Genomic DNA, 60,948 nt, shown 5'->3' with positions numbered 1-60,948 from the left:
CTGGTTTATTTGTTTTTAATATCAAAGGTATATACCACTAATTCATATATTATCATAGAATGGCGTAAAACAATATATACCATGAAATTTAAAACACCATAACAACAAGGACTTGTGTCAACATCAGGCTGGAATTTTCCTATTCATCCACTGTTACTGATCAGTAAACCAGATCTATAATTTAAAATCAGTTGCATTGGAAAATAGAAATAGGAAGGGGAGGGGAGGGTTCTGAGCCCTCCTGATTTCCCACCCTGCCCCACTCTTAATGTCTCTCTTTTAGGTATTATGTCTAAGAAGACACGTGGTGAATTAGATCTGATCATTGAAACAGTTGCAGATGAAAGATACAATTTTAAAAGTGGGCGATGAAAAACAAATGGATGAATTCCATGAATAATAAGGGGAGAGGGTCAAAGAACAATGGCATTTCAAGGCCAACCATTCGCAGGAAGAAGTGCAGAAATATATATATATTTATCTATTTTTAGAGGAATGTCCAAAATCTAAGAGTTTCCACAGAGCAGTCTTGATTTCTTTATTTCTCATGCTATAGATGAATGGATTCAACATGGGAGGAATTATGGTATAGATCACAGCAAAAGCTATATCCAGATCAGAAGACACACCGGTGGGAGGCTTTGCATAGGCAAAGAGTGCAGTGCCCATAAACAAAGAGACAACAGTGAGGTGGGGAAGGCAAGTGGAGAGGGCTTTTTTCTGACCATGTACTGAAGGAATTCTGCGCACTGTAGCAAACAGCTGTATGTATGTTATGATAATGAACATGAAGCATCCTAGTCCCAGGCAACACCCTAACACAATAACCCCTACTTCGACAAGGTAGATATTAGAGCAGGAGAGCTTCAGTAATGTTGGAACTTCACAGAAGAACTGATGGACGTCATTTGAACAGAAGGTGATTGCAAAAGTGCTACAAGTGTGTAACATGGCATGAAGAAGACTAGCAATCAACACAATGATGGTCATCTGAATACAAGCTCCTTTGTGCATAATTGCCTCATACTGTAATGGGTTGCAGATGGCAACATAGCGATCATGTGCCATTACTGTTAGAATGGCAAAATCTGCTGCTACAAAGAACATATAGAAGAAAACCTGGGCCACACACCCAGAGTAAGAAATCGACCTGCTGTTCATGATGGAATTGGCTAATGATTTGGGCATCATGACAGAAGCAGAGCCCATGTCCATCATTGCCAAATTAGTTAGGAAAAAGTACATTGGTGTATGGAGGTGATGGTCTAGCGCAAATGCAGCAATAATGAGAAGATTCCCAGCCATAGTGGTCAAGTACAATCCTAAGAACAGAAAGAAATATAAGATCTGTAGTTCTCGTACATCTGAGAATTCCCACAGCAGAAACGTTGACATGGAAGTAAGATTGCTCATTTTTTCTTCAGTATTTGCATTTTCTCTGTTGGAGGAAGAAGCTAAAATGTGTTAATAATGATTAATGAGCTAATTATATCATTTATTTATTTATTTATTATACTCCATCCATCGGGCTAGGTTTCCCCAGCCACTCTGGGCTGCTCCCAACAGATTAAAATCAGAATACAGAACATTAAAAAAACCAAAACAAAAAAAAATGCTTCCTGAAATTTCATTATATATTCCCCATTCTTTTGCCAATCAAGTTGTGTAAAAATAATTGAGATTAAAGATTATGCCAAAATAGCCCATTTGTAAATTGAAGCATGCATATCTGTTATTCTATAAAGTATCTCAAACACTGATTTCACTCCAAACTTTATATATTAACTAATATTTTCTATTTCTGCTCAGTCTGCATGTTTGAGGAACTCTAAGTAATCTTGCAGTAACATGAAGCTATCTGGGGTTTTTTTAACTATTTCCTTTAGTTGCTTTGCCCCACAAAGGAAGCTGCTATTAATGTTACTTGGAGAGCTGTCCCATCTCTTGTGGCCTAATTCAAACCCTCATCTGCTATACAGTGGTAGCTCGGGTTAAGAACTTAATTCGTTCTGGAGGTCCGTTCTTAACCTGAAATTGTTCTTAACCTGAAGCACCACTTTAGCTAATGGGGCCTCCTGCTGCTGCTGCACCGCTGCTGCATGATTTCCGTTCTCATCCTGAAGCAAAGTTCTTAACCTGAGTTAATATTTCAGGGTTAGTGGAGTCTGTAACCTGAAGCGTATGTAACCTGAAGCGTATGTAACCCAAGGTACCACTGCAGTAATCTTTGAAGAGATAATCATGATGTTAAACATATGTTTTATATGGCATTTAGATATCACTTGAAGAAGATAGTGTTGGACTGGCAGCTCCCAAACCTGAAACCATCTGTCAAATGGGGAGATCTTGCATACAAAGCACTTTGTATATCACTGAGTTAGGGTGCTTCTATATGTCTATCTTGCAAAATACTGTCTACATCTACATGACTAGTCCACTACCTAATCTTTCATTCTCATATATATATATATATATATATATATATATATATATGGAAATGTCAGGTATTGAAATTGGAAACTATAACATATTGCTATCCTCAGTTATAGGTGCTCCTGGTTTTTCAGAACTAAGTATACATGTGTCTGCAAATAAGACAGAATTCTAAGGTAACAGTGTAACAGCCTATTTTGAATGTAGTCTGCTACGGATAAATATTAAATTGAATGTATTATATTGACATAAAACATGGGTAGGCAAACTAAGGCCTGGGGGTCAGATCTGGCCCAATCGCCTTCTAAATCCGGCCCGCGGACAGTCCGAGAATCAGTGTGTTTTACATGAGTAGAATGTGTCCTTTTAATTAAAATGCATCTCTGGATTATTTGTGGGGCATAGGAATTTATTCATTGTTTATTTATTTTCAAAATATAGTCCACCCCCCCCACAATGTCTGAGGGAGAGTGGATCGCCCCCCTGCTGAAAAAGTTTGCTGACCCCTGACATAAAATCTCCTAATGAATTTCACAGGCCAGTAGTGCTACTGTTTGTGCCAATATATGTCTCTAATACTTCAGTGGGTGATAATGATCTGGGGTATATTAGTGTCCCCATGAAATGTAACACAATTCTAGTTCTGCCAGCATGAATTTTCATGTCATCACTTTTGTTTTTCTGACATGGGGGAAAAAACCTGCTGCAAATTATCCAGTTACTGGGGGAAAAGCTGTGGCCTTGATCGGGATCTTTCTTCCAACACAGAGACTGATTGGAACAGAACACAGCCCAGTTCCATCATACACGCATCACAAACGGACCACACAGTTGAATGATACACCCCTATGGGATGCGGGTGGTGCTGTGGGTTAAACCACAGAGCCTAGGACTTGCTGATCAGAAGGTTGGTGGTTCGAATCCCCGCAGTGGGGTGAGCTCCCGTTGCTCGGTCCCTACTCCTGCCAACCTAGCAGTTCAAAAACACTTCAAAGTGCAAATAGATAAATAGATGCGCTGCTCTGGTTAGCCAGAAGCGGCTTAGTCATGCTGGCCACATGACCCGGAAGCTGTATGCCGGCTCCCTCGGCCAATAAAGCAAGATGAGCGTTGCAACCCCTAATGGTCCCTTTACCTTTAAGACTCCTTTAAAATTGAAAGATAAGAAGAAAATAAAATGCTGATAGACACATCTAGATTACATCAGAGTAAAAGGAAACTACCAAATCACCTTAAATTGTTTTAAAATACCTTTAATGATAGGATTCAATTTCCTCTCCAGCTACTTTAGGGTACGATACGATAAAGATGTCAGAATCCATGCATCTTCTCAACAAGCTCTTTCAACCTTCTTGCAGCACTTGCCACAGTACGTGTAACTTCCCCCCCCCCTCTCCTTTAAATAGACTGCATATGTGAGGATAATAGTCACTAAATTAGCAACAGTAGACATGGGAAGGATCATTTTTTTAAGTCTTACTTGTCATCTTGGGATCTTACTCCCAAGAGTCCAGCACAGCTGATCTGAAAACATTGTTGAAAGTTACTGCTTGTACATTCACAGTAGAAAAAAAAGTATTTATGTAGAAATTATACAAGAGTGGGGCACAAAATCAATCTTGTTTTACACCCCTTAGGAAAACTATTGAATCTGAAAGGAAGTCCACAAGTCCATGCAAAATTTTAGTGCAAGGATCAGAGGAGAGCTAGAGTATAACATTTATCCAGTGAAGTGACAATGGCCACTTACCCTTCTTCCACGGCGAGTGGCAGTTGTGGCCCACCATGGTGCCTCCCTAAGCCCCTGGAGCCTCGCCATGTTGCCCTGACTGTTGGGTTCCTCCCCAGCCACCACAGAGCATCTTGCCAATCCATGGTGGTCTGGGGGGTGAAGCTTTTGCAGGCTTCACTCAGGTCCACTCCCTGGACTTATAATCAGGCCGACGCAACTCACTGCAGCCAAGTCAGCCTTGTAGTGTCACCCACCCTGCCCACCCTTTAGCATTGCTATTGTTTTTCTGCTTTTCTTCTAACCTTTTCCTATCCAGCTTAGTTGGCTTTCCTATGATTCCTTAATGGTTGCTGTTTTTCGGAGCTGGGAAGGAATTTCCCCTGATTGTCAGGTTTTGCCTTCCCCGTAGAACTAGTCGCAATTTTGCCAGGTTAGTGCTTTGGCGGAATCCTTTAGTCTATCTTCTGACCTGGAGGGGTGGACGGGTGATACACCCCCCCTACCAGCAGCAGCATTTACAGGGTACCCCATTAAAGGGGTCTTGAGGGGGAAGTCTCTGTCCATATAGAGCCAGAAGCGGTTGGCCAGCAGGCCATAGAGCCCCCCCCCCCCAATGTTTGGGCTGCCCCATCTCTTAACTCCCCTGAAGGAGGAGGAGGAGGAGGAGGAGGAGGAGTGTTTTGCTATGGACCCTTCCTCCCAACCAGGACCCAGTCATGCCTCGGTTCCCCACAGGGGATAGATGCCTAATGCCTATGCCAAGGTTTACCTACATCTGAAATTAATAAAACTGTGGCCTTTTAATCCCATTACAGTTGTCATGTCTATTCATTCTTCCCACCAGTCAGCTAGGCTCCCTGGGGGCAGGGTCTCTGTGGCTGGGCATGCAACTATTCCTCTAACCTCAGCCATAGACACTGTTGGTTAATGGAATCAAAGGCAAATGAGAGTGAGCCCAATTAATACAGCACCCAGGGTTTTGTTTGTTTGTTGCTAACATACTTTTGAATAAGATAAGGAAAAACAACACAGTGATCAAATGTGTTATATCTACTGTGGAAACCAGCTACCTCTCTTTGATCCATACATAATATAGTTTTGAATATAACAAGCTCTATCAGTGGCAGTTGGTGCTCACTGGACCTAGTGAGACTTGTAAAATGTCATGAACAAGTGGCCAATGAGCTGTGATAAGTATGTACAGGTTAGCAAACTGAATTGGTGAATCTTAAAAGTGCTACATAGGACTGCTAACAAGAAACCCAATAAATTTCCAGACCAATATCCCCTTCACCCAGCTTATTCACTTCCACATCTTTTTTCCAAAAGATGTAAAAAGGTGTAAGTGGACTACAACCTGAGAGACCAAGGTTAAACCCAGCCATGAAACTCACTGAGTGGCTTTAGGCCAGTCACTGCCTCTCAGTCTAATGTACTTCATGAGCTTGCTGTGAGGGTATGAATTAGTTAGTTAGTTAGTTAGTTAGTTAGTTAGTTGATAATGTTTGCATATTTGACCATAATGTGCAAACTGGACTACCTGTATTAAAAGTGCTGGAAAAATGTGAAGGTGAGAGTGTGTGCAAATGGGGTGTGGGGGCAGAATACCACATTCCATGATGGATTATTTCATGGAAGAATCAACTATGATAAATTGGTTCATCAGGCAATGCACATTGTTGCACATGTGGTTAGAGTGTGCAATTACAGCTAGTTACTGGATACTGGATAGGATACTGGATACTGGATACAGAGAGCGTGGTATCTGTGATAATATTATCTTCCTAATTGTGCTGTTTTAAATGTGCATTTTGCATTTGATTTCCTTTGGTAATGTTTTATTTTGAAATCTTTAAGATAATGTTTTAGCTTTCTGTTAATTATGTTAGCCTGGAAGTAACTGCAAGGGTGGCTGGGTTTTTGACAGCAGTATCTCTTACAGCAGTGAATGGCACTATTTAGTGGAAAAAAATCCCAATGGACTGAGCCAGAGGTGGATCCTAACAACTCCAGAGGGAGAGGCAGTCTCCAGGGTGGGAAGATGGAATATGGCAAGGGAAATGTTTCTAGCAATGGATATTATCAAAATAAGAGAAGGAAGATTGCAACATCATATATTAATTTATCAAAAAAAGTTTTATAATTTAGAATGATCACAATCAAAATGTCTGATTCTGTCTACACTACAGTAAAACTGAAAATTCTGATGGGAAATTACACGTTTTCAACACTTTTTCTTTTTAGAATGAATATTCGTTACCTTTGATTGTTCTATATAGGCAACCCCTATTAAGTAGGGGTTACGTTCCAAGGCACCACAGGTTCAAGCGAAATAATGTGTATTTGAAACATCATTGAAAAAGCCTGTAAACACCTCATTCCACCCCTTTCTGTGACATTTTTAGGTCACTTCCGGGTTCAGTGTGATGCACTTTTGTGAGGTTGAGCACATATTGAAAATCTGTAAATGGCAGGTTGGCTGTATTTATGTCAGTTGTAAGTGAAATAAACAATTTTAAAAATAGGGTGAAATGACAATGAATGACACGGAGAATTTTGTGGGGAAACCGGGTGGGAGGGAAATATGTATCACAGAATTAGGAGCACGGTAAACTCTCTTCAGACAGGGCATCATTCCTGCCTCTATCTGGAGATGTCAGGGTTAAATTGAGAACCTTCTGTATCCAAAGCAGATGATCCATCCCTGGAGATGTCAGGGATTATCAACATGCAAAGCAGATGTTCTACCAAAAGCTTATAGTTCAAGGTAAAAAATTGCAGAGCCAAATATTACCATACAGAAACTGCAATATTCTGAATGAGAATATTTGTCCATTTAGCTCTGTAATGCCTACAATGGCTTTCAGTGGCTCTCTAGGGCTTGAAACAGGAAACAATTCCTTCCCATGCTGTTTGAATTCAAAGGATTTATTTTATCAAAGGTTATAATTCTGGGTTAAAAAATTGCATATTAAAATGTTCACACATTGAAGGGTATAGAATTGCATTTTTAGAGAACTCTAAATTGAGTTTTAGAAGGCCCCAAATCTAAGAGTTTCCACAATGCAGTCTTGATGTCTTTGTTTCTCATGCTGTAGATGAATGGATTCAGTGTGGGAGGAATAATGGTATATATTCCAGCAAAAGCAATATCGAGATCAGAAGAAGCGTCATTTGGAGGCTTTGCATAAGCAAAGATCCCAGTGAATATAAGTACAGATACAACCGTGAGGTGAGGAAGGCAAGTGGAGAGGAGTTTTTTCTGACCCTGAACAGAAGGGATTCTGAGCACTGCGGAAAAGATCTGCATATACGTTATGATAATGAATATGAAACAACCTGTTCCTATACTAAAGGTTAGAACAAGAAGCCCAACTTCAACTAAGTAAAAGTCAGAGCAGGAGAGCTTCAATAATTTTGGGATTTCACAGAAGAACTGATTGACAGCATTAGAACAGAAGGTGTTGGCAAAGGTGCTGCCAGCATGCAATATGGCAGCAAGAAGGCCTACAATCCACCCAATGGCTACCATCTGTATGCAGGCTCCTTTGTGCATAATTGTCTCATAGTGGAGTGGGTTGCAAATAGCAACATAGCGATCATGTGCCATGATAGTTAGCAGAGCAAAATCTGATGTTCCAAATAAATATAAAAAGAAAACTTGAGCAACGCATCCAAAATATGAAATATACCTGCTGTTTAAGAGGGAAATAGCCATTGATTTGGGTACCATGACGGAAATTGTTCCAACATCCAGCATAGCCAAATTCAGTAGAAAGAAGTACATGGGTGTGTGAAGGTGGTGATCAAGGACAATTGCAGCAACAATGAGCAGGTTCCCTATGATTGCTGTCATGTATAATGCTAGGAACACAAAGAAGTGTAAGATCTGTAGTTCTCGAATGTCTGAGAATCCCAGCAGCAGAAAAGTAAGATTGTGCATTTTGTTCATAGGGCTTATTAACATGCTACCTGTACAAGGAAGAAGATAAGCATTGTTAGGGTACAAATATTGATTAACCAGTTAGATTTAAGCACAGTGCCTTTTATCTAATAATCAAATCTAATGGTATTCTTTGCTTAACTGATTAATAGGCAAATGTTGTGATAGCCCTTTTGCCCCCTCAGTTTTAGAACCATAGAACAATAGAATTGTAGAGTTGGAAGGGACCCCAACCCCCTGCAATGCAAGTATCTTTTACCCAACATGGAGCTCAAACCCATGACTGAGTTTAAGAGTCTCAGGTTTACCAACTGAGCTATCCCAGCATGGATATTGTCCTGAGAGTATCTGTGTCCATTCATTTTATTTTTATTTTTATTTTTATTTTTATTTTTATTTTTTTATTTTTTTTTATTTTTTTATTTTTATTTTTTTTTTATTTTTATTATTTTTATCATCATCATTTTCTATACCGCTTTATAGTTTAAAGAAAAAAATCTCAGAGTGCTTTACAGCACATTAAAACATCAAATAAAACAATCCAGAATAAAACATTTTTAAAGAAAGTCAAATACAGTGGTACCTCAGGTTACAGACGCTTCAGGTTACAGACTCCGCCAACCCAGAAATAGTACCTCGAGTTAAGAACTTTGCTTCAGGATAAGAACAGAAATCGCACAGTGGCACGGTGGCATTAGCTAATGTGGTGTCTCAGGTTAAGAACAGTTTCAAGTGAAGAATAGATCTCCGGAACAAATTAAATTCTTAATCCAAGGTACCACTGTATATAGTCAAGGCAACATGATTAACAGGAAACTAAAATATTACCTTAAAGCTTTCAAAATAAAACATTACAAAGGAAGTCAACTACAGAATACATATTTAACACAAACCAAGTTAACAAAAGAACTTAAACATTTCAAAAGAAAACATTGCTAAATGAAGTCAAATATAAAATGCACCTTTAAAACAACATAATTAACAAGAGAATAAAACATTATCATAGGCATAGAACATATCTGCTGCTGTTGCTGCCAGTCCTGCCTCTACATCTCTTGCAAATGTGTGCAGAATGGCATGAGACTATCCCCTCCACACTTTGCTTACAGTTATGCATTCAATGGAACATCAGAAAGGGAAACCTATGTTCACACATTTATATGTGTGTAAGAGCTCACCACACAGTTGTTGGCCCCAATCCTGAAGGGTTCTGATTAAGGTGCACTGAATACATGCACAAAACTACATGCTTCTTTTCTGATGTTTGGGTGGACATGCAGATGTCAGGGAGAAGGATGGAAGGATGGAAGAAGTTACTCATTGTAGGGTTGTGGAAAAGATGTAGTTTAAAAGGGAGCCCAAAGAAAAAAGTTTGAGAACCACTGCTTTAGTTCAATAGTCTAATGAAATAATGAATGGTCATGGCTAAAATGGTTAAAGGAGAACATTGGTTCAAGGGCAATTCTGCAGAGGGGGGAATCTGCATTCTCCATGAAGCCTAACCTACCTTGCAAGCCTTTTCTAAGAATAAAGTGGAGTAGTCCACCTCCCCCATTGTCTCCACTGGGATAGACGGAAAACAGTGCAACTGGGCAACCCTAGGTTTCTTTCTAAAACTTATGCAACAGAGTGCAGCATAGGAAATGACAACACATCAGCCACCAGCCTCCATGATGCAGAGAGATGTTGCCTTCCTCCAACCCTCACCACAAACTGATTTGGATGCACTGGCTCCAGTTTCCCACCTCAGATACACCACATCATTTTTACAGCAATTTTCATTGGGGGGGGGGGGAGAGATTTGTACCATTTTAGCTCAGACCTATGCAGGAGTAAGGGAACAGTAGTGCAGGAGGAGGAACAAAACAACTACTCACACCCTTGTTTGATGCATATCACAAGGTGTGCTTCCACATGGCAGTTTATTGTGGACTTGGTGCTGGTCATGCTCAGAAAGTTCTCACGTCATCCACACAATTTGGTCACCATCAAAATTCCAGCTTATACTTTTTCTTCCTTTAACCTGGATTATCTGTGTTGAGGTCTGAAAAAATAACTCATCGTGCATCTGCTTTCATTGCTAGTGTGGAAACTCCTAAGCACATTTTTGTTGTGAATGAATGGGCTGTTTCTCAGCTGAGTGGTGACTTTTCAGTGAGCAGCCTTTATTCCCACAACCCCACTTCAATTGACTCCTTTCATGAACAGTTTTCAAAAGATATGTAATGGTGAAAATCAATGCTTGGGGCTGCTTGCTCTGATCACAGAGCTGCTTTGTGCTATGTGATCTGCCCTGGACCTCCTAAGAGCTAGTCTACCGTCCCCTTGTGTAGTAAGATTCTGTCCTAACCTCAGTCATTCAGTGGGGGATAGGGTTGGGTTTCAGTGTGGTAGGGGATTTCGTTTTGGTTGTTGCTGTTACAGGAATAATAAAATATTTATACCATCATTTATAACTGTGCTGCCTTTTTAGACACAGTTTCCCATTAAATGTGGTGTACCAGAATTCACAAATATGAAACATACTGGGTTGGATCCATATTTAGTCCTACTTGAAGGAGACCTGCTGAAATCAATGGGTCTATTCCAAGTGTTACCAAGTCTGGACCCAGCCTAACAAAATGATGATCCAGTTAGAAAGAAACTACACATTTTTAAAAGTAGAGCAGTGTAGTGATGGCTTCATTGTTTCAAGTATGTATGTATGAGACCCCTTGAGAACTGATAGAAGACCAGAAGACAAACAAATTGGCAAACACCTTGAGATTGCATAAAAGTAATAGGAAACTACTGAACCCCCTTACATCATTTTTAAATACAGTACCTTTAATCGTGAAATTCAGTTTCCCCTCCAGCTGTTTTAAGGTAAAATGCAGTTCATATGTGAGAGCCCATGCATCTTCTTTCAATCTTCCTGTGGAACTTACCACTGAAGAGGTAGCTGTTTTCCCCATTTTAAAAAGATTGCATATGTGAGAATAATGGTCACTAAAGGTTGCATCAGGTATTAGTGCCAGCAGACATGGCAGGGAGACATGGCAGGGAGAGTTATTTTAAGCCTGTTTTGCCATCTTGAGATCTTACTCCCAAGAGTAAGCACAACTGATCACACTCCTCAGGTACATGTTGGTAGTCCTTTGGTAGCAGTCACAAAGAAATAACAGATACAACATGTGCGTCAATACATGACAAATGATCACACATGTGGTGAAATCCATGTCTATTTATTTTGCAATATTCAAATACTGTAGCCATTTCTAGATAGAGATAGATTTCCATAGCAATCCATGTTGAATTGTGGTATTGCATTATACATAGGGCTGCCCTTCAGAAGGCTCAGTTAGTGCAGAAACTGACTGGAGTATTTCTAACTGAAGTTGTATGATGGATAGTACACACCAACCTTTTTGGAGTCTTAATGCTTTGAAACCCTCCAATGTAGGCACAAGTTGTATATATGTGTAAATGAAGCATATATCATAAAGACACAACAGTCTCTGTTGTCCCTCATTCCAAAGGAAACATGAACCCTGGGTAAATTCCTGGAACCCCTGGAATCTTACGCCACTCAGAAATTGGAGTGGCAAGCAAAAATATAATAAAATTGATAATTATTTTGGGGACATACATTTTATGCTTTTGAACTTTCATTTTTCTCCTAAAGGCATTGAAATAGTATTTGCTGAAACAGTTATATCTAATTGGTATCACTAGTAAGTAAAACATTGTTTGGGGGGAGAAGGGTGAAGAGGATGAACAAATGGCAATGAATGGCATGGAGAATAAGGTGAATAAATTATAAGACTATTTGCATTGCAGAACACAGGAAGTTATTTTACACTGAATCAGCCCATTGGTCCATTTAGCTCAATATTGTTGACATTGATTGGTAGTGGCTCCCTATGGCTTGAGATATGGAATCATTCATTCCTCCACCTGCAGATGCCAGGGGTTACAGCAGGAACTTCCTACATGCAAAGCAAATGTCCACCCCAAGGTTCTAGTGCTAGGTTAAAAACTGTGTATCAAAACATTCACATTGAATATACAATCCATTTTTAAAAACTCAAAATATACTTTTAGAAGAATGCCCATAATCTAAGAGTTTCCACAAAGCAGTCTTGATTTCTTTGTTTCTCATGCTGTAGATGAATGGATTCAACATGGGAGGAATTACAGTATAAATCACAGCAAAAGTTATATCCAGATCAGAAGAAGCATTAGTGGGAGGCCTTGCATAGGCAAAGAGTGCAGTGCCCATAAACAAAGAGACAATAGTGAGGTGGGGAAGGCAAGTGGAGAGGGCTTTTTTCTGACCATGTACTGAAGGAATTCTGCGCACTGTAGCAAATAGCTGCATGTATGTTATGATAATGAACATGAAACATCCTAGTCCTAGGCAACACCCTAACACAATAACCCCTACTTCGACGAGGTAGATATTAGAGCAAGAGAGCTTCAGTAATGTTGGAACTTCACAGAAGAACTGATGGACGTCATTTGAACAGAAGGTGATTGCAAAAGTGCTACAAGCGTGTAACATGGCATAAAGAAGACTAGAAGTCAACACAATGATGGTCATCTGAATACAAGCTCCTTTGTGCATAATTGTCTCATACTGTAATGGGTTGCAGATGGCAACATAGCGATCATGTGCCATTACTGTTAGAATGGCAAAATCTGCTGCTACAAAGAACATATAGAAGAAAACCTGGGCCACACACCCAGAGTAAGAAATCGACCTGCTGTTCATGATGGAATTGGCTAATGATTTGGGCATCATGACAGAAGCAGAGCCCATGTCCATCATTGCCAAATTAGTTAGGAAAAAGTACATTGGTGTATGGAGGTGATGGTCTAGCACTATTGCAGCAATAATGAGGAGATTCCCAGTCATGGTAGTCAAGTACAATCCTAAGAACAGAAAGAAATATAAGATCTGTAGTTCTCGTACGTCTGAGAATTCCCACAGCAGAAACGTTGAAATGGAAGTAAGATTGCTCATTTTTTCTTCAATATTTGTATTTTCTCTGTTGGAGGAAGAAGCTAAAAAGTGTTAATATTGATTAACAAGCTAATTTAAACATGCTTCTTGAAATTTCATTATATATTCCACATTATTTTGCTAATCAAGTAGTGAAAAAACAATTGAAATTAAAGGTTATGCCAAAATAGCCAGTTTGTAAATTGAAGCTTCTATATCTGCAATTATCTAAAGTATCTCAAACACTTTTACTCCAAAATTTATATATTAACTCATATTGCATATTTTTGTTCAGTCTCCATGTTTGGAGGATTCTGCAGGAGGCAGTGGAAGACAGGAGTGCCTGGCGTGCTCTGGTCCATGGGTCATGAAGAGTCGGACACGACTAAACGACTAAACGACTAAACAACAACAACAACAAGTAATCTTACAGTGATATGTAGCTATCTGGGGGCTTTTAAACTACTTCCTTTAGTTGCCTTACCCCACAAAATAAGCTGCTATTAATGTCACTTGGAGAGCTGTCCCATCGCTTGTGGCCTAATTCAAACCCATGTTTTTCAAAAATAAGTAATAGAGTATATATGTGTTTGCGAATAAGGCAGAATTCTAAGGCAACAGCCTGTTTTGAATGTAGTTGGCTACAGATAAATAGTAAAGTGAATGCATTATATTGACATAAAATCTCCTAATGAATTTCACAGGCCAGTAGTGCTACTGTTTGTGCCAATATATGTCTCTAATACTTCAGTGGGTGATAATGATCTGGGGTGGATTTGCGTCCCCATGAAATGTAACACAAATCTAGTTCTGCCTGCATGGATTTTCATGTCATCACTCTCTTATTTTTCTGACATGGGGGGAAAAAACCTGCTGCAAATTATCCAGTTACTGGGGGAAAAGGCTGTAGCCTTGATTGGGATCGTTCTTCCAGCACGCAGACTGAATGGAACAGAACACAGCCCAGATCCATGATTCACGCATCACAAATGGACCACACAGTTGAATGATACAATATATCCGCATCAGCTACATCTATTTGCCTTTGGAACAATAATTAGGAATATGTTTAGCATACCAGGTGACCATTGTTCGTTTTAAAGTTGAGCACTTTAATAAGGACTGGTATCAGCATACAAGAGTATATAAGACCCCTTTAAAATTGATAGATGAGAAGAAAATAAAATGCTGATAGACATATCTAGATTACATCAGATTAAAAGGGAACTACCAAACCACCTTAAATCATTTTAAAATACCTTTGATGATAAGATTCAATTTTCTCTCCAGCTACTTTAGGGTACGATACGATAAAGATGTCAGAATCCATGCATCTTCTCAACCAAGCTCTTTCAGCCTTCTTGCAGCACTTGCCACAGTACGTGTAACTCCCCCCCCCCTCCTTTAAATAGACTGCATATGTGAGGATAATAGTCACTAAATTAGCAGCAGTAGACATGGGAAAGATCATTCTTTTAAGCCTTATTTGTCGTCTTGGGATCTTACTCCCAAGAGTCCAGCACAGCTGATCTGAAAACATTGTTGAAAGTTACTGCTTCTACTTTCACAGTAAACAAAAAAAGTATTCATATAGAAATTATACAGGAGGGGGCCCAAAATCAAACTTGTTTTACACCCCCTGGGAAAACTATTAAACCTGAAAGAATGCCCACAAGTCGATGCAAAGTTTTAGTGCAAGGATCAGAGGAGAGCTAGAGTATAACATTTATCCAGTGAAGTGACAATGGCCACTTAACCCTTCTTCCACGGCGAGTGGCAGTTGTGGCCCACCACGGTGCCTGCCTAAGCCCCTGGAGCCTCGCCATGTTGCCCTGACTGTTGGGTTCCTCCCCAGCCACCACAGAGCATCTTGCCAATCCACGGTGGCCTGGGGGGTGAAGCTTTTGCAGGCTTCACTCAGGTCCACTCCCTGGACTTATAATCAGGCCGACGCAACTCACTGCAGCCAAGTCAGCCTTGTAGTGTCACCCACCCTGCCCACCCCTTAGCATTGCTGTTGTTTTTCTGATTTTCTTCTAACCTTTTCCTATCCAGCTTAGTGGGCTTTCCTATGATTCCTTAATGGTTGCTGTTTTTCGGAGCTGGGAAGGAATTTTCCCTGATTGTCAGGTTTTGCCTTCCCTGTAGCACTAGTCGCAATTTTGGTGGATTAGTCCTTTGGCGGAATCCTTTAGTCTATCTTCTGACCTGGAGGGGGGAGGGGTGATCCACACCCCCCAACAGCAGTGGCATTTACAGGGTACCCTGTTAGAGGGGTCTTGAGGGGGAAGTCTCTGTCCATAGAGCCAGAAGCGGATGGCCAGCGGGCCATAGAGCCCCCCCCCCCATTTTTGGGTTGCCCCATCTCTGAACTGCTCTGAGATCTCTGGGTGTAGAGCGGAAGAAGAAGAAGAAGAGGAAGAAGGAGGACCTTTCCTCCCAACTAGACCCTGTCATGTCTCGGTTCCCCACTGGGGGCTGAGGGGGATACACGCCCAATGCCTATGCCAAGTTTTACCTACATCTGAAATTAATAAAATTGTTGCCTTTTAATCCCATTACAGTTGCCATGTCTATTCATTCTTCCCACCAGTCAGCTAGGCTCCCTGGGGGCAGGGACTTTCTGGCTGGGCATGCAACTAGTCCTCCAATCTCAGCCATAGACACTGTTGGTTAATGGAGTCAAAGGCAAATGAGAGTGAGCCCAATCAATACAGCACCAAGGGTTTTTTTTGGTTTGTTGCTAACATACTTTTGAATAAGATAAGGAAAAACAACACATTGATCAAATGTACTATATCTACTGTGGAAACCAGCTACATAGGACCTGCCTCTCTTTGATCCATTTGCATTCTTCCACATTGCAGGTTTGACATTTTCTTGTTCAGCTTCAGGACACACAGACCCCGCCTCACCTGGTACATAATATAGTTTTGAATATAACAGGCTCTCACAGTGGCAGTTGATGCTCATTGGACCTAGTGAGGCTTGTAGAATGTCATGAACGAGTGGCCAATGGGAATGATATATGGTGGTTAGGTAGCATCATCATCAGCATTAGGGATTGGTTACAGCCGTGAGAGTATTGGCGGCGAGCCCCATTCTGGGCTCGGGTGGCGGTTAGGCATTGGAATAATGTGTTTGTGGTGTGTGGAAGGGCTAGGTGTGGCCATCACCTACGCCTTCAATTTTTGGGTATTCCGTTAAAGGAATCCGGCGGTCGTGTATTCTGTCTGATGCCTGTGTGGCGGGAGGCCATGGCACGACCCTCGGTGACATCAGGGGAGAGCTTATAGTTGGATTAGCATCAACAGGCTCCACCTACTGGTGAATAAACCCCCTTTCTGACTCACCCCTCTCCGAGTGGGTGGAGTCAACTGACGTGATCCAATGCCTAAGCCAATACCTTTTCACTTGCTGTAATCAATAAAGTTGTGGCCTTTTCTTTCCCATTAACCTTATATCATGTGTCCGTGTGTTTTCATTCCACTACGCGGGGATCGGGTCCTCGAACCACAACAACTAGTTACTGGATACTGGATACAGAGAGCATGGTATCTATGATAATATTATCTTCCTAATTGTGCTGTTTTAAATGTGCATTTTGCATTTGATTTCCTTTGGTAATGTTTTATTTTGAAATCTTTAAGATAATATTTTAGTTTCCTGTTAATTATGTTAGCCTGGAAGTAACTGCAAGGGTGGCTGGGTTTTTCACAGCAGTATCTCTTAGAGCAGTGAATGACACTTTTTAGTGGAAAGAAATCCCAATGGACTGAGCTAGAGGTGGATCCTAACAACTCCCGAGGGAGAGGCAGTCTCCAGGGTGACTGATGGGAAGATGGAATATGACAAGGGAAATGTTTCTAGCAATGAATATTATCAAAATAAGAGAAGGAAGATTGCAACATCATATATTATCTTATCGAAAAATAAGTTTTATAATTTAGAATGATCACAATCAAAATGTCTGATTCTGTCTACACTACAGTAAAGCTGAAAATTCTGATGGGAAAATTACACATTTTTCAACACTTTTTCGTTTTAGAATGAATATTTGTTACATTTGATTGTTCTATATAGGCAACGCCCATTAAGTGGGGGTTATGTTCCAAGGCACCACGAGTTTAACCCTGGGTAAATTCCTGGAACCCCTGGAATCTCACACTACTCAGAGACTGGAGTGGCAAGCAAAAATATAATAAAATTGATAATTATTTTGGGGACATACATTTTATGCTTTTGAACTTTTATTTTCTTACTAAAGGCATTGGAAATAGTATTTGCTGATACAGTTACAGTATATCTAATTGTACTATACTTGTATCAGTAATAAGTAAAACACATTTGTGGGGGGGGGGGGAGAGAAGGGTGAAGAGGATGAACAAATGACAATAAATGGCATGGAGAATAAGGTGAATAAATTATAAGACTATTTGCATTGTAGAGTTAGGAACACAGGAAGTTATTTTACACTGAATCAGCCCATTGGTCCATTTAGCTCAGTATTGTTGACACTGATTGGTAGTGGCTCCCTATGGCTTGAGATATGGAATCATTCATTCCTCCACCTGCAAATGCCAGGGGTTACAGCAGGAACTTCCTACATGCAAAGCAAATGTCCACCCCAAGGTTCTAGTGCTAGGTTAAAAACTGTATATCAAAATATTCACATTGAATATACAATCCCATTTTTAAAAACTCAAAATATATTTTTAGAAGAATGCCCATAATCTAAGAGTTTCCACATAGCAGTTTTTATTTCCTTGTTTCTCATACTGTAGATGAATGGATTCAGTGTGGGAGGAATGATGGTATAGACCACAGCAAAAGCTATGTCCACATTGGAAGCATTATCTGTGGGGGGCTTTGCATAAGCAAATACTCCAGTGAACATAAACACAGAGACAACCATGAGGTGGGGTAGGCAAGTGGAAAGGGCCTTTTTCTGACCATGAACAGAAGGGATTCTACGCACTGTAGAAAAGATTTGAATGTATGTTATGATGATGAAAATGAAACAACTGAGCCCTATACTCCATCCTAGCACAAGAAACCCAACTTCAACTAAGTAAAAGTCAGTGCAGGAAAGCTTCAGTAACCTTGGGATTTCACAGAAGAATTGATTGACAGCATTAGAACAGAAGGTGTTTGCAAAGGTGCAACCAGCATGTAGGGTGGCATTAAGAAGACTGATAATCCATACAATGGCTACCATCCGTATACAGGCTCCTCTTTTCATAATTAACTCATATTGGAGTGGGTTGCAAATAGCAACATTGCGGTCATGTGCCATTATAGTTAGGAGGGCAAGATCTGATGTTCCAAATAAATATGAAAAAAAGACTTGAGCAATGCATCCAGAATAAGACATGAACCTGCTGTTTAAAAGAGAAATAGCCATCGATTTGGGTACCATGACAGAAATTGTTCCAAGGTCCATCATGGCCAAATTCATGAGAAAGAAGTACATGGGGGTGTGAAGGTGGTGATCGAAGACAACTACTACAATAATGAGAAAATTCCCCATTATTGCCACCGAGTACAACAGCAAGAAAACAAAAAAGTGCAAGATCTGTAGTTCTCGAATGTCTGAGAATCCCAACAGCAGAAATGTAGACATGGAGGTAAGATTGGACATTTTATTCACACAACGTGTTCACACATTACCTGTACAAGGAAGAAGATAGGATTGTTTGTTTATAAATGTTTATTAACCCGTTTAATTTAAACAAAGTTCCTTTAAACAGTCAAATCCACCATGCATTCTATGCTTTCCCCCTAGGATTGTCACTGAAACCCACCCCCCCTTGCACCTATTTGAAATGTGTGCATGGTGTGGGGAGGCTAGCAAAACCTTGAAGTGTCACAATTTTCCCAGGACACTCCTGGAATTACAGAAGCCATTTTGGCTTCTCATTTTATCCAGGATTGTCCCAATTTCTCCCAGCAACACTGATTTGCAACTTGCATTGTGAGCCTTCTTGCAGAGCAGTTTTGTTTACACAGAACAATCTGCATGTTCTTGCATGTGACCTATACAATATTAAGAGTTAAGAGTACAACACTTATCATCAAATAATTTCAGAGTTATGTGCTCAAAATCAATCTATTTTTTTTAGCCAAAATAAATGGCAGGTTACTATTATACCCATTTTATATATGTGCTCCTGAGTCTGGCAGTGGCTTGCAGCAGCACCCGGGTAAGAACTGGAATTGGTGCTCGTATAAACTGACTTTGTTATCACTATGCACACATGCACATGCTTTTAATTTGGGATATTTTGCAGCAGGGCTGCACAAATTAGGTAGACTCAGTAAATTGAAGACAGAACACGCAGTATGAACAGAGGCTCCCTGAAGGTTTGGTAGGTGGGTTTCTGCTTGGGACTGCAAAAATAAGGGATAGGAAAATCAAATATTTCACTGTTAATTTTCTGGCTTATTATATCATGAGCTCATACCCTCCCTTCCTATTGACTTGTGCCCTACCCCATGTGTACAGGCACTTAGGCAAGCGGTAAAGACCTTTATGTTTAATGCTACCTTTTACTTAGGTCATAACTGGGTTCTACAGGACAGCTTCTTAAGGTATGTTGTATGTTTGGTCATGTAGCTATTATACCTTTATATCTTGCCTTGCTCTTGTTTGTATGTCGCTTTGTGAGGGCATGGTCCTAAACAGCTTATAAGAATACAATGAGTTAATACAGGGCAGGGCACCTTGCACACACAGCCCTAACCTCCCAACCTCACTGCCACTTCACCAATCCCCAGCATTTGCTGCTTGAGGTGTTCACTTGACTTTGTCTAATGGGCATGGGGGTGGAATGACACTGATGTAGAACAGAATATCCCTAGTTTCATATGAGGAATGTTGGAGGGTATAGGCTATACCACCTCAATCCTTCTTCTAATATCTCTGTGTTTGATGGAACATCCAAAAGAGAAGCCTGCATACGCATACATGTACATAAGAGCTCACCACACGTATTAGTTTTGCGGTTATTACTGTCACATGAATAATGAAATACTTATATCATCTTTTATAACTTGGCTTGTGCACTTCCATTTTTGTCACAATTTCCCATTCAATGTGGCGTACCAGATCTCACAATTATACAACTATATTGAACGTATTGGGTTGGGCTCACATTTAGTCATATACTTGCAACAGAACCTCTGCAGTCAATGGGTCTACGAATAGCATCACCAAGTCTGGATTTAATTGAACAAAATTATAATCCAGTTAGAAAAAGTTGGCAAGCAATTGAAATACCTTCAAGTGTAAAATTCATAAGGTATGATATGCTTCAGATGCGAGAGCCCCTGTACCTTCTCAACCAAGCACTTTCAACCTTCCCTTGGCACTTACCCCCAAACATGTAACCGAGAATTTTTTCCCTTTAAAAAAGACAGCATAATTAAAGGTAATAGTCACTAAATGTAGCATCAGCTATTAGTGTCAGCAGGCATGGGAGAGAGTGTTAGTTAATTCTGTTTAGGCATCTTGGGATCCTACTCCCAAGAGCGCAGCAGAGCTGATCTGAATCCTCAAGGCAATTTTGCTGCTTCGACTTTGGTAGTAGAAACAAACAAACAACAACAGATACAACATGTGCTTCAGTACATGAAAAATGATCACTCTATGGCTATTTATTTAGTTATACAGTGGTACCTCAGGTTACATATGCTTCAGGTTACAGACTCCGCTAACCCAGAAATAGTGCTTCAGATTAAGAACTTTGCTTCAGGATGAGAACAGAAATCATGCTCCGGCAGCGCGGCGGCAGCAGGAGGCCCCATTAGCTAAAGTGGTGCTTCAGGTTAAGAACAGTTTCAGGTTAAGAACAGACCTCTGGAATGAATTAAGTTCTTAACCCGAGGTACCACTGTATCCAAATACTGTAGCCATTTCTAGATAGAGATAGGCTTTCACAAACTATCCATTTCCTGGTAACATCTTGGCTGAATTGCTATATTGCATTATACATGGGGCTGCCCTTCAATATGACTCCTTTAGTGCAAAACCTGGCTGCAATAATTCTAACTGAAGAGAATTCTAACTACCATTCCATTTTTTATTATTTATTTATTTGTTTGCCGTCATGTGCCTCTATCTGCAATAGATTCCAGACCTATCAGAAAAGATTACTTCCATCCCCCCAGTTTACTCACTTCTATGTCATTTTTCCAGAATGTGGAAAAAAACGGAGGAATATTAAGTGGAGTAGGACGTGAGAGACCATGGTTAAAATCAGTCATAAAACATATTGTGTGACTTTGGGATAGTCAGTCCCAGACTGACCTATCTGACCCAGTTGCTGAGGGAATAACCTCTGTTTATTTGTTTCATTTAACAAAGTTTATATACCACTTGATTGTAATAAAGCCTCCACATGGCTAACAAGAAATATATAATTATTAATAAAAATAGTTAAAAACAATTTCTTTTCTTTTTTGGTCCTAAATTACCGGTATGTGGCACCTGTAACATTGCCAGTTCCACAGACAAAAACAGTTGGATGGGCATAAATGAGGTATAGCAAGTTTACAAGTAAACTGATCTCAAGCCTTCACAGTATGGTACATGTGGAATGGCCTCCATTAATGAATGATGAGGTATGTGGTCAGTAATTGTTCCTTGTATTTTTCTATTAGTTTCCAGTTGGTTCCTGTCATTCAGAGTGTTCATATACATTAGAAATGATGGTTGTGTGAACTGAAAAGAGTGGAGATGCTAAAGATTTGTTGTGTTAATGTTCTGCATAATGTTATGCACATCTCTGTCATAATAGCATATAATAATTTAATATTTTGTTTAGTAATTTCTGAATGTATAAATTTTATCATATTGTCACCCCAATCTCCAAGCAGTCCTGCACTGTGATGTGTGAAAATTTGCTCTGCACAAGTGCTATCTGCACATGAAAGGAACTGTCTCCCTGGGTCAATTGGGGGCGGGGTGTTGCTTGTGTTCTTGTTTTCTTTTTATGATCAGTGTGTGTCCATATCTGTAGGTTTGTGCGCTGCATGTCCGCCGGTGTGTGTAGTATGAGTATAATAGACTAAGAGTGGAGACCCAGCTCTGGCATGCAGCTCTTGGAGGGATAATTTATCATGAACACAACCCACTGGACAACAAAAGTTCAAATTAGATGGCACTGTGGGTTCTACTAATGGTTCTACTAATCACAGCGCGGGTGGCGCTGTGGGTAAAACCTCAGCACCTAGGACTTGCCGATCATATGGTCGGTGGTTCGAATCCCCACGGCGGGGTGCGCTTCCGTCGTTCGGTCCCAGCGCCTGCCAACCTAGCAGTTCGAAAGCACCCCCGGGTGCAAGTAGATAAATAGGGACCGCTTACCAGTGGGAAGGTAAACGGCGTTCCGTGTGCTGCGCTGGCTCGCCAGATGCAGCTTGTCACGCTGGCCACGTGACCCGGAAGTGTCTGCGGACAGCGCTGGCTCCCGGCCTATACAGTGAGATGAGTGCACAACCCTAGAGTCTGGCAAGACTGGCCCGTACGGGCAGGGGTACCTTTACCTTACTAATCAATATTGTGGAACACGGGTGGCGCTGTGGGTTAAACCACAGAGCCTAGGGCTTGCCGATCAGAAGGTTGGCGGTTCGAATCCCCGCGACGGGGTGAGCTCCCGTTGCTCAGTCCCAGCTCCTGCCAGAATCAGAATATCATTTATTACGGCCATAGGCCCATACAGGTAAAAACAACACATAAATAACAGTTTGTGCCGTAAGGAGGAAAAAAAAAGATCGCTAAAACACCACTATAACAATAAAATACTATAAAATGGAAAGGCATGCTACGCCTTAATTAGCTTGTAGAGCTCCTTGGCGTCGCTTTTGGGAAAGGACAGCAACTAGGAACCTAGCCACCTTCAGGGTCGTGTGGGTATCCTTGTCCTGCAAGATTTGGGCAAGGTGGAATTTTGGTGGGGTACCCTCTAGTTTCTGTATGATTGATCCCAACAAATTTGCCCGTGGCACATTAAACAAGGGGCAAGTGAACATAATGTGCTGGAGCGACTCCGGCGTCACCTTATCACATTCGCACACAGCGGGGGCTTGGCCCTTTGAGAACCTATGTCTCAGGACATTAGAGGGAAAAACATTAAACCTCGCTTTGGTGAAGGCCAGTCTATGGGCAACAGTCGAAAGGGAGGAGAGGTATGATGGAACGCAGTAAGTTAAAGTGATACCAATGTTCTGGGGCGAACAAACACCTCCCCCCAGCGTATAATTTCGCTGTAAATCGATGTCATCCAGTCTTTGGCGGATCAGTCTCTGAGCAGTGATTTGGTCTAGTTTTAGGGAATCTGAGGGAGAGATTCCATAACTCAGGAGTTTGGCATGAATTCTACTAGTCCAAAGGCTAGAGAATTCATCTCGCCATAAGCATTGGGCAAGGTAATGGTTTGGTAATCTATGCCACAATGATAGCCAGTAATTGAAGACTTGCTTCCACAGGCAAGTTTCTAAGGATGCGACCTTCAATTCTAGTCGCATGGCTGCGTTGCTTACGCACAGGGGGAGCATTAGGAGCCGACGTAGGAATTGGCTTTGCAGAGTCTCAAGGGGAGCGAGATCTGTCATCACGGCCCAGAGCGGGGCAGCATAAGCAAGCACAGCAACCACTTTTGCCTTGAACACCTTTAGGGCCGAGGGAACATGCAAAGCTCCGTCCGAAAAGAAGAATCGGAGGAGCGCATATGACAAGGTTTTGGCCTTATTAAGTAGGTGTTGAATGTGAGCTTTCCACCCCAAATTGTATTGAAAAATAACTCCTAGGTATTGAAATTTTAGGACTTGCTCTATTTTTGCCCCACCAAGCTTCCATTTGTATAATCTCCGGCTTCTGGAGAAGATCAGGATCTTGGACTTGGCATGGTTGATGGTTAGTTGATTGAGTTGACAATACGTGGCAAAGATCTTCAGAGCTCTGTTTAGTCCAACACGTGTATAAGATAGAATTACCGCGTCGTCCGCATATAAAAGGAGTGGGCAGCGGTAATCCGCTAGTCTAGGTGCGTGTGTACTTGGAGATGAATTGACTAGGGGTGCTCGCATGTCGCTGATGAATAGGTTGAATAGGCAGGGAGCCAATATACATCCTTGGCGCACTCCCTTGTTTATTGGTATCGAATTTGTAAGGTCGCCCGCTGGAGTGAATCTCACTCTGGCAAGGGTACCTTCGTGGAGCTGGCTTATGAGCCATAAGAGTCTTCTATCAATGCCCTGTTTCGCAAGTTTCTCCCAAAGAATATTTCTAGGAACGCTGTCAAAGGCTGCCTTTAGATCTAAGAAGGCAGCACAGAGGTAGCCCCGGGGGGGGGGGAGGAGTACTTCCGAGCCAGATGATAAAGAACTATCGCATGATCGGTTGTGGAGCGTTTAGTTCTGAACCCTGCTTGTTCATGGCCAATCTGGTTAGTCTCATCTACCCATCGCAATAATTTAGTCATCAAAAAGCTGGCATAAATTTTCCCTATGATCGAAAGGAGGCTGATGTTACGGTAGTTTTCCGGCTCCGTTGGAGAACCTTTTTTATGAATTGGTACAATAATGGCCTCCTTCCATGTTTTGGGGATGAGACCGGAAGCGTTGATTGCATCGAAGGTTTTGGCCAAGATGCCGGCCCACCATTGTGGGTGTAGTTTGATGGCTTCAGCAGGGATCAGGTCGGGCCCAGGGGCTTTGCCCGGTTTCAGCTGAGCTATTAACTTGGCTATTTCGTCAGGATCGGTGGGAGGCCAAATAGGTAGGTGGGTAAACAGGTGCATCAGATGGTCGGAGGGAGCATCTGCCTGTGAGAAGCATTTCTTCAGGAACCGTTCCCATGTCGGTGCAGAGATGACTGCCCTTGGGGAATTCCTCCCCCTTCTGTTAATCAAAGACCAGAATTCCCTGGATCTGTGTGGTTTTGAAGCAGTAATCAAAGCCTGCCAACGATTATGTTGCCACTCACGCTTGGCAATTATCTGTGTGCGTTTGTAAACTTGCTTGGCTTGTGCATAGCTAGCTGGCAGGGTAGATGCATCAGAGGTCTTGTATGCATTATATATAGCACGGAGGCGCTGTCTTGCTTGTTTGCACTGGGAATTATACCAGGGAGCACCGTGAGTATACTCGTTTCGATTTAAATTTTTGGGTGGTAACCTGAAGAAGGACGTAAGATCAGTCATATGATGGTAGAAGCGCTTCAATACTATGCTATGCTCGTCTGAGGCAGAGCCTATGTTGGGATAGGGCCCGAGGATTTCTTTTTGAAAGAATTCCAGGTACCTTTGAGCCTGTGTCTCCGACCATTTGATTCCTCTTACTTGGAAAGATTCGTTGGTTACCACCTGAGTCACATGTCTATGAGCCTCCGGCTGCCAGTTCAGGGAAAGCTTAGCAACAAGGGGAAGGTGATCACTAAATTGTACATTCTCGATCTTAAAAGTGGAAATACACTTAAATAGATCCCTAGAGACCAACAGGTAATCGAGGACGCTGTTTGATTTAACGCTCAGGTGAGTGAAATCCCCTGGAATATCGGGGAGGCATGTGCCATTTAAGGGGACCAAATTCAAACGGATGGCCATTTGATAGAGGAGTACTCCAGCCTCATTTGCTCTGTGGTCCTTAGAAGTTCTCTTCACGATGTGTTCCAGGTCATAATTATCAAGGTTTGGGGTAACCCACCATTTGGCTTTGGTCAACGAGTCCCAATTTGCTGCCGTACGGGCATTAAAATCGCCACCAATTATGGCCGGGGTGTTAGGAAACTTAACATAGCATGAGAGCAAATGCTCTTCTAGCGAGCCCCATTTAGAGCCCAATTCAAGGGAAGAACCCCCGGGTGGCAAGTAAACATTTGTAACTAGGAGCGAGATCTTTTCCCCCGCAATCAGCCCGGTGAGGGCGTAGGGAGGCAAGGCCTGTACTAGAGTAAATTTGGAATGTAGGTTGAGGGAGATGCCTATTATTAGGCCCCCTTTAGGGCGGCCTCCTTTCAGGGAGGGGCAGGCAGGGAGTTCTAGAAGCTCAAAGCCATTTAGAACAATTTTTTCTACTTCCCACGATTCTTGGAACAAGATGATATGAAACCGATTGATATACTCCAAGAATTCTGGCTCATGTTTTTTTCCCCTCCAGCCCTCAATGTTCCAGCTGAGGACTGATAGGGGGGAGTTCCTGTTGTGTTCAATTCGCTGTCATTTCAGGGAGAGAAGTGGGTCCTTTGGAGGCAGGGCAGACCCCACAAAAAAGTCAGTTATTTTACTTTGCATGGCAGGCACCTGCTGGAGGTACCTAATCTTGGAGTTGGTAGTGGGGTGTTTAGACTGGGACAACAGAGCGGGTCTCCCGCTGGCTAACCCTAGGGTGGCCACTTCAGTAGGAGGCTCCACAGGATTTGCAGAGACTGCCCCACCGCGAGGTCTGAAGGTCGCCAATGCAACCATTTGATTTATATGTCCGGCCGGGTCTTCAGTCAAATCCGGATCATTTTTTGATGTAGGTGGAACGCTCCCCTGACCTGATGCTAGCGAAGGTACTGGGGATGCTCGACGTACAGATACCGTTTGTATGTCGTGTCTGTGCCGCTCAGGAGAATATGAGGACTCCAATTCCGGCATTGATGGATTAGATGGTAAAGAATTGTTTTGGTGGAGGGGACTCTGAATTACACTCTTCAGCGGGGGACTCTTGGAGGGCGAGTCGAAATTTATCAGGAGTTGAGATGAAAGGCCAACTTGTGAGGCAAAACCTGGGTCTGCCAAGCGTCGATGGGCTTTGCCCACAGGTGAGGGAGGCATGGGTTTAGGAGCCGGACTGAGGTGTGGAAGTCTTCCTGCTTCCTTAGAACACGACTCCGAAAAGCTGGCATGGTTATCCTGAGAAGTGGGCAGGACTTTTCCGTTCTTCTGGACATATATGAGCTGATGATTAAGTACTTCTAATCTATCAATTATTTCTTGTTGTTCCCTCGGTGGAAGGTTGCCAAAGGTGGCTAAGAGCTCTCTTTCCTCCGGCGGGGTCAGAGAATTACATGCACCAGTGGATTCCTTTAGAGCTCGTGGGGACGTAGGGTAAGTCCAGTTTCGGTACGGATGGGTATCCTCCGGAAAAGGAGGCTCAATATCCCGAGATGCTCCCGACCTCTCCGACAGGGTCCGCTCCGTGCCGTAGTCGGCAAGTAGAAGGGGATGGCTCATGCTATCCATAAAAACTCTTGTTGGGGTGATATCGTACCTAGCCAAGAGTGATTTCTGCCTGATGATAGCTGAAGGGATCCTTGGAGAGTAAAACGCAAGCATCACTCTCTGTTGCCTGAGGTGCTGGTTCAAAGGTAATACTGCAATAAGATCGCATTGTGTGATTTCTATGTTTAGGAGGTTGCTTAGTTGTTTTTTAACCCCTCCCAAGGTGAGCCACCTTGCTGACCCTACCCCGATATTTAGGCAGATTTTCTTAGGTTGCTCCTGCCAACCTAGCAGTTCGAAAGCACGTCAAAGTGCAAGTAGATAAATAGGTACCGCTCCAGCAGGAAGGTAGACGGCGTTTCCATGTGCTGCTCTGGTTTGCCAGAAGCGGCTTAGTCATGCTGGCCACATGACCCGGAAGCTGTACGCCGGCTCCCTCGGCCAATAAAGTGAGATGAGCGCCGCAACCCCAGAGTCGGTCATGACTGGACCTAATGGTCAGGGGGCCCTTTACCTTTACTAATCAATATTATAAAACAATAGAAAGAAAATTGCCAGATGACATTTTTATGCAAAAATAATTTTTATAATATTGTAGAATGATCAAGAACAAAATGCCCCACAATGTCATGTTCTGTTCAGAACATTTTGGGAAAATGATACATTTTATGCTCTTCAACTTTCTTTTTCTAACTAAATGTTTACATGGAATATTTGTTAATATGGTGACATTCGAGTGTCGTATACATGTATCACTTGTAAGTGAAATACACTGTCTTGAAAAGATGGTGAAATGCGTGATCAATTGACGATGAATTATATGAAAAATGAGGTGGAGGAATTATGGAATGATTTGTATCACAGATTCAGGAACAGAACAAACTGGTTTACACTTATTTCACTGGGTCCATTTAGTTCAGTATTGTCAGCACTGACTTGCAGTAGCCCTCTATTACTTCAGACGTGGAATCATTATCCCCCAGCCAGGACTTACCAGGGGTAAAGGCAGGAACCTGCTGCATGGAAAGCAAATACTCTACCAAAAGTTATGTTGCTGGGTTAAAAATGGCATTGCCAACCTTTAACATATAGAACAGTATACAACACCATTTTTATAGAACAGTTTCCACAAAGCAGTCTTAATTTCTTTGTTTCTCATACTGTAAATAAATGGATTTAATGTGGGAGGAATTATGGTATATATCACAGCAAAAACTATATCTAGATCAGAAGAAGAGTCAGTGGGTGGCCTTACGTAGGCAAAGGCACCAGTGAACATAAGCAAAGAGACAACAGTGAGGTGGGGAATGCAAGTGGAGAGGGCTTTTTTCTGACCATCTAAAGAAGGTATTCTGAGCACTGTAGAAAAGATCTGCATGTATGTTATGATGATGAAAATGAAGCATCCTACTGATATAATAAAGGCTATCACAAGAACCCGAACTTCAACTAGGTAAAAGTCGGAGCAAGAGATCTTCAGTAATTTTGAGATTTCACAGAAGAACTGATTAACAGAATTAGCACAGAAGGTATTACCAAAGGTGCTCCCAGTATGTAACATGGCAGCAAGAAAGCCTGTGATCCACCCAATGGCTACCATCCGCATACAGGCTCCTTTGTGCATAATTGTCTCATATTGCAGTGGTCTGCAAATAGCAACGTAACGGTCATGTGCCATTATAGTTAGGAGAGCAAAATCTGATATTCCAAAAAAATGTAAAAAGAAAACCTGAGCAACACATCCAAAATAAGAAATTAACCTGCTGTTGTAAAGGGAAATAGCCATTGATTTGGGTACCATAACTGAAACTGTTCCAAGGTCCATGATGGCCAAATTCATTAGAAAGAAATACATAGGGGTATGAAGGTGGTGATCAAGGACAATGACAATGACAATTAAAAGATTCCCTATTATTGCCATCAAGTACAAGGCTAGGAACACGAAGAAGTGCAAGATCTGTAGTTCTCGAATATCTGAGAATCCCAGCAGCAGAAATGCAGGCATGGAGGTAAGATTGTGCATTATGTTCACAGCATTTATCCACATGTTACCTGTACAAGCAAGAGGATAAGGACTATTAGTGTACAATTATTGATTCATCAATTTAATTTAAACTGAGCTTCTCTGATCTAGAAATCAAGTCCACCAAATATTCCTTTGCATAATCAGCAATAATTGTTGTCCCCTCTGTTTTCTCATCAGATAATCCCTATCCACTTGTGCCCCCCCCCCACCATTTGCAAATGTAGGCAAGGTGTGGTGAGTCTATACTCCCTGAAATCCTTCCCCTGGCATCTATGCATTCAGTGAAACGTCAGAAATGGAAGTTACATGCATATATTTATATGTGCATAGGAGCTCACCAATCAGTTGCTGGCCCCAATTATGCAGGGTGCCAGATAAGGTGGACAGACTAAAGACACACAATGTACACAATATATATTGACTGGGTGGAAGTCCTAGTCTAATCTGGATTTTTTTAAAAACACAACTGGTGCAAACATTTCTTCAGCCAGCTAATATCCACAAATAATTCATCACAAATCTGCCTATGCCCTGTGAGCAATATACTGTTGGGAAACTGATTTTAATCTGAGACCACTTCTTCCCTACTGAGGATGGGTGGGTATGTGGAATCACAATTTGCAGTATTCTTAGATTTGTTATGTTTCCAGTTTAAATGTACAAAGATATTTAAGTGTTACCACCTTATCTGCCGAGTCTGATTCTGATACATTCCACAGATATAGGAATGCCAGTTAATGTAATATGTTTGTACTATTTTTCTTTCAATTCATTAACCTCAGTTCTGAGAAATTGTTTACGTCAAAATGCAGTGTAAGCAGTGCTTTTTTTCTAAAAAAAAAATGTTTGGGGTACTCTCATTTTCCTACTCGTATTGAAATACTGCCCCTCAATGAGGCCAAACTTAGATTCACAAAATGTTTAGGGGTATGCGTACCCATGCATCTCCCCCCCCCAAGAAAAGCACTGAGTGTAAGAGTAACATGCAGAAAGATGTAGGTGTGGTGATGAAGAATGATGAGACGAAATAAGGAGTTGCAGTTTTCTTGCCACAGGTATTGTAAAGTTCACAGCTAAAAACCCCAACCACTTACCTCTTCCTTTTAAAACAGTTTCAGCCCGGGTAAGTGAAGTTTTTCATTTCACTACTATAGGCCATGACTGGTCAGACATTCACTGAGACATCTGAGATGATTTCTTCTTCTTCTGGCACATGCCAGAATATTGTATAACAGATGTATTTATAAACTGGTTTTTAAAAGGTGTGTGTGTTAGAAGGAGCTTAATTGGATATGTGCTTTGGCATTGTGGCAAATTGCTCCCATGAGTCCAAAACAGTTGATCAGAACCAGAACTCCCCAATTATTGTTTCCTCTGTTTCTGTCACAAATGTAAGCAACTAATATATGCTCACTGTCTTATAGAGGATTCCAGATCACACTGCGTATACAGAGAGGTTTTCCATCTTGGCCCTGGCAGACCTATGTGCACATTGGAACATGAAAAGAGGATTTGTCTGCATATCTATGAATCAATCCATACATGGGTTCCTCAATGGTACTTGGGAAGATTTCTGAGGACTGCCTTCTTTCTTTCCATGTTTTTTAAAAAGTTTATTGGATTGCCTGGTAAATTGTCCACCATGCAGATAAAACATACTGTTACAAAAGTTGGGTGCCTCCCTCTCTCTTTGCTGAGCAGTGGCAGGAGCCCATGGGGTTCCAGGCATTCACTCACGATCTGTGACCACTTATTCCTTAAAGTGGGAATAAATTAAATTAGACATGTTTAAAACAAAACTGGTATTTTATTTATACACACCCAATGAGCATTACAGCTTGATGGTTACTTTGGTAAAGTACAAACTTGATTTTCGTCAAATTCTTTTTTTACAGAAGTGTTTAAGAATTTTACTAATGACTTTAACAGTGTTCCTAAATCACCTGATTCATCCTAGAATGGCTCTTTGTCCCACCATGCTAGTAAAACACATCTAGCCCCCTTTTATAATATAATATGTTATAATTGTTTTATGAAATAATCTAGTTTGCCCTGCCTAGCAAACCTCTAGCTGCTCAGCTATTCTCCCATCCAAGCCCTATCTAACACTTTAACTGTCAGGTTTTACCTTTTACCTTTCCACTCCCTCCTGATTGGCTAGCACTTCACCTTGCTGTGATTGGCTACTGAGTCTTCAGGAGGCTGACCAAAGGACTGTCCACCACACACAGCTTTTCCTGACCTCACTGATAAAAGTACAGTAAAACCATCTTCATCATCATTATGAAGCTTCAAACCATGAGGTTCAACCATTTTTTTACAGTCCAATACCCCCATCCAAAGGGGCAACTGCACAACTTTGAAGGAGATCTTTGATCCACCATTGTCACTTGGTGACATGGAATGTATTCTGCCAGCTTTGACTGATTACTCAGCTCTTGCCATTTATGTATAGAGATAGTCTTTCACAGCAATCCATGTTCTGGTTACCTCTTGCTTGAATTGTTGCATTGAATTATACCTAGAATTGAACAGTTGGAAGGGACCTCAATGGCCATATAGCCCAACTCGTTACAATGCAGGAATAACAAGTAAATAATCCCTGACAGGGAGCCATCCAACCTCTATTTAAAAGCCTCCAATGAATAATAGTCCACCACCTTCTGAGGTAGTCAGTTCCATTGTCCAACAGCTCTTACCATCAGAAAGTTCTTCCTAACTTTCAATCAGAATCTCCTTTCTTCTAATTTGAATCCATTGGTTCAGGTCCTATCCTTTGGAGCAGTGAAAAACAAGCTTGTGTCATCTTCCATGTGACAGCTCTTTGGATATTTGAAGATGGCCAAAACATTTCAGTCTTCTGACGTTGAATATTCTAACTGGTTCAACCAGGTGGAGTGATGTTACTCCATTTAAAAGTGGCCGGCAGTGGAGTTTACCTTTAAAATGCTGCCTTCCATAGCATCCTGCTTGTCCCTTAAGATTTTTGGTTAAGTCCTTTTGTCTAGTGTTTCCCTCAGCACAGCTGCATTCTGCATGCACTACACTACAAATATATAGAGAGACAGAGACAGAGACAGAGACAGAGACAGAGATGCCCCAGCTCTTCAAGATAACCCTCATAGGTTGCACTACATTATTTTGTCTGTTCTGGCATTTTAAAGGGTTAAAGTGCATCTGTCTGTTATCAGTGTCAAAGACCATTTGTTCCCTCTCAGGATGTAAATTACATTTCAAAATGCTATTGTATTGTATTTGCCAACATACCAGGAAGAAGAATCAACACAACCAAATGTGAATAAATAGGTTGTACTTTGTACTTTGATTGTCAAATGAAATCCATTCCGGAAGTCTGTTCAACTTCCAAAAAAGTTCGACAACCAAGGTGCAGCTTCCGATTGGGTGCAGGAGCTTCTTGCACTCAATTGGAAGCTGTGGAAGCCGTGTCGGACATCCAGCTTCCAAAGAACAATCACAAACTAGAATACTCACTTCTGGGAGATACCACCTCTCCTCTTCTTCCAAGGGAGGAGGGGTGTGGCAAATTTGCCCCCTCCAAAAATAGTAGAATGGCATCGTATGAATAACATCTATGTCTGGAATATTTGTGATGAAGGTCAGATTAGAACTATTTTAATTGATAAGGATGTAAATTCTGGCAATATACTGATTTTTGTTTGGGGACATCATCATCATAATTTATTATGGTCAAAGACCAGCTCGAAAAGCACAACTGGGACAGTTTTCACAAGAATAAAATATACATTTAAAACATTGAACAACAACGATAAATGCATATACACATAAAGACTTAAAGTTTGGGCTACCATACAAATTGGCCCTGCCACCATGGAGGCCAGCTTTTTAGTCAATTCATACCTATAACCCAGGAATAAAAACCAAGTGATAAGGAATCATTCTAGTCAACATGATCTTCCTCTTCTTTTCCATGATCATGTTTCTCATGAATTCCCTCTGAGAAGATGGTCTGGCACCATTTACATGTCAGGTTTACTTGTACTCAAATTCATTCCTTCTCCTCCTGCTCATTATACCTTCACCATTCTCAATTCAACTGCCTAGTTGAAAGATCTGCTACACTGAATTTAAAGAGCAGGGGTAATTCATGCAACAGTCCTCCAAATTAATTTTGTGGGAGGTGTGCATGGCTGGTGAACTTGGCTGGCATTTGCAGGTGAGCTATGAGACTTCACAATGCTGAATTAAGGCACTATGAGAAAAGCTTTACCAGGATCATTTTCAGTGGTACAGAAATGATGCTAATCAACAAGTCATTGAAATATTATTTTTCTAAAAAAGGAAAAGAAATGAGGAAAAAATAAGGGGGGAAGATCCTATTTCTGCATTAGAAATCAGGATTGAATAATTTTAGGTTTTATGTAGTCAAAATACTCAAGATGCACAGGAAAGCAACAAATGACACTGAAGGAGGACAGAGAGAAATTCATTTATAAAAATGTTTGCTGAAAAGTGAAATGTGTATAGCACTTATGTTAAAAAGTGCATCCACACACATAAAAGCATGCAAACTTATTTTTAAATAATAACTCTGGAAAATGTTTTCAGGGAATGTCCAAGATCTAAGAGTTTCCACAAAGCAGCCTTGATTTCCTTGTTTCTCATACTGTAGATGAATGGATTCAGTGTGGGAGGAATGATGGTATAGACCACAGCAAAAGAGATATCTGTATAAGAAGAAGCATTACTGGGAGGCCTTGCATAGGCAAAGACTCCACTGAAGAGAACCACAGAGACAACAGTGAGGTGGGGAATGCAAGTGGAGAGGGCTTTTTTCTGACCATGAACTGAAGGGATTCTGAGCACTGTAGAAAAAATCTGAATGTATGTTATGATAATGAATATGAAACAACCTAGTCCCACACTCCAGCTCAGCACCAGGAATCCAACTTCAACTAAGTAGAAATCAGAGCAGGAGAGCTTCAGTAATGTTGGGACTTCACAAAATAACTGATTGACAGCATTAGAACAGAAAGTGTTTGCAAAGATGCTACCTGTATGTAACATGGCAAAAAGAAGGCTCGTAATCCACAGAATGGCCACCATCTGAATACAGGCTCCTTTGTGCATAATTGTCTCATAGTGGAGTGGGTTGCAAATAGCAACATTGCGGTCATTTGCCATTATAGTTAGGAGGAAAAAATCTGACGTCCCAAATAAGAAATAAAAGAAAACTTGAGCAGCACATCCGGAGTAAGAAATTGACCTGCTGTTTAGGAGGGAAATAGCCATTGATTTGGGTACGATGACTGAAATTGTTCCAACATCCATCATGGCTAAATTCATCAGAAAGAAGTACATGGGTGTGTGAAGGTGGTGATCAAGGACAAATGCAATGACAATGAGAAGATTTCCTATTATTGCCATCAAATACAAGGCTAGGAACACAAAGAAGTGTAAGACCTGCAGTTCTCGAATGTCCGAGAATCCTAGCAGGAAAAATGCAGACATGGAGGTAAGATTGTGCATTATGCTCACAGGACTTGTTCAGATGCTTGCTGTGCAAATAAGAAGGAAATAACTATTAATATACAAATGTTGATTCATGAGTTTAATTTAACCAAGATTCCTTTAATCTAGCAGTCACATATACCAGACAGGCAAATGTTATTATGGGCTCTTTGTTCCCTTGGTATTGTCACGAGAGTACTACTGTCCTTTCATTTTCCCTTTCCACCTTCACGTTTGTTGTAAGATGCTTTCCCATCCCCAGTCTTTAAGTGGTTAATGGGGATGGGGACAACTCAGCTTTCACCTCAGTCATCAAAATGTTTGTATCAACCCTGGTTGACTGGGTTGCAATTGTAGCCTAATCTGGATTTGTGTCCCCAAATACAGTGGTACCTCGGGTTACAAACGCTTCAGGTTACATATGCTTCAGGTAACAGACTCCACTAACCCAGAAATAGTACCTCAGGTTAAGAACTTTGCTTCAGGATGAGAACAGAAATTGTGCGGCGGTTGCATGGCAGCAGCGGGAGGCCCCATTAGCTAAAGTGGTCTTCAGGTTAAGAACAGTTTCAGGTTAAGAATGGACCTCCAGAACGAATTAAGTACCTGAGGTACCACTGTACAGCAGAAAAACCTGATCCAATAACATTTCTTCAGTCAACTAACTCCCCAGAATAATTCATTATAAGAGTGTCTAGTCCTGAGAGCAGTATATAGCTGGAGGACTGAATGCAATGTGAGGTGACGTCTTACCTTTCTTTTTTTTTCTGTTTGTCATGTTTCTTGGTCAGGTGTACTCGTGTGTTACTTCCACATCTTAGAATTCTAATCCTGGTGTTTTCCACAGATATAGTAATGTACCAGTTAATGCAACATGCTGTTTTTTTATTATACTTTCAATTCATTGATTTCACTGTGAGAAAAAATTCTAAGGGAGAAATGTAGTGTAAGAGTAGCAGTCAGAGAGGGTTGTAGACTGAGAGAAAGGGATTGATGAGAAGAAAGAAAAAATAGTCATTTTTTTCATCATGGGTAGTGTTAGATTCACAGCTGTTGTTTTTTCTTAATAAAAAAAAACTTACCTTGCTCCTTTAAAAGCAGTTAGGTTTCAGTGTGGGAAAATGAAGTATTTCATTTAGCTGCTGCACAAGCCCTTTCCAGAATATTGCCTAGCAGTTTTATATCCAAACTGATTTTTCGAGCTCTCTGTGTAGGAAGGAAGTGAATTGTATATCAACTCTGGCATTTTGGCAAATTGCTCCCATGAGCCCAAAACAGCTTATCAGAAACAGAACTCCCTCACCTCAATTATTACTTAATCTGTGTCACAAACATAAACAAATAACTAATATGGGCACACTGAGAATGAGAGGAGGAGGGTTCATTCCTGTGCGATACAAGGCATTCCCATGCAAGTGTCTTCCCACCAGGCAATGTGTTTGCAAAGGAGCATCCCACAGAAATGAATCCCAAATATCTCGCAAGCAGACCTCCTCACAACCAATTCCCCAAGTCCCACTGCCATGGAAACTACCCAGACTTACATCTAGGCATAGTACAGTCTCTGCAGAAGTGCTCAGCTAGCTGTGGGTCCCAGCATGCTTTCAGTCATCATCTGACATGGCTGGCCACCTGCAGTAGAGCAATGTCTGTTGGTAGACCCAGGTGGTTCCCGTGTCACTGGGGCCTTGGAAATGGGCTGTGAGAAAGCTAGGGGGTCAGAGTGTGGATTCTGCAGGACATTTCTTTACAAGCAAAGGGGCACAAGGACAAAGGAGTCCCCTGCACCCCATAGGATTGAATTCTCCTCTCACCAATTGGTGAATGGAGGATTAAGTCATGCTTGGCTGTGCTTGGAATAAATTCACATTTCAGTTCTCTCCCCCCCCCCCCACCTATGTTCCACAGCATACATACTGGATTAAAAATATCTCTACTCTATGCATTCAGCATTTTGATTTATACTTAGAAAGTGTCTAAAAGCTATGTAGTGTATCCAACTACAAAAAGGAGAACCACACATAAGTCTTTGCAGTCAAACTACATAATCTAGTCTACTATGCCCTCATAAATTTTATGTTGCTGCAAGTCTAAGACACAGTTCATCTGAAGTTTGCAAATTTATATATACTTTGGAGGAAATCTCATTGAGGTCAGTAGGGTTTGCTTCCAATAAGACATGCACAGGATTGGACTGTATTTGATTGAAAGGTCCCCTAGCTGACTCCAATGTTGGTTGTTTTCTCCTTGCAAAATACGGTTTTAATAAAGAGAAGTTTCTAGACATAGATCATGCAGCACTTAAATTACAGGCTCCAACCACTTTAACTATCCAATTCTGAAAGTTGAGTTACTTAAAACAAAGAAAAATATAATTGTGTGGGTAGTGAAGTCACCAGGCTGTTCTATACCTGTAGATGTTTCCAGGACATAAAAACAACAGGCAGATCAGAATGCCATCAAGAGTTAAGCATGTGTGTGCACACACACATACACATGAAAAGTTTATACAGTGGACGCTCGGGTTGTGAACGTGATCCGTGCGGGATGCACGTTCGCAACCCGCAGTGTTCACAACCCGTGTCTGTGCACACACGGGTTGCGATTTGGCACTTCTGCACATGTGCAAAGCATGATTTAGTGCTTCTGCGCATGCACGACTGCCGTAACCCGTTCCGGTACTTCCAGGTTTTGGCAGTCCGCAACCTGCAGCGGATGCAACATGAGGTATGACTGTATATGAAAAGCAGGAATTCTCTGACCATGCCAACAAACACATGCACATACCTGAGAAATCTTGTTGTGACCAAGGGTGATGGAAGATTCAGTCTTCTGAAGTGAGCCCCCACTTACAATGGTAGACAGTACATCTTTCCCCTTATGTGCCTTTAATTAAGTACATTCCTGCGCAGTTGGTCCAGCAGGCTGTTCCGTGTGCCCCTTCAATCAAACAGATTGTCATAGATCTGGCACTTCAGAGGAACATTGGGAAAGATCTTGAGATTCTAACTGATCTCATTAATGCCAAAAATTCAACGGAGGATGTGCTGATATTTTTAAACAATATAATGCAATTAAATTAACACGAAAAACTTCTCTCAGAGATGATGTCATAAATTTGCCAGTGACCCTCGGTTAGAGATGGGGTGGTTCTGGCTGGGATGGTTGGATCTGTCTCTCCCCGCAACACCCCCACCCCCACATTGTACTATTATGATTGGAGGTGGGTTAAGGGAACAAAGGCTGCATTTATATGGGGGTTATTGAGGCAAAACAGGTATTGCCAGCTCCTGGCCCACCATGAATAGTCCCCAGAGAATACGTAGTGATGACACACAACTCTCTCTCTCTGTTCCATCGGTACCAGGAAAGGCTTGTAAAGTACTTGACTGGTGTCCGGAGTCTTGATGTGGGCCCAGACAATGAAATGAAATCAAGGCAAGATGGAGTTGTTCTGGGTGTATGGTTCCTGAGTTTGGGAGATGGAAAAACAATCTGTCCTGTATAGTGTTCCACTCCCCTTAAAGGAGCAAATTCATAATCACTTGGGATCAGGAGTCAGTGGCTTGAAGTGCTTATGCCAAGCTTCAGCTGGTGCACAACTATTGTATTTAATGGACAGGGATAGCTTGGCTACCATCACTCAGACTCTGGTAACCTCCAATTGTGCTATTGTCCAAGAAATAAGAAATAAAATACCACTGTATTATGTAGAAGCACTCTGGGTCCTCCATCCTGCTGGAGACCTGCAATTTATGTGCAATCTTGTAAGAGTGCATGAATTACTTAAGATTAAGGATGTGTGCAGTGAATTCAGACAAATACCAAATTCATCCTGAGCCAAAGCAGGGTGCCTTGAGGGAGGCAGCAGGGTGGGTTCTGGATTTCCCCAAGCTGACATGGGATCTGTATGAGGCTTCCCAAGTCAAAGCACGGCCTTCTTGCTGTTCCACACTGCCATTGCTGGCAGGTCAGAAAGCTCCACAAACAGAAAAGGAATGTGCCTTCCCTCAGCACCTCTTGTTAGAGATATTAGAATGGAATTCCCTGCTCTGGGTCTTGTGCACCATAGAAGTGAATAAGCTCCACCACAAGAATGAATTCCAAAAAGTTTTACTGCAAAATGTTTTAAACTAGTTACAAAATAAAATGTTACAAAATGCAAAGTAACAAATTTCTCTAAGCAAACTAGCAATATGTTCCAGTCTTTTTAAAGTCCTTGACATTGTCCAAAAACATTTTCTCTTCGGTCCCAGATAAAGGTCGTATCTCAGTTGCACATTTTTCTAACCATAAATTCAATTCTCAATTTTGGGAGCAATTCGCTGTTAAAAAAAAAAATATCCTCATGACATTTCCTCAGCATTTTAGTGTGCATATCTTCTAATAAATATATTTATGTGCAGTTTTTACTAATGCACACATTTTTAAAGCATTTTTTGTGTTAGGTTCACTAATATATCCATTTATTTACATAAATTCCCTGAATATATGGATTTTTCTAAAACATTGGTTTATGGGCAATCTTCATAGGAAAATTCAGAGAACTGAATTTGTTGTTAAGTTCGTATACTGAAGTGAAATCTATCAACTGAAAATTTGATAGATTCAGTTTAGAATGAGAGCTGCGGTGGAATTCTCACCCATTGTTATTGGAAGTAGCAAGGGACGAGGCCTACACCAGTGTTTAGAAAAGGAACCTAATCAAAAAAAGTTCAGATAGTATTAGAATGCCATGTTGATTTCTGCATAGATTATAACTCAGCTGATATTAGGTTGAATGTAGCCAAACTATGAATATGAAAAATGATGTATGAAAGAAATTCAATGTAAGCTAGAGGAGGCAGAGGGTAATGTATGTGATAGAAGTAATGTTTGCTGGTTACTGAAATGTGTGTGGCACTTTATTTAAAGGAAACCATTCACATACAGAATAGCACAGAATCCCATTTTCACAGAACAACTCAGGAGAAAACTTTAGAAGATTTCCCAAAATTTAAAAGTTTCCACAAAGCAGTCTTGATTTCTTTGTTTCTCATGCTGTAGATGAATGGATTCAATGTGGGAGGAATTATGGTGTACATCACAGACAGAACTATATCTAGATCAGAAGAAGAATCACTAGGAGGCCTTGCATAGGCAAACACCCCACTTATAAGAAACACAGAGACAACAGTGAGGTGAGGAAGGCAAGTGGAGAGGGCTTTTTTCTTTCCATGAACAGAGGGGATTTTTAACACTGTAGAAAAGATCTGCATATATGTTAAGATGATGAAAACAAAACAACCTAGTGCTATACCAGAGCTTAGCACAAGAAGCCCAACTTCAACCAGGTAGAAGTTAGAGCAGGAGAGTTTCAGTAGTGGTGGGATTTCACAGAAGAACTGATTAACAGCATTAGAACAGAAGGTATTTGCAAAGGTGCTCCCAGTATGTAACACAGAATATAAAACACAAATAGCCCACACAATCACTACCATTCGAATACAGGCTGCTTTGTGCATTATTGACTCATATTGTAATGGGTTGCAAATAGCAACATAGCGATCATGTGCCATTATAGTTAGGAGAGCAAAATCTGATGTTCCAAATAACATAAAAAAGAAAACTTGAGCAACACATCCAAAATAAGAAATAAACCGGCTGTTTAGGAGGGAAAGAACTATTGATTTGGGTACCATGACGGAAATTGTTCCAATGTCCAGCATAGCCAAATTCAGTAGAAAGAAGTACATGGGTGTGTGAAGGTGGTGATCAAGTACAATTGCAGCAACAATGAGGAGATTCCCTATGATTGCTATAATGTACAATGCTAGGAACACAAAGAAGTGCAAGATCTGCAGTTCTCGAATATCTGAGAATCCCAGCAGCAGAAATGTTGACATAGAGGTAAGATTGTGCATTTTTTTCACTGGGCATATTCACATATTACCTGTACCAGAATAAAATAGGAAGAAATATTGAGTAAACAGTTTAATTTAAGCTGGACTCCTTCTGTGTAATACTCAAATGAAGCTGATATTTCTTTGCTGAAATATGAAATGAAAACATATAATGATACGCTGTCTGACCCCTCTGTATTACCATGATAGAATCCCTGTCCACTCATTGAGCCTCTATATCTGTTGCAAATGTGTTCAGGGCAAGGTCTGACTATATCCATAATCTCTTCTCCTGACATCTATGCATTCAGAGGGACATCAGAAAGAGAAGCCAACATGCAGGCACATCTATGTCATAGGAGTTCACCACCAAGCTATACTGTAGGTCCCAATGATTCAGGGTTCTCAGTTAAACTACCAGATTATATGCACACAATATACACATATAGCCTTCCTTTTGGGTGTTTGAATGGACGTGCAAGGAAATATGAAACTTAATGCAGCCTGAGAAGGCAGGGTGGATCAACTATTTTCATTGGTGATACATACAGGGGCCTTTCCTCCCATCCTTCCCACAAACTGTGTTGACACATTTGTCCCAGTTCCTCTGCCTGCCCCAGAAAGGTCAACAAACAGCAGGTCCTTTTCACAGTTAGCAGGTCCCCCCCCCCATTAACAAAGAACTGCTACTCAATATTGTGTCTGGTCCAACTAGAAGATGGAGGACTCTCAGATGAATGAAGCACCATTGTATCATAGCCCCACATAAACATATCTGAAGACTAGTACAGGGGCTCACTATATCACTCTACACACAATTGTTAATAGCCTACAAGCCACCATCCAATTGTCGGAGGGACGGCTCTCCAGATTTGTGTAGTGTTTACTTCTTAGCTTTTCATCTCCTGAAGAAATCCTGCAAGGCAGCAGAGGTTTAGGATTGGAGTTTTCCTTCTCCTAAATGGGCTACCTTCCCAGTTTGACAAGCTCCATCTGCCCCACTTCCCTCTACAGCACCTGCAGAAACCACCTTCTCTACCACTTGACCCACCATTGGTCTTGTTTGCTCAATCAGCCAGAATGAGATCCGCTGAATCTTTGCATGCGGGGGAAGTCCTTAATTCACCAAGGGTTTGAGACCCATTGGCCACCCTCAGCTGGTTTAGCTGGCCAGGCAAAGCTGTTCCCAGTTTGTGGCCACTTTCACATGCTGACAGCTCCTAGGATCCACAGGTGAGAGCTGAGTGCAGGTTGGGGACCAAAGGTCAACAAACTGCCCCAGAAGGAGCATGACATATCCCCCACCAGAGGTACTGTCCCTCCCCTAACACCTCATGCACCCCATTAGTATTTAGCTGCCTTAGTATTTAAGAAATAATTATGGAACTGTCTTATCCAATGTTAGCCCCTTGGTGAGGAGGTGATTTGCTTGAAAATAAGAAAAATAGTTGCTAATTGGGAGAGTGAGCAAACACTATTGGAGGATAAACCAAGTGTGTGTCATGTGATATGTGTAAACTAGCCTTTGGTGTGCCTAAACTAGCCTTTGGTGTGGCATAAGATGCTGCCTCATTCTTGGTCTTTAAGTAGGGAATTGAGTGGGGCAGGGAGTGCCGACTTATATGTTGCCTCAGCCTGAAAAATGCCTTGGATCAGCCCCAACTGACCTGCTGGTCCTCCTGCTAGCCTACTCTGGATTTGTGTTCTGGTGCAGTCAGCTTATGCAAACAAATAATTTATCACATCAGTGTCTACTCATGAGAGAAGTATAATGGTGGGAGGCTGAATTGGTTGTAAGACCACTTTTCCCCTAATTGCTTGCAATTTCATTATTTTTCTTTTGGTCAGATTTCTCAGTTAAGTGTACAAAGATGCTTACATGTTACTTCCACATCTTGGAAGTCTCACTTTGATGTTTCCCACAGACATACTGCTGCCCCCGCCCCCAGTTAATGCATACTGCTTGTATTATTACACTTTAATGACATTGACTTCAGAGAATGGGAAATTTCAAAGGGAATGTTGTTGTGTAAGAGAGAAATGTAGGTGGTATGCCAAGGAATAAGGAGGGGGGAAGTGTCAGACTTTTATCACTGTAGATAGTATTAAATTTACATTTTTTAAAATTAAAATAAAACTTACCTAGCCCCTTTAAGAGCAGTTGGCTCTCAGTGTGGGTCAGTGGCATTTTTGGGGTGTAGCTGCTTTAGGTTATGACTGGTCATGCATCATCGGAGAGTCTTTCATCTGCTTTTCAGATTTGACTGAATATTGTGTGGCAGCTCCTTTCTAAACTGGCTTTTTAAAGATGCGCATGTAGAAAGGAGGTTAATTGGATGTGCACTTTGGTACTTTGACAAATTGCTCCCAAGTGTCCAAACAATAACTTTCATAACAATAATTTTCACCCCCATTATTGCTTCTGCTGATTTTGTCAGAAATGTAATCAAATAAATATTACATGCACGTTTTGCCTGAATTGGCAATGGCAGAGAATTTTGGTTCACTCTACGTTTTGGAGTGAGCTTAAACTTTTTGTCCCTCTGGGTCCCATGTGCAGATTGCAACAGAGATATGGAGATGAATCTGTTTTGCATATTTATGTATTTAAAAGCTGATGCAGAGTCTGACTTATTTCTTTTTAAATGTTCAAAGCAGCTAGTAATGTGACTGTCATGTGGGTAAAAAAGTCATATAAAGTGCTTCGAAGGACCATATGTCATAACAAAGAGCTATAGATACAGATATCAATGTAGGCAGCCATCTTGCTTCCTGGGAACATTTTTAAAAACTATGCAACTGTGAACTGCCCAGAGTGATGTGTCACAAGTCTGCTCACCTTTCACAGTGGGCAGCATTGCAGCTGGGCAGCCGGGTCACAACAGTATGCCAGCTTAGGGGGCAGGGAGTTGCTGCCTTCACCCTGCGTCATGCCAGCTGTGTTGTTGTTGCTGGAGTTCTGCCCTTGTTGGACAGCCCCAGCCAATCAGAACTCTGTGTGGGCCGCGGGCACATTTAACCATGGCACAACCAGCTGGCACCCTCTCTTTCTCTCCATCGCTGGCCTAAGCCAAACTGCTCACATTCGTAACCAATAAAGTTGTGACCTATTTGAACCCATAAACCAAAATACTTTGTGTCCGTGTGCTTTATTGTTCTCCAGGGAACTTTGTGGCTCGTGTGGCTCGGAACTTGTGGCTTGGAACTTGCCACAAAATTCTATTCTTTTGCTCTTGATGAAGAGTACTGTGTATGAGTAGTATTCAACTTTTTGAAAAAGCTCACCTGCTTCCCCTTGTACAGGAGACACAAATGTGTATCAGACATTTCAATTGTACCGCAAGAAAAGAGACAAGAGTGGAACAATAAAATAAAGCCACTGACTGCAAAATATACATTGCCATACACTTAACACATACAGCTCACAGAATATTGTCCACAGTAGCTATCTCTGAAATCAAATAACTTAAGTTGCTTAGCAATCCCACAGTGCCCCCTTCAGTTTGCAATGTATCAGTGATTTTAAGGAACAGAAGTTAATTTAAGTTGTTAAAGAAGTTAGCTGGGGTGGGCAAATGTGCTTCCCCTCTCCCAAATAAGGAAAGCGAAAAAGTAGCAAAAAGACAATATGCACTACAAAGGTAATTAGTAGTGCTGAGCTGAATTCCCCCCCCCCCAATGAAGCATTTGTCACACAACATAAGAAGTCAGATATTATTTCACAGAATGGGTCTCTGAAGATTTTGTGAATATTGTGTGTGGATAAGGAGAATGCCTGTTTCACAGTGAAAACCAAATTATACTGATGAGACAATGTAACTTTCCATTTTGGAATTCTTGTGTTTTCTTATGTTGCAAGGAGCAATGCCCCCAAGTGTGCATATCCCCAAGCTCAATAGATAATACTAAACACTGCAGACATCCCCAACACACACACAAAATAATTATAGAGAAAGTTTATCCCTCTAGAAGAGAACATGAGAACTGAAATACTTAGATTTCTCTCTCCCCCTTTGCTTTCTCTTTTCCCTTGGTTTTATAATCTTCAAAGATTTCTGCTTCCATGGAGCCTCCAAATGAATACCAACATTCCTACTGACTCCCACATCACATCTTCTGACGCCTGATAGCCCAGAGTTAAGATTCTGCTATTTAATTAACTGCTTAATATCCTAAAGCTCAGACAATTATTTTTGTTTCCTTCAAACACCCCCCTCCCCGCAAAAGTGGCTACCTAGATAAGTGCTGTCAAATGAGGGAATCAACGTTTCTTCCATCTTTAAATCAGGTACAAGCAAAAATAATAATAATTTATTTTCTTGTTATCCATTAATTGCATCTGTGTGCATGGTATGAATTTAATGCCATTTTGTTCCAATCATCTGTGAAGAATATTATCTTGTGTGAAATGTTTTAGTTTTGCAGGGTTCATCCTTTTCAAACTGGAGTAACATATGGCTAAATGCCAATAAACTTATGTTTTTATAGCAAAGAGTAGGGAGGGATACAGTAGAGGTTTATTAAGTTTGTCTAACCACCTTAAAGCCATCCAGATTGGTGACCAATTTGCGGTTGCAAACTTCCATAGATTACTAACAATTTTTTGTGTGAAAGCTTTTTAGCTGTCCCGGTTCTCCCACCATTCATTGGTTTGCCTCAAGATCTAGTATTATGGAGGAGGGAGAAGAATTTTCTTTTTTACCCCTTTTCCCAACCAAAAAGCCAAGCAGTGTAACCTTTCCTTGAAAGGAATGTGTTTCAGCTCTGTGTTCGTTTTGGTTGCCTCCCCTCACCCCTTTCTGAACTCTACAATATACTTTTCGAAGTGTGGCAACCAGAACTGTGTACAGTATTCCAAATGTGGTGTGGTTGCACTATAAATATTTTTGAGCCATTACAAAATTGGTGGGTTTATTTTTAATCCCTTTCCTAACTGATCCCCCATATGGGATTTGGCTTTTTCTCAGCTGCTGCTCACTAAGTCAACATATCCATTGAGCTATCATGATGAATGCAGGTTATCTTGGGCTTGCTGATCTGAAGGTTGGCGGTTCGAATCCCTGCGATGGAGTAAGCTCCCATTGCTCTGTCCCAGCTTCTGCCAACCTAGCAGTTCGAAAACATGCCAGTGCAAGTAGATAAATAGGTAGGAAGGTAAGTGGCATTTCCATGTGCTCTGGTTTCCATCAAGGTGTTCCATTGTTCCAGAAGCGGTTTAGTCATGCTGGCTCTTCATGACCTGGAAAGATGTCTATGGACAAACGCCGGCTCCCTCAGCCTGAAAGTGAGATGAGTGCCACAACCCCATAGTCACCTTTGACTGGACTTAACCATCCAGGGGTCCTTAACCCTTATCTTTATTGGTCAGTCATTGTCTGCTATGACCCCATTGGGTACATGTGTGCAGTCAGGGCTTTTTGTCTCATAGTGCATCACCTCTCACTTATTAACAGTGAACCATATTTGCTATTTTGTTGCCCATTCAGCCAGTGTGGAGACTCCTTTTAGAAGCCTGTCACAATCCTTTTTCTGGTTTTGGCACTTACATGCTAGTCTTGACTAGGGAAAGGATTCCCACAAATGACAGCATGTTCCCTCAGATGTTCCCTCAGATAATCCAGAACTTTGACACTAGAATGTTACAGAAAAGGTTTTATTTATTTAACAATTTTAGTCACAACTTTTTGGCTCAGATTATTTAAATCATTTTTTCTCCTTTCTACTTGTTTGTTTGTTTTTATTGTATTGCTCTATACCTAAGTCACGCCATAACTATAGTTCTCCAGGAAATTTTCAAAAACAAAATACTTAAACAATTTAAAATTCCCCATCAACAAGGATATAATTAGCTAAAGCAGCACTAGGACTATTATTATAGATCAGACCAGAAGGCTAAAATCGACACATTCAATATATACAATGGTTTAGTCTCAACTTTATAATGCATAGTAGTAATGCCACATTGATGTTTCTTTCATCGGGGTCTTTTGGTTACAGTTAAATGATGGCACAATGATCCTGAATGAAAAAGAAAATATCTCAGGAACAGTTGTGACAGAGTTCGTGCTGATTGGATTCTCTAGTCTGCAGAAGATGCACCTGCCATTGTTCTGCCTCTTCCTGGTCATATATGTGTTGTCAGTAATTGGCAATGGTCTGATCATCCTCATAATCCGCCTCGATGCCCGCCTACATACCCCTATGTACTATTTTCTCAGCAACCTTGCCTGGTTGGAGATGATCATCACCACCACAGTCACACCTAAGATGCTCAGCCTTCTCATCACAAAGAAAAAAACCATCTCCTTCTTTGGATGTGCTGTTCAGCTAACACTATACTTCCTTTGTGGGACCACAGAAGTTCTCCTATTAGGAATCATGTCTGTGGATCGCTACTTGGCCATATGCAACCCACTGCGCTACACGGCCATCATGAGTAACCAAGTCTGCATGCTCATGATGCTTTTCTGCTGGTTTGGAAGTTTCTTTTGTGTTGCGATTAGTGCCGTTTTCAAGACAGGCCTTCCTTATTGTGGCCCCAATGTCATTGATCATTTCTTCTGTGATACTGGCCCCTTGTTAAAGTTGGTCTGTGCAGACACCACTCTGGTTGAAACCGTAGAATTTTCGTCATCCTGTTTCACACTCCTGAGTTCCGTCTCTGTGACAGCTGTCTCCTACCTGAGCATCATTTTCACTGTGATCAGGATGCCTTCAGCGCAAGGCAGGAGGAAAGCCTTCAGCACATTCAGCTCCCATATCACTGTGGCCACCCTCTATTATGGCAGCTCCATATTCATCTATGTCAGACCACCTGGAAGTTCTTCTATGAATTTTAATAAGGTGGCCACTGTATTCAACTCTGTGATAACTCCATTCCTTAATCCACTTATCTATAGCTTTAGAAACAAAGTTGTCAAGGATGTGCTAAAAGATGCAGTGAAGAAAATTGGTGCAATATTTAGGAAAACAGTCGATTAGGCATCTCTTGCTTCTTTGTCACTCAAGTTCCTAACTTAACTTAGAACCTTTCTGTTATGCCTTGTCAAATATCATCCTTTCTCAAGTACATCTTAGAGGAGATGGAACTGCAAAAGTGCTTTGGATAATAAATATCAGCTTTTTTGTGTCTGCTTCCTTAGCTGCTGCTAACAGAGCACCGTTTTGATGGCAGCACATAATGTACAATCCAGCTTTCACTTCTGGGGTCACTAGCACCATCAGACAGAGACCTAGCCCTCACAAAATGAGAAGACTGGCGTTCTAGTCCCAACTGTGATCAGTAACACCTCATCAGAAAGCCCAATATTTATGACTGAGTTATCATTTTTCTGGACATTGTCATACTTCAGTAATTGCTTTCTTCTGCATCTTTTAATATCCAGAGTACCAAAACATTCTTTAATAGCAGGACATGGTGTTTTAGTCTTAAATAAAGCCATAAACCATGTAAAAATGTTGAAATCGTTCATTTCTTCACAGCTTCTTTTCAGTTCCTATAAGTTCTGGAGATGGGGTGAAATATCTTAATGAATGCACTTGGTTTCCCAATAAATATAAGAAATAATCATGTCAGAAGACTTGCAATAGACATTGCATCCAGGCAACAGTAATCTGGTAAATGATGTAAATCAGGCAGGCATTCCCACAGGAATTTGATGGCTGTGAGGTTTAACTGTATGAATTATTGTTAAATTCCAATATTCACTGGGTTTCTGACATGTTAACAATTACTATCCAAAATCTGGTGAATGTTACCCATACTAGTTTGCTTAAAAATGTTTATAGTCATATATATGAGCATTCATATACTGTATTTGACAAGCAGGGAAGTGTGCAACCAAAACCTTGACGTTCATAGAAATTGACAAAATTTGCATGTAAATGTTGACACCAACACTCATCAAATCTGGACATTTCCCACAACATGGGGGGGGGGGGGAGCTGTGAACCTTCTTCATTGCTGCTCATTAACAACAGCTCTCTGGGAAGGAAAGGAGAATGGGTACAAACTCATGCCATCCACTTCAGATTTTCTACCCCCATCCAATAATTAAGGTTCTAGATTTCAAATATCAAGGAACAAATGTAGTAGAAACAGTTGGAAGCTTGATGATTCCAATTATATAATTGTTGGGCCTATAATTTAAAATATACTCGGTTAATATCTAAAAGCAGCAGGTTCTTGCATACCTATGTATATCTACCAACAATAGCATCCTGAATATAAAATTTTATAGTGACATTGATTGTTAAAAAGTTTAACAAATGTTACAGAATAACTAGAAATAACCAGCATATTATCAGTTTGTTTTAGTTTAATTCAGAGACATATGGTCTCCTAACACCCTTGGGAGCCTTGGAATTTCAATGTTATTGTCTAGAATCTCTAAAAGTTTCTGCATTCTGTATTCATTCCAACTTATTTGCTCTCCTCCCCATGAGAATAATTAACTTACTACAACTTCATTTCAATTCTATTGCTCCTTTTCATTAAAATGCATTGCTTTATACATTCATTAAGATTTTCCACAACCCTCTTGACTGCAAGTTCTTTTGAGAAATGTAGGCAAAGACAATTAGAGTAATTGTCTTCAAGGGGTTTAAAGGGGCATGATGCAGCAGTTGTGCATGTAGAATTTTTCAACTTTCATATTCCAAAAATGAGGGGTGCTAAAAGGTTGTAACATGACTTGGGAATTCAAACGGTATTTTTATTAAATTGATACAATTTAGTTTTGCTTGGTGAGTAAAATGTGTGTAACATTCTATATAAATTATTTTAAAAGATTAGCTGACATTTTCAGAAGGTAAAATTAAATTCTTTGGTTTTCTAAAAGCAGTTTATGTGTTTCATCATCAAACATAGGTTTGCCAAGAGAAATGTGCAATCACTGAAATAATAGTGGATTTGAATTTCTTGCACCTTAAAACATATTTTTAAGAGCCCTCACTGAAGAAATTTGCAAAAATTAAGTTCCATCCCCTAAAATGGCACTGCATTGCAGCAGTCTTTCAGTGCAGCTAACCGGTTATGTGTATGGAAGCTCAGTTTAGGATGCCTGGAGTTCCAGCATGAAAGGAATGCAGAATACAAATATAAAACACGCAGCAACCACTTGTATAGCATATGTTTTTCATAGGACAAGTCCCAGATACAATCCCTGAATATTGCTGGAAAAGATCCCTGGGGAGCCTCTGTTAGTCAGCCTAGACAATGCTGAGAAAAATGGACTGACTTGGCAAAGGGTACCTGCATTGTCCATGAGGGTATAACACAACTCCCCCACAACAAACACAGCCTCTTCTCTAAAGTACTTTTCCAATACTACGTACGAGAAGTATTTCTGCACATAACATGTGTCCTTTCTTGAAATGCATTTTGCTTCAGGATTTTTGTATAAGGTGCCCCTACCCCTTGCATTCATGACAACAGTGTTTTCCTCCTGGACATAATTAATATTCTCCTGTATAAACACCTGATGGACTTGAAAAATAAATTGTATCGCTAGTCAAGGCACTTATTTGACCTTCAAACTTGCCATTGCAGACAGTGGAATGGATTCCATTTCCTCATTCGGAGGTTTTAAGCAGAGGTTTGATGGCCATCAAACATGGATGCTTTGCAAGTGATTGGACTAGATGAGCCTCAGCGTCCCTTCCAACTCTACAATTCTGTGATTCTGTGATTTCTTCAGAATATTCTGACTCTGAACATTGTTTTTCTACATAAGAAAAAGTGCTCATAAATCCCATCATTTACAAACAATTGCACCTATGCATCCCCATTTTATACACTAATAAGTACCACATAATGTGGTAAATACAGAAAAAGGGGACTACTACAATGGTCACACCTGTTTCCACTTTATTTGTGAAGAAAAATATGTTAAGCATCTCTTTGCATAACTACAGAGTGACTTGGTTGCTTGGTTGCCATAGGAACTAATGATTGGAAGGGGAACAGAAGGGCACAGGCCCTCCCAATGCCTTCTCCAGGAAAGGGAAAATGCTGTCTGCTCCGAGGTTTTTGCCTCATGTGGTGGTGGGTCAATAGTAAGCACCTACCTGCCAATGGGGGTGGCTGGTGCCTGGACTGAGGGGGGCATTTACAAGCACACACACACACACACCTGGCTAGCAAGAGTGTAATTTACATAGGCAGGGGCAACATGTTGATATCCCCTTACCTGCACTCCCTCCTGTTCATGTAAATTATGCTTCCCACTGCAACTTTGGGGCATACCGGGGCTAGTGTGATATGAATGAGCAAGATGGCACTTCCTGTGTGTTGTCCCCCCTGCAATCACAATGCAAAATTTCGCAATGGCAGGGGATTCAGCAGCTGTGGGTAACCTTCAGGGCAGCTACAAGGAAGACCCACCAGGGTTGTGAGTAGCCCACATGTTCTTTAGACTTTTGCCTCTGTGGTGGTGAATGGAAAACCCTGGCACATGGAGGATCTGGGAAGCCCAGTCTATCTCTGGTCATGGCAGTGAGCTCAGACCTCAAGGTTTCATACAGCTGAATCTCAAGGGTTGTGATAGGAATCCCCATGTGATTGTCCTCGCTTTAATGATCCACAAAGAGAATGAAATAGGCTACTGTAATCAAGTACCAGTATGTTGTGTTTAAAGCTGCTCCAGTCGGCCAGTAATTAACAGTTCAGGGTGTAAATGGATATTTCCTCTTTTTGCTGCATATAATTTTGTAATTTTCACTAGTTAAATCAGGATTTTATTTTATTTTAGTTATTTATATTATTTTCTTATTTTTTAATATACAGGGTGAATCTTTTAAAAGAGGACCTGTGGAACATGTGTACTCTGTATTCACAGGGCCTCTTTTAAAGGACTCACCCTGTATTTCGACTGCTTCAGACCAACACAGCTACCTACCTGAATCTAGGATTTTCTTTGTCAGACTATGACTTCAAAGGCAAATGGTGATGATGAGATATCATAGTTTAACCTTAATATTAAACCTCAACATAGTTTAATAGCTTTCGGTTTATGGTTTTGAAGTTGGAGCCAGACAGAAAGGGACATGGCGAGAGCTGCTAAACAACAAAGATAAACTAAACTGTTTCTGATTTGATCAGCTTTTGGGTTTCTCATCTAGAAAATCTGGAACACATTTCCTTGCCTTCACCTGTTGCCCCACTCCAACCGCCTTGTGTCACTGCAGTGCTGTAAGTATTAATGGTTTCATATTGTCATCCATTTTAGAATTCATTCAGAACATGAGGCTAATTCCCTGCCTCTTCGCTGTTTTGGAGGCAGTTAGCAACAATGAATGAAAAGAAAAAATATGGGGGGTGAGCAATGGTTTCCATGATCAACAATATTTTAGTAAGCTCTTTCTTTGGGGGATAAATGTGTTTAAAGCAGGTATTGGGAACCTTTCACCCTCCAGATGTTACTGAAATACAACTTGGATCATTACTGGCCATTGACCATGCATGCTGGGCCTGCTGGGAGTTGTAGTTAAGCAATATTTGGAGGACCAAATATTCCCCATATCTGGGTTATAGCATGTTTGATCCATGGGTTCCATGTCTATTGGATCTCCCTGACTTCAACTCAGCAATGGTCTGTGGGTTAGCTGGCTATGGGGTTGTTCATAACCAATGCTAGGATGCATTTCATTGATCTTTTGTTCTTATTTCAAATTTCTATACAAATCCTCATATTTACTTTGATTTGTGCATTAGACAAAAATTTATGCCAAATGATTGATGGGCACAATGATAGTAGCCACAAATGTTGGGTTCCTTGAAGTTCATTGCATGGCTTTGGGGGGGGGGGGAGAGAGAAGTAAGAAGAAACTTCCATAGCTGTCATGACATTCACATAAAAATTCTGAAGTAATAATAATAATAATAATATTTATGTCCCACCCATCTGACTGGGTTTCCCCAGACACTTCTGTCTTTAAAAGACAGAATATACAGACTATAAATAATCCAATAAATCAATAGAAAATAACAACAACAACAACAACAACAACAACAACAACAACCAGTTTACAGCTCTATCTGAATTAAAATAACCACCAACTCCAACAAATTTAATCAACCCCAATCCCGCAAAAACAAAACAGAGGAACCAAAATTAAAACAAAAAAGTTTAAATATAAATTGTATGGATTTTGTATGCAATTTATTTGTTGCATTTTCTATTTTAACTAAAAGCTGTCCTAAGATCTTGAACACTCTAACAAAATGAAACGAAAGACAGCCTCCATGCACCAAGTCTTTAGTTAGTTGGTGATTGTGTGCATTGAAGTAAGATTCAATGTTCTGTTTTCTGAAAGAGGAATCTTACCAAAACTGCTTTATCAGAAATGTTTGGCCCAGATTTCTTATTCATGTTCTTTCACTATTTTTATTGTGTCCAGCCTCATATGCACAATCCTTAGTGACATCACACTTTTGTGGGGGTGTTCTGGTTACAGTTCCATGGCACAATGATCCTGAATGGAAAAGAAAATATCTCGGGAACAGTCGTGACAGAGTTTGTGTTGCTTGGCTTCTCTAGTCTGCAGAAGATGCAGCTGCCACTGTTCTGCATCTTCCTGGTCATGTATACATTATCATTAATTGGCAATGCTCTGGTCATCCTCATAATCCGCCTTGACTGCCGCCTTCACACGCCAATGTACTATTTTCTGAGCAAACTCTCCTGGCTGGAGATTATCATCACCACCACAGTCACACCTAAGATGCTAAGCCTCCTCATCACAAAGAAAAAAACCATCTCCTTTTTTGGATGTGCTATCCAGATAACCCTGTACTTCCTTTGTGGGACCACAGAAGTTCTCCTGCTTGGGGCCATGTCTGTGGATCGTTACTTAGCCATCTGTAACCCACTGCGCTACACGGCCATCATGAGTAGCCAGGTCTGCATGCTGATGGTGCTCTTCTGTTGGTTTGGAGGCTTCATTTGTGTAGCTCTTGGTATCATCTTCAAGTCGGGACTACCCTACTGTGGCCCCAATGTCATCGATCATTTCTTCTGTGACACAGCCCCGTTGACACTGTTACTCTGTGCAGACACCACCCTGGTTGAAAATATTGAATTTGCCTCATCTTGTTTCACACTCCTGAGCTCCGTCTCTGTGACAGCCATCTCCTACTTCTGCATCATTGTTACTGTCGTCAGGATGCCCTCAGCCCAAGGTAGGAAGAAAGCCTTCAGCACCTGCAGTTCTCATATCACTGTGGCCTCTCTCTATTATGGCAGCTCCATATTCATCTATGTTAGGCCAGCTGGAAACTCTTCTATGGATTTTAATAAGGTAGCCACTGTTCTTAACACTGTGGTTACTCCTTTACTTAATCCAATTATCTATAGCTTTAGAAATAAAGTAGTCAAGGATGTGCTGAAAGATGCAGTGAAGAAAATTGGTGCAATATTTAGGAAAACAGTTGATTAAGCACTTGCTTTCCCAAACATCATGGACTGAACTCGTGACCCCTTAGTACCCTTGATCTTAATATAGTAACCTTTCTGATCTGCCTTCTCCGTTGTCATGCCTTCCCAAGTATTCATTCAGCTAGAAGAGATTGATAAGGCCTTTGGACAATAAGTATCATATGTTCAGTGGCTGCTTTCTTCAGTTCTCTCTTCTTTTTCATCCAGACAGAGATTCTCCACCAGCAAAATGAGAAGGCTGCAGTGTAGGAACTTAAATGTGTATGAGTAATTCATTTGTAAACTGTGCAGGCAGGGTCAACAGGATAGAGGAAACAGGAATGTTTTGATGGAATATTGATGGAGGGGATGAACAAACTGTACCCCAGGGCAGACGTCTGTAATCTTTCATAGAATGGCACCCTGCACAAGGCCAGAATTCAGCACCCCAAAAGAGATATTCATGTCTTTTTTTTCAGCTGGAACTCGCAAGAACTCCTTTTTGGCATCTCTCAAGTGCGTGCCATTGCCATTATAAGAGAACAAGCTTTCATTCATTCTTTCTTTCATTCAGCTAGGTGTTTATGGTCAGTGTTTGAAATTCCCATTGTTCTAGGTGTATTTTGCAACAGGGAATTTTATTAGAGTTAGCAGTTTCTGATCTCTGGATGTAGTACTGCGCCTAAGATTTCAGATTAAAACTGCAGAGTGGGAGGAAAGGAGAAGCTTTTTCTGCCTTCCCACTTCCAGCTACTCTCTGAAGGCTGGAGAAGAGACCCTCTTAAGACTATTAGGGGAAGGACTAGACAATGTGAAAAATGAACATTTTATGAATTTTAGCTGCAGTTCATTCATTTTCAGCTTTGTATTCATCTTATAAAAAGTGTGCCTAGACATTCTGTTGTGCCCATAACCTAAATTTATGGTGCCATTAGCTCCTAGCTTTCATATCTCAGTTTCTAACATCATCATCATCATTTTTAATTTGTATACCGTCTTTCTATCTTACAATACTCAAAGCGGTTTACAAGCTGAAGAAACAAAAAATGTACATCTTATAACAATCTAATGCAATACAAAATGCGATAATAAAACATAACTTTAAAATAGGCAATTAAAATGGGATATTAAAACATAACTTTAAAATACATCAAAAAGTAACATTCAACACTGTTTATGATGCATTCTGGCATCTCTTTTTCTAGAAAAATAGCACCACTCTAAATTGGCACTTCTGTACACCCTACCATTTCTTTTAATATTGGACATTAATCTACATCACAATAGTTTGAATAGGATTTTACATATACAGTAGATTGCAGTTCAAAACCACAGTTTAATGACTGTACTCTAACAATGGGACTGTGAAGCTATGTAATTTATCTATTTGCCTACCTTAATCAGATAGCATAAGGTTATAACACAATATCAGGTCTCCCAATAGCATACAGCATCAACTTTAATACTTCACCTCTCAGCTTTTTATTCCAGACAGCTGCAAATCTCAGAATACGGTGTTCTAGTCTGACTTCTGTATAACTTACTGTCACACAGACTGATAAAGCACCGACCTCATTTTCTCCCAAGGTGAGATAGGAGCCTTCTCCCATAATAACCCATTTAAGAACCATGAATTTATTACAGGAAGACAATAATGTACAAAAAAGGGTACACTATAAGATGTGCAGACATACTGCCAATATATTCATTTTGCTGTATTTTTATTATGTTGGAAGCCACCCAGAGTGGCTGAGGCAGTCCAGTTAGATGGGTGGGGTATAAGTAATAAATTGCTGTTGTTTTCAATTATTTGTATGACTAGTTTAAAAGTTCATTCAATTCTATGGGTTGAATGCTGGTGGGGATTTATTCTGCTTCAGTTCCCTCCCTCCTTTGTTCTAGTTTCTTTCTCCTTTATGCACCATCTCACTCCATCTCCCCTCCTGAAGTCAGAACTATGCTTTTAAATATTCTTATATTCATATAAGACAATGGGATATATTTTATTCAAATTATGTTAAATGATGACATAATATATGCAAAAAAGTGTGAAAAATCAGTTCATTATTTGTAGCTCTGCTTCTTTGTAAAATGTTATGTAATTTCTGGATATGAGGATGAGTTATAGTCACTAACTAAAGGGACTTGATATTCCAGTAAATGTCAGGAATGCTTCTGTCGCAAAACATGTGATTGACATCGTAACATGAGTCACATCGTAACATGAGTCACTAATAGCTGAGATTCACAGATTTCATCAGGGGTTTAATACTTTTTCGTTTAAATTTATTCATTTAAATTTCATTTAAATTACATTGACTCTCATCAAATTTCTTTCTTATAATGTGTATGCAAATATAGGGGAAGGAAAATGGAAACCCATTTAAAATCAATAACTTTAAAAAATAGTTCTAAATCCATTCCATGTCACCTTTATATGCATGAAGGAAGAATGAGGACAAACACACATGGCCCACTTCAGATTTCCTTAATAGAGTCAAACATTAATGTATTATTAGCCTATTTTAGTTCATTTTGATGATACAGTGGTACCTCGGGTTACAGACGCTTCAGGTTACAGACTCCACAAACCCATAAAAAGTACCTCGGGTTAAGAACTTTGCTTCAGGATGAAAACAGAAATTGCACGGCAGTGCAGCAGCAGTGGGAGGCCCCATTAGCTAAAGTGGTACCTCAGGTTAAGAACAGTTTCAGGTTAAGAACAGACCTCCAGAACGAATTAAGTTCTTAACCTGAGGTACCACTGTATTTGGTCTCCTAGCTCCCTTGAGAGTGGTGAGGCTCCAACATTATTTTCTACAACCTCAAATATGTCCTGCATTCATTCAAAGCACTGAATTATTTGTTTTAGTCCCTGTGGGATTAATTAATATACCCCAACTTCATTACATTTCTATAAGGACAGTTAGTTCATTAAAATGTGTTGTATTAAGATCCTCCATAACTCTCCTAACAAAAAAAGGTTATTTTGAAACCTGATGATCATCAATAGAAAATGACCAAAACCAATTCAGCTGATATTAACAATAAGAATATTCCACCAACCCTAATTTAAACATATAAATATTGATATTTCATAAGTGAAAATAAAGCCTATAATTTTCTGCAGCATTCATATTATTTAATGTCAGATCCAAGTTGGCCCAAGTAGTCTCTCATATATGGCTAACAGAATGAATGAGTCAATTACATGTATGAATTTTTGGAATTTGCATTTTGCATTTTGAAAACAGAAGTTATTGGATTACTGAACCTTTGTCTAGTCGGGGAGGAAACAAACAAAAATCCATTCCAAAAGAGAAAGAAAGTTGTGGTGTACTATGGGTTGATGTAAGATAGCTGTACCTCTGATAGCTTCTATTTATTTCTACACTCCAAAAGTGGAGACCAAACAACATCTGTAAATGAGTTCCTAAATCCTTTAGCACTGATCATCTGTTTTTAAAGCTCAATGAAGGAACGATTTCAGCTTAGAATTCCAAACCAGTAAAGAACTCGCATGAGTATCTCAGAAGAAATATATGACCCAAGCTACTAACTTCTACTTCATTCTCCTTCCTAAGTACTTCTTGCTGTTCAGTTCAGGCTTCATGACAATTATATAACATTTAGGAAAAAAGATACAGCCCAATAATCCAGCACTAGAGGCTAAAATAGAGAAGATCTCCACAGCCACCATGTATTTTCCCTTTGTGCTCAGGTAAGTTGGCACAAAAGAGACCCACACACTGCAAAACACCAACATGCTGAAAGTGATGAACCTGGCTTCATTAAAAGTACTGGGCAATTCCCTAGCAAGAAAAGCCACAGCAAAGCTGACAAGAGCTAGAAATCCCAGGTATCCAAGCACAGAATAAAACATAGGGACAGACCCTTCATTACATTCAACCACAATTTCTTTAGCCAAGGAGTCCATGTCCAAATGTGGGAATGGAGGAGCAGTAAGGAGCCACACAGTACAAAGACCTCCTTGAATGGCAGTGCAGGAGAAAACAATTGAAGCTGCCAATCTTTTCCCCACCCAGTTCCTCATCCTGGATCCTGGTTGTGTGGCCATGAATGCTAAAACCACTGTGATGGTTTTTGCCAGCACAGAAGAAACAGCCACAGTGAAGACGATGCCAAAAGCTGTTTGCCTTAGAAGGCAGGTTACTTTCTGCGGCCTTCCAAAGAACAGCATGGAGCAGAGGAAGCAAAGCAAAAGGGCGATGAGCAGAGTGTACGTGAGACCACGATTGTTGGCTTTAACAAGGGGAGTTTCCTTGTATTTAATGAATATTTTAAGCACCAAAGCAGTGATCACAGCAAATGAAAATGCCATGAAAGCTAAAGCGATGCTCAACTTTTCATCATAGGACAGAAAGTGTGACATCTTGGGGAGACATCCATCTTGGTCTTCATTTGGATACTGATCTTCTGGGCATTTTATACATTTGTCCATCTCTGGGGACAAAACATACAATCACAAATCAATTCAATGAAACTAGCACAATTGCCCATATCTGTAGAGGAAAAGACATGATCACAACTCAGTCAATGAAACTAGCACATGGGTAGATGTCTGAACTATACAGAATACTGGAAAAGCAATGATCACAATAATGCAGAAAGAGACTTCTACATGTACATATGCCTACAAAATTCCCATATCTAAATATAAGGTTTAACACTGCAAGCTTTATCATCTAAATCCACACAAACAACAAATTGTAATATGAGAGGTAATAAACCAGGGACGGAAGTTGAGGGATGTCAGTAGGGAAAGGGGGAAAGTGAAACTTGAATGTAATGTAATGATTGCAGATATCAGCTCGTAGGGATCAGGGCCGCCGGCAGCGGCCGGGCTTGCTCCCCGCCGGGTGATTTCAGGGACTCGCCTCCGGAGCTGCTGCTTCTGTGGAACCCACCTGGGGGCTCCCTGGAGCGGATTAGGAGGGGGACTCCCACAAAACATCCCTCCCCCTCCTCCCTAGGTGTACCCCAGCCCTTTTGAGTAGTTGACCCCTAGCCTAGGGTGGCGTTAGCATGCCGGCGAGCAAGGAGGAGGAGGGTTTGTAAAAGTTTTTATCTTCTGCGTGTGAGAAAAGGGGCTGAGACCATTCTAGCAAGGTGGGAGGGTGTTAAGAGAATAAATAATATATCCCCCCCCCAAAAAAAAAACCTCCACCACAGTTCCCTTTTTGTGTGCTGTTCAGACCTCCACAACTGAAGTTGCCCCTTTTAATCCTGTAGTGTGCTTCCCCCCACCTTGCACTGAAGCCCCCCACCCTTACCTCTCCCGCATCTTAAAACTCCCCTCCACCCCAATTTGTATTACCGCTGTAGTACCACTCTCACCCACCAGAGAGGGCATCCCTCTGAGCTGCAGTACTCCCTGCATCCCACCAGGAAGAGCAACCGAGTTGCAGTGCCACGGCCAACTGGAAGACTTTAACGGGGTGCAGCACAGCAGAGCCCCCTTTACCCCGCTGTGGGGTGGGAGGGCAAAGGGGCCCGATTGCCACCGTGTCCGCATTGCGGGGGGGGGGGTCCTTCCTGCGTTTGACAAGAGGGTCCCTTCCGTCTTTGGGGTGTCGAGGCCGAAGCATAACTGTCTTCCCTTTGGATCTTCTCCTAACGTCCCTGCCAGGTCTGGAGTTTTTATTCAGTGTGTAAATATTTAAGAAATTCTGTTTGCCTACCTTGCCGCTATGGGGAGCCGATGCCCCCATTGCACCCCCACCCCTGCTCCCACGTGTCACAGGCTCCCAAGGGGGCCTGGCCGTGTGGATGCTGGAGCCGGGGAGATGCCATCGGTGGTGTTTGGGCAGAGGGCTGTATATGTGTGTGGACAACATTAAATGCTTGTTTTGGATTGCAGATATTGTTATAAGAGAAAAAAACTCAATAAAAATTATTAAAAAATAAAATAAATCCACACAAACTTAACTGAGCCACTGGTGGTGAGGGGAGAATCATGTTCATGTGATAACATGGTTGACACTTGCCTTTTGGATTAGAAATCTTCCCTTCTGCACATGGGTCACAATCGTAGCAACAGAATGGCTCCCCCTCCTTCTTTTTTCTCACAAACCCTGGATGACACACGTTATTACACACAGAAGAAGGTGGTGTCTATTCAGAAATGCAATGAAGGAAAGGGCTAGTATACTGAGGGTGTGCATCAATTGGTTGTGTGCTATCTAGATTACAAGGCAAATAGGATTGGTCTGAGTTTTTCTCATGCCCAAATTGAGGGTGTATTGAGCTGGATCATGAACGCTCTAATGGTCTGAGTCACTCTGGTACTAGGTTGCATAAAAATTGCCACATTTCTAAAGCAAGGGCTGCATTGTTTTTCACATGGATATACTGTATTTTGCATTTGTTTTCACCACCATCATTATCTCTTTGCAGGGGGAACATAGGAAAGAATCATAGGAATCTGCCATTTACTGATAGATACATTGATCCATCTAGTTCAGTCTTGTCTTCTGCCTGCGTACAAAACAGATGATCTACCGATAAGCTATGGCTCTTCCTCATAGAGAGATCTATCCCAGCAAAAAGTATCTGTATTCCCAAAACTCCATGGGGTAGGAAGAAGCCCACCCACATCAATGATTCTTGGAATAGCAGGGTTTTTACTGGGCCATGACATTTTCCCCACCCAACTCTTTCATGAGGATCAATGACCTCTTTTGAACACCACCCCTTCCCCTGTGGGATTCAGTGAAGCAATAACTTTTTTCCATGGTGAAGAGGCTGTATCTGCAAAATACAGATACTAGATGAATCTTGTGACTGGTGCACACTTCTTATCTCCATGGATCAAT

The 60,948-nt window shown here is 41.0% G+C and overlaps 6 protein-coding genes across 6 annotated transcripts; all 6 read right to left on the bottom strand.

Annotated features, from left to right (window-relative positions):
* Positions 1-477: 477 nt before the first annotated feature.
* LOC310747410 (uncharacterized protein) lies at positions 478-8,108 on the bottom strand (the record flags this gene model as incomplete). The annotated part of the gene is made up of 3 exons (XM_083581773.1): positions 478-1,454; positions 6,960-7,074; positions 7,185-8,108. 3 exons carry the CDS (start codon positions 8,106-8,108, stop codon positions 478-480), a joined length of 2,016 nt encoding a protein of 671 aa, XP_083437899.1.
* Positions 8,109-12,174: 4,066 nt separating this feature from the next.
* Positions 12,175-13,113, bottom strand: LOC310746678 (olfactory receptor 14I1-like; the record flags this gene model as incomplete). The annotated part of the gene is made up of 1 exon (XM_083580660.1): positions 12,175-13,113. One exon carries the CDS (start codon positions 13,111-13,113, stop codon positions 12,175-12,177), a length of 939 nt encoding a protein of 312 aa, XP_083436786.1.
* Positions 13,114-17,794: 4,681 nt separating this feature from the next.
* Positions 17,795-18,733, bottom strand: LOC310747409 (olfactory receptor 14A16-like; the record flags this gene model as incomplete). The annotated part of the gene is made up of 1 exon (XM_083581772.1): positions 17,795-18,733. One exon carries the CDS (start codon positions 18,731-18,733, stop codon positions 17,795-17,797), a length of 939 nt encoding a protein of 312 aa, XP_083437898.1.
* Positions 18,734-28,380: 9,647 nt separating this feature from the next.
* On the bottom strand, positions 28,381-29,322 carry LOC310747407 (olfactory receptor 14A16-like; the record flags this gene model as incomplete). Its single annotated transcript, XM_083581770.1, has 1 exon — positions 28,381-29,322. The coding sequence occupies one exon, from the start codon at positions 29,320-29,322 to the stop codon at positions 28,381-28,383; it is 942 nt and encodes a 313-aa protein (XP_083437896.1).
* Positions 29,323-33,882: 4,560 nt separating this feature from the next.
* LOC310746665 (olfactory receptor 14A16-like) lies at positions 33,883-34,833 on the bottom strand (the record flags this gene model as incomplete). The annotated part of the gene is made up of 1 exon (XM_083580646.1): positions 33,883-34,833. One exon carries the CDS (start codon positions 34,831-34,833, stop codon positions 33,883-33,885), a length of 951 nt encoding a protein of 316 aa, XP_083436772.1.
* Positions 34,834-39,779: 4,946 nt separating this feature from the next.
* Positions 39,780-40,718, bottom strand: LOC310746680 (olfactory receptor 14I1-like; the record flags this gene model as incomplete). Its single annotated transcript, XM_083580662.1, has 1 exon — positions 39,780-40,718. The coding sequence occupies one exon, from the start codon at positions 40,716-40,718 to the stop codon at positions 39,780-39,782; it is 939 nt and encodes a 312-aa protein (XP_083436788.1).
* Positions 40,719-60,948: the final 20,230 nt, after the last annotated feature.

The sequence above is a fragment of the Podarcis filfolensis genome (genome assembly GCF_964270895.1).
Source record: "Podarcis filfolensis genome assembly, chromosome: 13".
In the NCBI taxonomy this organism is placed as follows: Eukaryota; Metazoa; Chordata; class Lepidosauria; order Squamata; family Lacertidae; genus Podarcis; species Podarcis filfolensis.
Note: the sequence above shows the minus strand (reverse complement) of the source record. Positions and strands in the feature narration are given on the sequence as shown.